This window comes from Tinamus guttatus, unplaced genomic scaffold (assembly GCF_059628265.1).
Source record: "Tinamus guttatus ecotype Peru unplaced genomic scaffold, ASM5962826v1 Tinamus_guttatus_pri_ptg001388l, whole genome shotgun sequence".
In the NCBI taxonomy this organism is placed as follows: domain Eukaryota; kingdom Metazoa; phylum Chordata; class Aves; order Tinamiformes; family Tinamidae; genus Tinamus; species Tinamus guttatus.
Genome location: NW_028289922.1, coordinates 1 through 52,656, shown reverse-complemented (window position 1 = coordinate 52,656; position 52,656 = coordinate 1). Strand labels below are relative to the sequence as shown.

Sequence of the window (52,656 nt, the reverse complement as noted above, 5' to 3'; positions counted from 1 at the left end):
GCCCAGGTCGCTGTCCCCAGTGTCCCCAATGTCCCCAATGTCCCCAATGTCCCCATTGTCCCCAACGCTCACCCAGGCTCTTGAGCAGCAGGACCAGCCTGCCCAGGACGCTGTCCCCAATGTCCCCATTGTCCCCAATGATGTCCCCATTGTCCCCAATGTCCCCATTGTCCCCATTGACCCCTATGATGTCCCCAATGTCCCCATTGTCCCCAACGTCCCCATTGTCCCCAACGCTCACCCAGGCTCTTCAGCAGCAGGACCAGCCCGCCCAGGACGCTGTCCCCAATGTCCCCATTGTCCCCAATGATGTCCCCATTGTCCCCAATGTCCCCATTGTCCCCAATGTCTCCAATGATGTCCCCAATGTCCCCATTGTCCCCATTGTCCCCAACGCTCACCCAGGCTCTTGAGCAGCAGGACCAGCCCGCCCAGCTCGCTGTCCCCATTGTCCCCATTGTCCCCAATGTCCCCAATGTCCCCAATGTCCCCATTGTCCCCAATGATGTCCCCATTGTCCCCAACACTCACCCAGGCTCTTGAGCAGCAGGACCAGCCCGCCCAGCTCGCTGTCCCCAATGTCCCCAATGTCCCCAATGATGTCCCCATTGTCCCCAACGCTCACCCAGGCTCTTCAGCAGCAGGACCAGCTCGCCCAGGTCGCTGTCCCCAATGTCCCCAATGTCCCCAATGTCCCCAATGATGTCCCCATTGTCCCCAACGCTCACCCAGGCTCTTCAGCAGCAGGACCAGCCCGCCCAGGTCGCTGTCCCCAATGTCCCCATTGTCCCCAATGATGTCCCCAGTGTCCCCATTGTCCCCAACGCTCACCCAGGCTCTTGAGCAGCAGGACCAGCCCGCCCAGGTCGCTGTCCCCAATGTCCCCAATGTCCCCAATGATGTCCCCAATGTCCCCGTTGTCCCCAGTGTCCCCATTGTCCCCATTGTCCCCAACGCTCACCCAGGCTCTTGAGCAGCAGGACCAGCCCGCCCAGGTCGCTGTCCCCAATGTCCCCATTGTCCCCAATGTCCCCAATGTCCCCAATGTCCCCAACGTCCCCATTGTCCCCAACGCTCACCCAGGCTCTTCAGCAGCAGGACCAGCCCGCCCAGGTCGCTGTCCCCAATGTCCCCAATGTCCCCAATGTCCCCAACGCTCACCCAGGCTCTTGAGCAGCAGGACCAGCCCGCCCAGGTCGCTGTCCCCAATGTCCCCATTGTCCCCATTGTCCCCAGTGCTCACCCAGGCTCTTCAGCAGCAGGACCAGCCCGCCCAGCTCGCTGTCCCCAATGTTCCCAATGTCCCCAATGTCCCCAATGATGTCCCCAATGTCCCCAGTGTCCCCATTGTCCCCAATGTCCCCAATGTCCCCATTGTCCCCAGTGCTCACCCAGGCTCTTGAGCAGCAGGACCAGCCCGCCCAGGTCGCTGTCCCCAATGTCCCCATTGTCCCCAATGTCCCCATTGTCCCCAGTGCTCACCCAGGCTCTTCAGCAGCAGGACCAGCCCGCCCAGGTCGCTGTCCCCAATGTCCCCATTGTCCCCAATGTCCCCATTGTCCCCAATGTCCCCAATGTCCCCAATGTCCCCATTGTCCCCAATGATGTCCCCATTGTCCCCAGTGCTCACCCAGGCTCTTCAGCAGCAGGACCAGCCCGCCCAGGTCGCTCCTCTGGATCTCCGGCACCGCCGTCTCCTCCAGCTCGTGCCGGAAGGCCCAGGCCGTGTAGAGCCGGAAACACTTCCCGGGAGCCACCCGGCCCGCGCGGCCCGCGCGCTGGTTGGCCGAGGCCTGCGGGGACACGGGGACATGGAGGGGACGTGGGGACATGGAGGGGACACGGGGACATGGAGGGGACGTGGGGACATGGAGGGGACGTGGGGACACGTGGGGACATGGGGACATGGGGACACACAAGCGATAAAGGGACATGGGGACATGGGGGACACGGGGACATGGAGGGGACGTGGGGACACGGAGGGGACATGGGGACATGGGGGACATGGGGACATGGAGGGGACATGGGGACACGGAGGGGACACGGGGACATGGAGGGGACACGGGGACATGGAGGGGACGTGGGGACACGGAGGGGACGTGGGGACATGGGGACGTGGGGACATGGAGGGGACATGGGGACACGGAGGGGACACGGGGACATGGAGGGGACACGGGGACATGGAGGGGACGTGGGGACATGGAGGGGACGTGGGGACATGGGGACATGCAAGTGATAATGGGACATGGGGACATGGAGGGGACGTGGGGACACGTGGGGACATGGGGACATGGGGACACACAAGCGATAAAGGGACATGGGGACATGGGGGACACGGGGACATGGAGGGGACGTGGGGACACGGAGGGGACATGGGGACATGGGGGACATGGGGACATGGGGACATGGGGACATGGAGGGGACACGGGGACATGGAGGGGACGTGGGGACATGGAGGGGACGTGGGGACATGGGGACATGGGGACATGGAGGGGACGTGGGGACATGGGGACATGCAAGTGATAATGGGACATGGGGACACAGGGGAACACAAGGGGACATGGGGATATGGGGACACAGGGGGGACACGGGGGGACATGGGGCACAGGGGGACACGGGGACATGGGGACATGGAGGGGACATGGGGACATGCAAGTGATAATGGGACATGGGGACACAGGGGGACACAGGGACACACAAGTGATAAAGGGACATGGGGACACGGGGACACAGAGGGGACATGGAGACATGGAGGGGACATGGGGACATGGAGGGGACGTGGGGACATGGGGGACATGGGGACATGGAGGGGACATGGGGACATGGAGGGGACGTGGGGACATGCAAGTGATAATGGGACATGGGGACACAGGGGGACACAAGGGACACGGGGGAACATGGGGATATGGGGACACGGGGGGACACAGGGACACAGGGGGACATGGGGCACAGGGGGACACAGGGACATGGGGACATGGAGGGGACATGGGGACATGCAAGTGATGAAGGGATATGGGGACACGGGGGACATTGGGGACATTGGGACACGGAGGGGACATGGGGACATGCAAGTGAAAAAGGGACATAGGGACACGGGTGGCATTGGGATACAGGGGGGCCGTGGGGACATGCAAGTGATAAAGGGACACGGGGACACATGGGGGACATGGGGACATGGGGGACATGGGGACACACAAGTGATAAAGGGACATGGGGACATGGGGGACATTGGGACATGGAGGGGACATGGAGGGGACACGTGGGTGATGCCGGGTGACACAGGGTGGTGCTGGGTGACCCAAGGGGTGACACCGGGTGACACCATGTGACACCGGGAGCTGCAGGGTGACACGGGGTGGAGCTGGGTGACCCAAGGGGTGACACTGGGTGACACCAGGTGCTGCAGGGTGACATGGGGTGACACGGGGTGCTGCCGGGGGACCCAAGGGGTGACACTGGGTGACACAGGGTGGAGCCAGGTGACCCATGGGGTGACACTGGGTGACACCAAGTGCTGCGGGGTGACACAGGCTGACAGGGGGCGGTGCCAGGTGACCCAAGGGGTGACACTGGGTGACAGAGGGCGTGGTGCTGGGTGACCCAAAGGGTGACAGCGGGGGCTGCAGGGTGACATGGGGTGGAGCTGGGTGACCCAAGGGGTGACACTGGGTGACACCAGGTGCTGCAGAGTGACACGGGGTGACACCGGGTGACCCAAGGGGTGACATTGGGTGACAGGGGGAGGTGCCAGCTGACCCAAGGGGTGACACCAGGTGTTGCAGGGTGACAGGGGGCAGTGCCAGGTGACCCAAAGGGTGACACCGGGAGCTGCGGGGTGACACGGGGTGACACCAAGTGACCCATGGGGTGACACTGGGTGACAAGGGGTGGTGCCAGGTGACCCAAAGGGTGACACCGGGGGCTGCGGGGTGACACAGGGTGACACCGGGTGACCCAAGGGGTGACACCGGGGGCTGCGGGGTGGTGCCGGGGGACCCAAGGGGTGACACCGGGTGACACCAGGGGCTGCGGGGTGACATGGGGTGACACGGGGTGACACGCAGTGACACCGGGTGACCCAAGGGGTGACACCAGGTGCTTCAGGGTGACACGGGGCGACGCGGGGTGACGCCGGGTGACGCGGGGTGACCCAAGGGGTGACACCGGGGGCTGCGGGGTGACGCGGGGTGACACCGGGTGACCCAAGGGGTGACACCAGGTGCTTCAGGGTGACACGGGGCGACGCGGGGTGACACCGGGTGACGCGGGGTGACCCAAGGGGTGACACCGGGGGCTGCGGGGTGACGCGGGGTGACACCGGGTGACGCGGGGTGACCCAAGGGGTGACATGGGGTGACACGGGGTGACACGGAGTGACACCGGGTGACCCAAGGGGTGACACCAGGTGCTTCAGGGTGACACGGGGCGACGCGGGGTGACGCCGGGTGACGCACCCGCGAGCAGGGCGTCACCACGAGCGCCTCCATGCCGCTGCGCGCGTTGTAGCTCTTCTGCTTGCAGAAGCCGGGGTCCAGCACGTAGACGATGCCCTCGATGGTCACCGACGTCTCCGCGATGTTGGTGGCCACCACCACCTGCAGGGGAGGGGCGTGGCAGGCCCCGCCCCCCGCCAGGCCCCGCCCCCTCAGCCCGGAGCCCCGCCCCTTGAGGGTCCTCCCCCCCGCCCCGGGAGCCGCTAAACCAGAAGCTCCTCCCACAAGAGGCTCCGCCCCTTGAGGGCCCTACCTCTTGAGCCTCCTCCTCCAGAAGCTCCTCCCACAAGAGGCTCTGGCCCTTAAAGCTCCTCCCACAAGAGGCTCCGCCCCTTAAAGCTCCTCCCCAATAGGCTCCGCCCCCAGCAGCCCCTTCCCAATAGGGCTCCACCCCTTAAAGCCCCCCCCACAAGAGCCCCCGCCCTTTAAAGCCCCTCCCACAAGAGGCCCCGCCCCTTGAGGGTCCTCCCCCTTGAGCCTCCTCCCCCAGAAGCCCCTCCCACAAGAGGCGCCACCCCCAGAAGCCCCTTCCCAATAGGCTCCGCCCCTTAAAGCTCCTCCCACAAGAGGCCCCGCTCCTTAAAGCCCCTCCCACAATAGGCTCCACCCCTTGAGGGTCCTCCCCCTTGAGCCTCCTCCCCCAGAAGACCCTTCTCAATAGGCCCCGCCCCTTAAAGCTCCTCCCACAAGAGGCTCCACCTCTTCAAGCTCCTCCCTCCCTTAAGCTCCACCTACCCAAAGCCACCAGGCTCCGCCCACCTGGCCCCACCCCCTCCATATGGCCCCACCCCCTTGGTCTCTGAGCTCTCCCCCAAGCCCGGGGCCGAGCCCCGCCCCCCGTGAGGCTCCGCCCCCATGAGACTCCACCGCCCCCCCGTGCCATTAAAGGCCCCGCCCCCACGGGAGACCCCGCCCCCGCCCCGCCCCCAGGGAGGCCCCGCCCCCTCCCACCCCCCCGTCCCCGCCCCGCCCCCAGGGAGGCCCCATCCCCTCCCGCAGGAGCCCCCTCCCGCCCCTGCCCCGCCCCCAGGGAGGCCCCGCCCCCTCCCGCGGCAGGCCCCGCCCCCCGGGGCGCCCTTAAAGGGCCGGCGCACCTTGCGGGCGCCGGGCGGCGTGGGCTGGAAGATGCGCGCCTGCATGTCGGCCGGCAGCGCCGCGTACACGGGCAGCACCAGCAGCTCCGGCAGGCGCGAGCCCAGGCGGCGGCAGCGCTCCTGGAGCAGCTCCACGCACGCCTCGATCTCCTCCTGGGGACACGGGGACACGTTGGGGACATTGGGGACATCGGGGATGTTGGGGACATCGGGGGCGTTGGGGACATCGGGGACATTGGGGACATCGGGGGCATTGGGGACATCGAGGGTGTTCGGGACATCAGGGGCGTTGGGGACATTGGGGACATCGGGGACATTGGGGACATCGAGGGTGTTCGGGACATCGGGGGCGTTGGGGACATGGGGACACCCAGGAGCTCAGGCGGCAGCAGCGCTCCTGGAGCAGCTCCACGCACGCCTCGATCTCCTCCTGGGGACACGGGGACATGGGGACACGTTGGGGACATCGGGGACATCGGGGGCGTTGGGGACGTTGGGGACATCGGGGACATCGGGGACATCGGGGACATTGGGGACATCGAGGGTGTTTGGGACATCGGGGGCGTTGGGGACATTGGGGACATTGGGGACATCGGGGGCGTTGGGGGCATCGGGGACATTGGGGACATTGGGGACACGTTGGGGACATCGGGGACATGGGGACACCCAGGAGCCCAGGCAGCGGCAGCGCTCCTGGAGCAGCTCCACGCACGCCTCGATCTCCTCCTGGGGACACGGGGACATGGGGACACGTTGGGGACATCGGGGGCGTTGGGGGCATCGGGGACGTTGGGGTTGTTGGGGACATTGGGGACATTGGGGACATCGGGGGCGTTGGGGACACAGGGACACCCAGGAGCCCAGGCAGCGGCAGCGCTCCTGGAGCAGCTCCACGCACGCCTCGATCTCCTCCTGGGGACATGGGGACATGGGGACATGTTGGGGACATTGGGGACATCGGGGACACTGGGGACGTTGGGGACATTGGGGACACGGGGACACCCAGGAGCCCAGGCGGCGGCAGCGCTCCTGGAGCAGCTCCACGCACGCCTCGATTTCCTCCTGGGGACACGGGGACACGTTGGGGACATTGGGGACATCGGGGATGTTGGGGACATCGGGGGCGTTGGGGACGTTGGGGACGTTGGGGACATTGGGGACATGGGGACACCCAGGAGCCCAGGCGGCGGCAGCGCTCCTGGAGCAGCTCCACGCACGCCTCGATCTCCTCCTGGGGACACGGGGACACGTTGGGGACATCGGGGGCGTTGGGGACACTGGGGACGTTGGGGACATCGGGGACATCGGGGACACTGGGGATGTTGGGGACATTGGGGACATGGGGACACCCAGGAGCCCAGGCGGCGGCAGCGCTCCTGGAGCAGCTCCACGCACGCCTCGATCTCCTCCTGGGGACATGGGGACATGGGGACACGTGGGGACATCGGGGGCGTTGGGGACATTGGGGACATCAGGGGTGTTGGGGACATCGGGGGCGTTGGGGACATTGGGGACATTGGGGGCGTTGGGGACATTGGGGACATCGGGGACGTTGGGGACATCGGGGGCATTGGGGACATCGAGGGTGTTCGGGACATCGGGGGCGTTGGGGACATTGGGGACATCGGGGACACCCAGGAGCCCAGGCGGCGGCAGCGCTCCTGGAGCAGCTCCACGCACGCCTCGATCTCCTCCTGGGGACATTGGGGACATTGGGGACGTTGGGGACATCGGGGGCGTTGGGGGCGTTGGGGACACACTGGGGACACTCTGAGGACACTGCGGACATCCTGGGGACATGCTGGGAACGTTGATGACACCCTGGGGATGTTGGTGACACCCTGGGGACACCCTGGGGACATTAGGGTCACCCTGGGGACGTTGGTGACACCCTGGGGACACTGCGCACATCCTGGGGACACGCTGGGGACGTTGGGGACACCCTGGGGACACCCTGGGGACACTCTGGGGACATTGGGACACCCTGGAGACACCCTGGGGATGTTGGTGACACCCTGTGGACGTTGGGGACACCCTGGGGACATTGGGGACACCCTGGGGACACCTTGGGGACATTGGTGACACCCTGGGGACGTTGGGGACACCCGCACCTGCCCCGTGAGGAAGACCAGGATGTCCCCGGGCGGCTGCGTCGCGTGGATCTGGGGACACCCTGGGGACATTGGGACACCCTGGGGACACCCTGGGGACGTTGGGGACACCCTGGGGACATTGGGGACACCCGCACCTGCCCCGTGAGGAAGACCAGGATGTCCCCGGGCGGCTGCGTCGCGTGGATCTGGGGACACCCTGGGGACGTTGGGGACACCCTGGGGACGTTGGGGACATTGGGGACACCCTGGGGACATTGGGGACACCCTGGGGACACCCTGGGGACATTGGGGACACCCGCACCTGCCCCGTGAGGAAGACCAGGATGTCCCCGGGCGGCTGCGTCGCGTGGATCTGCAGCACCGACACCACCGCCGCCTCCAGGTAGTCGGCCTCGGGCGCCTGGGGACATTGGGGACATTGGGGACATTGGGGACACTGGGGACACCCAGCGCGCCACGCACCCCCCCACAGCCTCCCGTTACCCCCTGTGTCCCCCCATGTCCCTCCGTGTCCCCGCTATGTCCCCATCTCCCTCCGTATTGTCCATGTCCCCCCATGTCCCCCAATGTCCCCCACGTCCCCATGTCCCCCATGTCCCCCACACCCCCAATGTCCCCAGTGTCCCCAATGTCCCCCAAGGTCCCCATGTCCCCATTATCCCGTGTCTGCCATGTCCCCCATGTCCCACCATGTCTCCAACATCCCCGTTGTCCCCAATGTCCCCACGGTCCCGAATACCCCCGTTGTCCCCAACTCCCCCACTGTCCCCAGTGTCCCCAATGCCCCCCATGTCCCCACTGTCCCAAATACCCCATTACCCATGTCCCCAATGTCCCCAACGCTCCCATTGCCCCCATTGTCCCCACTGTCCTGAATGCCCCCATTGTCCCCAATGTCCCCACTGCCCCCAACCTCCCCATTGTCCCCAGTGCCCCCAATGTCCCCAACATCCCTACTGTCCCCAACATTGCCATTGTTGCCATTGCCCCCTATGTCCCCAAGGTCCCCATGTCCCCAACCTCCCCCTTGTCCCCATTGCCCCCATGTCCCCAATGTCCCCATTGTCCCCAACGCCCCCATTGTCCCCATTGTCCCCAGTGTCCCCATTGTCCCCGCGGTGTCACCTTGGTGTAGTAGATGTCGACGGGGAAGCGGCGCCCGGGGATGCGGAACACGGGGGCGTCATCGAAGAAGGCCGAGAAGCGGCCGGTGTCCAGGGTGGCCGAGGCCACCAGCACCTTGAGCTGGGGACGGAAACGGGCCACGTCCTTGACCAGGCCGAAGAGCACGTCGGTGTGCAGGGTGCGCTCGTGGGCCTCGTCCACCATGATGACGCTGCGGGGACACCGAGGGGACATCGTGAGAACATCAGGAGAACATCAGGAGAACACGGGGACGTCCTGAGAACATCATGAGAACATCACGAGAACATGGGGACATCATGAGAACATCAGGAGAACATCAGGAGAACATCAGGAGAACATGGGGACATCGCGAGAACATCACAAGAACATGGGGACATCATGAGAACATCATAAGAACATGGGGACACCATGGAGATGTCATGGGAACGGCCATGGGGACACCCTAGGGACATGTTGGTGTGCAGGGTGCGCTCGTGGGCCTCGTCCACCATGATGACGCTGCGGGGACACCGCGGGGACATGGTGAGAACATCAGGAGAACATCAGGAGAACATAGGAACATCGTGAGAACATCATGAGAACATGGGGACACCATGGAGATGTCATGGGAATGGCCATGGGGACACCATAGGGACATGTCGGTGTGCAGGGTGCGCTCGTGGGCCTCGTCCACCATGATGACACTGCGGGGACACCGCGGGGACACCGCGGGGACATCGTGAGAACATCAGGAGAACATGGGGACACCATGGAGATGTCATGGGAATGGCCATGGGGACACCATGGGGACACCATGGGGACACGTCGGTGTGCAGGGTGCGCTCGTGGGCCTCGTCCACCATGATGACGCTGCGGGGACACCGCGGGGACATCGTGAGAACACCAGGAGAACATGGGGACACCATGGAGATGTCATGGGAATGACCATGGGGACACCATGGGGACACCCTAGGGACATGTCGGTGTGCAGGGTGCGCTCGTGGGCCTCGTCCACCATGATGACGCTGCGGGGACACCGCGGGGACATCGTGAGAACATCAGGAGAACATCAGGAGAACATGGGGACATCATGAGAACATCCTGAGAACATCCTGAGAACACGGGGACATCATGAGAAGATCATGAGATAATGGGGACATCATGGAGATGTCATGGGAATGGCCATGGGGACACCATGGGGACACCGTGGGGACACGTCGGTGTGCAGGGTGCGCTCGTGGGCCTCGTCCACCATGATGACACTGCGGGGACACCGCGGGGACACCGCGGGGACATGGTGAGAACATCAGGAGAACATCAGGAGAACATAGGGACATCGTGAGAACATCATGAGAACACCAGGAGAACATCAAGAGAACACGGGGACATCGCGAGAACATCATGAGAACATGGGGACATCGTGAGAACATCAGGAGAACATCAGGAGAACACGGGGACGTCGTGAGAACATCATGAGATCATGGGGACACCATGGAGATATCATGGGAATGGCCATGGGGACACCATGGGGACACCGTGGGGACACATCGGTGTGCAGGGTGCGCTCGTGGGCCTCGTCCACCATGATGACACTGCGGGGACACCGCGGGGACATGGTGAGAACATCAGGAGAACATCAGGAGAACATAGGGACATCGTGAGAACATCATGAGAACATGGGGACATCATGGAGATGTCATGGGAATGGCCATGGGGACACCATAGGGACATGTCGGTGTGCAGGGTGCGCTCGTGGGCCTCGTCCACCATGATGACACTGCGGGGACACCGCGGGGACATCGTGAGAACATCATGAGAACATGGGGACATCGTGAGAACATCAGGAGAACATCAGGAGAACACGGGGACGTCGTGAGAACATCAGGAGAACATCAGGAGAACATGGGGACATCATGAGAACATCCTGAGAACATCAGGAGAACATCAGAACATGGAGACATCATGAGAACATCATGACATCATGGGGACACCATGGAGATGTCATGGGAATGGCCATGGGGACACCACGGGGACACCGTGGGGACACGTCGGTGTGCAGGGTGTGCTCGTGGGCCTCGTCCACCATGATGACACCGCGGGGACATCATGGGGACAGCACAGGGACATCATGGAGACACCATGGGGACACGACACAGCTACCACGGGGACATCATGGGGGCGTCATGGGGAGAGCACAGAGACACCATGGGGACATCACGGGGACACGGAAACGCCATGGGGACGTCATGGGGATGTGATGGGGACATCATGGGGACACCGTGGGGACACGGAGACACCCTGGGGACACCCTGGGGACAGGAGCCCCCCACCCCCTCCCACATCCGCAACCCTCCTCCTCATCTCCTGATGTCCCCAATGCCCCCAGTGTCACCGACGTCCCCAACATCCCCAATGTCCCCCATGTCCCCAACGCCCCCGATGTCCCCAACGTCCCCGATGTCCCCAACGCCCCCGTGTCACCTGTAGGAGGCCAGGTCGGGCTCCGTGAGGAATTCCCGCAGGAGCATCCCCAATGTCCCCAACGCCCCCAACGCCCCCAATGTCCCCAACGCCCCCAATGTCCCCGATGTCCCCAACGCCCCCAATGTCCCTGATGTCCCCAACACCCCCGATGTCCCCGATGTCCCCAACGTCCCCGTGTCACCTGTAGGAGGCCAGGTCCGGCTCCGTCAGGAATTCCCGCAGGAGCATCCCGTCCGTCATGTACTTGAGCACCGTCCGCTCCGACGTGCAGTCCTCGAAGCGGATGCTGTAGCCGACCTGGGGACACCGATGTCCCCAACGTCCCCAAGGTGGCCATGGGGACAGGAGGTGGCCTTGGGGACAAGGAGGTGGCCCTAGGAGCCCTTAACCCCACAGAAGGTCCCCTAGGACAGGGACGTGTCCCCAAGGTCCCCAGGGGTGTCTCAAACCGCCCCATGGTTCCCTGGGACTGGCAGGTGTCACCAATGTCCCCAAGGTGGCCTCGGGGACAAGGAGGTGGCCCTAGGAGCCCTTAACCCCATGGAGGGTCCCCTAGGACAGGGACGTGTCCCCAAGGTCCCCAGGGGCGTCTCGAACCGCCCTATGGTTCCCTGGAACTGGGAGGTGTCACCAATGTCCCCACCCCAAGCTGGCCTTGGGGACAAGGAGGTGGCCTTGGGGACAAGGAGGTGGCCCTGAGGCCCCCTAACCCCACAGAGGGTTCCCTAGGACAAGGATGTGTCCCCAAGGTCCCCAGGGGTGTCTCCAACCGCCCCATGGTCCCCTGGGACTGGCAGGTGTCACCAGGGTCCCTTGGGGTCCCCAAAATGGGGACGAGTCCCCATTGGCCCCAGTGGCCCCAAGGTGGCCTTGGGGACAAGGAGGTGGCCCCAGGGACCCTTAACCCCATCCTGGGGTTGTGTGTGGGGTCCCCAGTGTCCCCGATGTCCCCAACATCCTCAGTGTCACCGATATCCCCTGTGTCCCCAGTGTCCCCAGTGCCTCTGATGTCCCCCATGTCCCCAATGCCCCTCCATGTCCCCCATGTCCCCATGTCCCCTTGTCCTTCCATGTCCCCCATGTCCTCAATGTCCCCCATGTCCCCCATGTCCGCAATGTCCCCATGTCCCCCATGTCATGTCCCCCGTGTCCCCCCATGTTCCATGTCCCCAATGTCCCCAATGTCCTCATGTCCCCTATGTCCCCCGTCCCCGTGTCCCCCGTGTCCCCAATGTCCCCCCATGTCCTCCATGTCCCTCCCATGTCCCCCATGTCCCCCATGTCCCCCCGTGTCCCCATGTCCCCCATGTCCCCCATGTCCCCCCGTGCCCCCCATGTCATCAATGTCCCCCCATGTCCCCCTGTGTCCCCATGTCCCCCCCATGTCCCCCCCATGTCCCCCATGTCATCAATTTCCCCCCATGTCCTCATGTCCCCCATGTCCCCCATGTCCCCCCGATGTCCCCAATGTCCCCATGACCCCCATGTCCCCCATGTCATCAATGTCCCCAACGTCCCCCCGTGTCACCTCGTTGCCCAGCTTGGTCCCCATCTCCACGGCGACGCGGGCGGCCACGCTCATGGCGGCCACTCGTCGGGGCTGGGTGACCCCGATGCGGAGCCCCCCCCGCGTGTAGCCCTGGGGACACCAAAACGGGGTGAAAAACGGCAGAAACGGGGCCGGGGGGCGGCTCTGCCCCCCCGGGACCCCCCAGACCCCAAACCTGCCCCCCAGCCCCTCAAGTGCCCCCCAGATGCCCCCCAAATCTGCCCCCCGCCCGGGTCGCAGACCTGCCCCCCAACTGCCCCCAGCCCCAAACCTGCCCCCCAAGTGCCCCCCAGGTGCCCCCTAATCCCAAACCTGCCCCCCAAGTGCCCCCAGGTGCCCCCAAGTACCCCCTAACCCCCAAACCTGCCCCCCAAGTGCCCCCTAACTGCCCCCAGGTGCCCCCTAAACCCCAAACCTGCCCCAAATCCTACCCCCCAACTGCTCCTCAGCTGCCCCCCAAGTGCCCCCAGGTGCTTCCCAACCCCCAAACCTGCCCCCCAAGTGCCCCCAACCCCCAAACCTGCCCCCCAGCTGCCCTCCAAGTGCCCCCAGGTGCTCCCCAAGTGCCCCCAGGTGCCTCGCAACCCCCAAACTTGCCCCCCAACCGCCCCCAACTGCCCCCCAATTGCCCCCAATCCCCAAACCTGCCCCCCAACTGCCCCCCAGCTGCCCCCCAAGTGCCCCCTAATCCCCAGACCTGCCCCCAAACCTGCCCCCCAAGTGCCCCCAGGTACCCCCCAATCCCAAACCTGCCCCCCAAGTGCCCCCAGGTGCCCCCAAGTACCCCCTAACCCCCAAACCTGCCCCCAAGTGCCCCCTAACTGCCCCCAGGTGCCCCCTAAACCCGAAACCTGCCCCAAATCCTACCCTCCAACTGCTCCTCAGCTGCCCCCCAAGTGCCCCCAGGTGCTTCCCAACCCCCAAACCTGCCCCCCAAGTGCCCCCAACCCCCAAACCTGCCCCCCAGCTGCCCTCCAAGTGCCCCCAGGTGCTCCCCAAGTGCCCCCAGGTGCCTCGCAACCCCCAAACTTGCCCCCCAACTGCCCCCAACTGCCCCCCAAGTGCCCCCTAATCCCCAAACCTGCCCCCCAAGTGCCCCCCAAGTGTCCCCAGCTGCCCCCCAAGTGCCCCCTAATCCCCAAACCTGCCCCCAAACCTGCCCCCCAATTGCCCCCAGGTGCCCCCCAAGTGCCCCCAGGTGCTTCCCAACCCCCAAACCTGCCCCCCAAGTGCCCCCAACCCCCAAACCTGCCCCCCAGCTGCCCTCCAAGTGCCCCCAGGTGCTCCCCAAGTGCCCCCAGGTGCCTCGCAACCCCCAAACTTGCCCCCCAACTGCCCCCAACTGCCCCCCAATTGCCCCCTAATCCCCAAACCTGCCCCCAAGTGCCCCCTAACTGCCCCCAGGTGCCCCCTAATCCCCAAACCTGCCCCAAATCCTACCCCCCAACTGCTCCCCAGCTGCCCCCCAAGTGCCCCCAGGTGCTTCCCAACCCCCAAACCTGCCCCCCAAGTGCCCCCAACCCCCAAACCTGCCCCCCAGCTGCCCTCCAAGTGCCCCCAGGTGCTCCCTATACCCCAAACCTGCCCCCAAACCTGCCCCCCAGGTGCCCCCAGGTGCCCCCTAACCCCCAAACCTGCCCCCCAGCTGTGGCCAACTGCCCCCAGGTGCCCCCTAACCCCCAAACCTGCCCCCCAAGTGCCCCCTAACTGCCCCCAGGTGCCCCCTAAACCCCAAACCTGCCCCCAATCCTACCCCCCAACTGCTCCTCAGCTGCCCCCCAAGTGCCCCCAGGTGCCTCGCAACCCCAAACCTGCCCCCCAAGTGCCCCCAACCCCCAAACCTGCCCCCCAGCTGCCCTCCAAGTGCCCCCAGCTGCCCTCCAAGTGCCCCCAGGTGCCTCGCAACCCCCAAACTTGCCCCCCAACTGCCCCCAACTGCCCCCCAATTGCCCCCAATCCCCAAACCTGCCCCCCAACTGCCCCCCAGCTGCCCCCCAAGTGCCCCCTAACCCCCAAACCTGCCCCCCAAGTGCCCCCAGGTGCCCCCTATACCCCAAACCTGCCCCCAATCCTACCCCCCAACTGCTCCTCAGCTGCCCCCCAAGTGCCCCCAGGTGCTTCCCAACCCCCAAACCTGCCCCCCAAGTGCCCCCAACCCCCAAACTTGCCCCCCAACTGCCCCCAAGTGCCCCCTAATCCCCAAACCTGCCCCCAAACCTGCCCCCCAAGTGCCCCCCGGTGCCCCCCGGCGCCACCTCCTCGTGCAGGTACTGGGGGATCTGGGTCGTCTTCCCCGAGCCGGTCTCGCCCTCGATGACCAGGACCTGGTGCCGGGCGATGGCGGCCAGGAGCTCCGCGCGGAAGGGCCACACGGGCAGCGCGCGGCGGGCGGCCTCCACGGACAGGCGCGCGGCCTCCGCCTGGGACACCGCCGGCGCCGCCTGTAACAGCAACGGTGTCACCCGGCGTCACCCGGAGTCACCCAGTGTCACACACGTCCCCTTTGTGTCCCCTCCTCCACGGACAGGCGCGCGGCCTCCGCCGGTGACACCGCCGGCGCCGCCTGTAGGGGGACAGCGTCACCCGGTGTCACCCGGAGCCACCCGGAGTCACCCATGTCCCATTTGTGTCCCCTTTGCGTCCCCTCCTCCACGGACAGGCGCGCGGCCTCCGCCTGGGACACCGCCGGCGCCGCCTGTGACGGCAACAGCGTCACCCGGTGTCACCCGGAGCCACCCGGAGTCACCCATGTCCCATTTGTGTCCCCTTTGTGTTCCCTCCTCCACGGACAGGCGCGCGGCCTCCGCCTGTGACACCGCCGGCGCCGCCTGTGACGGCAACAGCGTCACCCAGTGTCACCCGGAGCCACCCGGAGCCACCCATGTCCCTTTGTGTCCCCTTTGTGTTCCCTCCTCCATGGACAGGCGCGCGGCCTCCGCCTGTGACACCGCCGGCGCCGCCTGTGACAGCAACGGTGTCACCCGGAGTCACCGGGTGTCACCCGTGTCCTCTTTGAGTCCCCCTTTGTGGCCCCTTTGTGTTCCCTCCTCCACGGACAGGCGTGCAGCCTCGGCCGGGGACACCGCCGGCACCGCCTGTAGCGGCAACGGTGTCACCTGGAGTCACCCGGAGTCACCCGGTGTCACCCATGTCCCCCTTGTATCCCCTTTGTGTGCCCTCCCGTGCGGCCTCGGCCTGCGACACCGTTGGCACCGCCTGTGACGGCAACAGCGTCACCCGGAGTCACCCGGAGTCACCCGGAGTCACCCGTGTCCCATTTGTGTCCCCCTTTGTGTCCCCATTTGTGTCCCCCTTTGGGTCCCCCTTTGTGTCCCCCTTTGCGTCCCCTCCTCCACGGACAGGCGCGCGGCCTCGGCCGGCGACACCGCCGGCGCCGCCTGTGACGGCAACAGCGTCACCCGGAGTCACCCGGAGTCACCCGGAGTCACCCGTGTCCCATTTGTGTCCCCCTTTGTGTCCCCATTTGTGTCCCCCTTTGTGTCCCCCTTTGTGTCCCCCTTTGCGTGCCCTCCTGCACGGACAGGCGCGCGGCCTTGGCCAGCAACACCGCCGGCGACGCCTGTGACGGCAACAGTGTCACCCGGAGTCACCGGGTGTCACCCGTGTCCCCTTTGCGTCCCCATTTGTGTCCCCCTTTGTGTCCCCCTTTGTGTCCCCTTTGTGTCCCCTCCTGCAGAGACAAGCGCATGGCCTCGGCCTGCGACACTGCCGGCGCCGCCTGTGACAGCGTCACCCGGTGTCACCCGGAATCATCCATGTCCCATTTGTGTCCCCTTTGTGTCCCCTCCTCCACGGACAGGCGCACGGCCTCGGTCGGCGACACTGCGGGCGCCGCCTGTAGCGGGACGGCGTCACCCGGTGTCACCCAGAGTCACCCGGTGTCACCCATGTCCCCTTTGTGTCCCCCTTTGTGTCCCCTTTGTGTCCCCTCCTGCACGGACAAGCGCGCGGCCTCCGCCTGGGACACCGCCAGCGCCGCCTGTGACGGCAACAGCGTCACCCGGTGTCACCCGGAGCCACCCGGAGTCACCCATGTCCCTTTGTGTCCCCTTTGTGTCCCCTCCTCCATGGACAGGCGCGCGGCCTCCGCCTGTGACACCGCCGGCGCCGCCTGTGACGGCAACAGCGTCACCCGGAGTCACCGGGTGTCACCCGTGTCCCCTTTGTGTCCCCCTTTGTGTCCCCTTTGTGTTCCCTCCTCCACGGACAGGCGCGCGGCCTCGGCCGGCGACACCGCCGGCGCCGCCTGTGACGGCAACAGCATCACCCGGAGTCACCCGGAATCATCCATGTCCCATTTGTGTCCCCATTTGTGTCCCCCTTCGTGTCCCCTTTGTGTCCCTTCCTCCACGGACAGGCGCGCGGCCTCCGCCTGGGACACCGCCGGCGCCGCCTGTAGCGGGACAGCGTCACCCAGTGTCACCCGGAGCCACCCGGAGTCACCCATGTCCCTTTGTGTCCCCTTTGTGTTCCCTCCTCCACGGACAGGCGCGCGGCCTCCGCCTGTGACACCGCCGGCGCCGCCTGTGACAGCAACGGTGTCACCCAGAGTCACCGGGTGTCACCCATGTCCCTTTGTGTCCCCTTTGTGTTCCCTCCTCCGCGGACAGGCGCGCGGCCTCCGCCTGGGACACCGCCGGCGCCGCCTGTGACGGCAACAGCGTCACCCGGTGTCACCCGGAGCCACCCGGAGTCACCCATGTCCCTTTGTGTCCCCTTTGTGTTCCCTCCTCCACGGACAGGCGCGCGGCCTCTGCCTGTGACACCGCCGGCGCCGCCTGTGACGGCAACAGCGTCACCCGGAGTCACCCGGTGTCACCTGGAGTCACCCGTGTCCCCTTTGTGTCCCCTTTGTGTTCCCTCCTCCATGGACAGGCGCGCGGCCTCCGCCTGTGACACCGCCGGCACCGCCTGTGACGGCAACAGCGTCACCCGGAGTCACCGGGTGTCACCCGTGTCCTCTTTGTGTCCCCCTTTGTGTCCCCTTTGTGTTCCCTTTGTGTCCCCTTTGTGTTCCCTCCTCCACGGACAGGCGCGCAGCCTCGGCCGGGGACACCGCCGGCACCGCCTGTAGCGGCAACGGTGTCAGCTGGAGTCACCCAGAGTCACCCGGTGTCACCCATGTCCCCCTTGTATCCCCTTTGTGTGCCCTCCCGTGCGGCCTCGGCCTGCGACACCGTTGGCACCGCCTGTGACGGCAGCAGCGTCACCCGGAGTCACCCGGAGTCACCCGTGTCCCATTTGTGTCCCCCTTTGTGTCCCCATTTGTGTCCCCCTTTGGGTCCCCCTTTGCGTCCCCCTTTGCGTCCCCTCCTCCACGGACAGGCGCGCGGCCTCGGCCGGCGACACCGCCGGCGCCGCCTGTGACGGCAACAGCGTCATCTAGAGTCACCCAGAGTCACCCATGTCCCCTTTGTGTCCCCCTTTGTGTGCCCTCCTGCACGGACAGGCGCGCGGCCTTGGCCAGCAACACCGGCGGCGACGCCTGTGATGGCAACAGTGTCACCCGGAGTCACTGGGTGTCACCCGTGTCCCCTTTGCGTCCCCATTTGTGTCCCCCTTTGTGTCCCCCTTTGTGTCCCCTTTGTGTCCCCTCCTGCACAGACAAGCGCATGGCCTCGGCCTGCGACACTGCCGGCGCCGCCTGTGACGGCAACAGCGTCACCCGGTGTCACCCGGAACCATCCATGTCCCATTTGTGTCCCCTTTGTGTCCCCTCCTCCACAGACAGGCGCGCGGCCTCGGCTGGCGACACCGCTGGCGCTGCCTGTAGTGGGTACAGCGTCACCTGGTGTCACCCGGAATCACCCGGTGTCACCTTTGTGTCCCCCTTGTATCCCCTTTGTGTCCCCCTTTGTGTCCCCTTTATGTCCCTTCCTCCACGGACAGGCGCACGGCCTCGGTCGGTGACACTGCGGGCGCCGCCTGTAGCGGGACGGCGTCACCCGGTGTCACCCAGAGTCACCCGGTGTCACCCATGTCCCCTTTGTGTCCCCTTTGTGTCCCCTCCTGCACGGACAAGCGCGCGGCCTCGGCCGGCGACACCGCCAGCACCGTCTGTAGCGGGACAGCGTCACCTGGAGTCACCCAGAGTCATCCGGAATCACCCACGTGCCCCTTGTATCCCTTTTGTGTCCCCTCCCTTGCGGCCTCGGCCTGCGACACCGCCGGCGCCGCCTGTGACGGCAACGGTGTCACCCGGAGTCAGCCGGAGTCACCCATGTCCCGTTTGTGACCCCCTTTGTGTCCCCCTTTGTGTCCCCTCCTGCATGGAGAGGTGTGTGGCATCGGCCTGCGACACCGCCGGCGCCGCCTGTGACGGCAACAGCGTCACCCGGCGTCACCCGGCGTCACCCGTGTCCCTTTTGTGTCCCCCTTGTGACCCCTCCTGCATGGAGTGACACGCAGCCTCAGCCTGTGACCCCACCGGTGCCGCCTGTGATAGCAACAGCGTCACCCGGTGTCACCCTTTGTGCCCTTCCCTGTCCCATTTGTGTTCCCTCCTGCATGGAGAGCTGGGCAGCCTCCGCCTGTGACACCTCTGGTGCCGCCTGTAGCGGGGATAGTGTCACCTGACGTCACCCGTGTCCCCGGTGTCCCCATGTACTCCGGTTTCCCCATGTCCCCCCGTGTCCCCCTGTGTCCCCTGGTGTCCCCCGGTGTCCCCATGTCCCCCGGTGTCTCCCCATCCTCCCGGTGTCCCCCCATGTCCCCCGGTGTCCCCATGACCCCGTGTCCCCCGGTGTCCCCTGGTGTCCCCATGTCCCCCTGTGTCCCCCTGTGTCCCTGGTGTCCCCCCCATGTCCCCCGGTGTCCCCGCACCTCCTGCTCCTCGCTGCCCTCCAGCCTCGCGGCGCTCACGAACTCCACGGCCGCCTGTTCCTCCAGGAGCAGCTCGTAGGCGTCAGGCGGCCGCCGGCTGACGGCGTCGCGGGCTCCGAAGCGCAGGGCGGCCGCCCCCAGCCGCTCTTCCTCCCAGCGCCGCTGCTCGTCCCGCGGCGCCGCGCGCTCCTCCTCCTCATCGCGCGCCTCCGGGATGCCCTACAGGCGGAGCGGCAACAGCGTGAGCGCGGGAACGGCCGCATGGAGCCGCCGGGGGTGGCCCGCGCAACAACCGCCGCCGGGTGTTAGCTGCGCGACAACAACCGCCGCCGGGTGTTATCTGCGCACAGCCGCACGGCAACAACCGCCACCGGGTGTTACCCGCGCTCGCGCACAGCAACAACTGCAGCCAGGTGTCATCTGCATCCGCGCACAGTCGCACAACAACCACTGCCATCGGGTGTTATCCATGCGCGTGCACAACCACACAACAACCACCACCACCAAGTGTTAGTTGCACAACAACAACTGCTGCCGGGTGTTATCCGTATCCGTGCACAGCTACAACTGTCACCGGGTGTCATCTGTGCCCGCGCACAGCCGCACAACAACCACCACCGGGTGTTATTCACGTCCGTGCACAACCACACAACAACCACCACCACCGCCAGGTGCTATTTGCACAACAACAACCGCCGCCAGGTATTATCCATATGCTTCCATAAGTACAACCAGCACCAGGTGTTATCCGCGTCTATGCACAGCCGCACAACAACCATCACCACCGCCAGGTGTTATCCGTGCCCATGCATAGCAACAACCGCCACCGGGTGTCATCTGCGCCCGCGCACAGCCGCACAACAACCACCACCACCAGGCGTCACCCCCACCTTCCCGTGTGCGCTTGTATTCGCGTGTCTCCGCACAGCCGCACGAAAACAACCACCGGGCGCCATCGCACAACGACAACCGCCGGGTGTCGCTCCGCTTTTCCGCTCGTAGCCGTGCGCCCGCGACAACAACCGCCGCCGGGTGTCACCCGCGCACAGCCGCACCGCAACAACAGCTCACCTTGCCGCGCGTCTCCTCGGGGATGCGGTAGCGGCTGTTGCGCTCCAGCTTCTCCCGCTCGCCCGCGCGCTTGTAGTCGCGCGCCAGGTCGCGGAGGCGCCGCTTGTAGGCCAGCTCGCGGCGCTCGGCGCCTGTGAGCGTCACCCCGCCGAACAGGAACTCCTCGTCCGCGATGTCGGCCTCCAGCTCCTCCAGCTTGTCCCGCTCCCGCTTGGCCAGGTATTCCCGCCGGGATTTCTTCCGCAGCTCCGGGATCTCGGAGAGGGGGAGGACGGGGGTGTTGCGGAGCGGCCGCCTGTTGCGGGGCCGCCTGTTGGTGGCGGGGTGGGTGTTGTCGGGGGCTCACCATGGCTTTCTGGTCCTCCTCGGCCACCTTGAGGCGTTTCTGGGCCTCCTCGTAGGCCTGGGAGGGGAAAAAGGGGGGTTGAGGCTGGGGAGACCCCCCAAAAACACCCCGGGGAGCCCCAAAACACCCCCAGGGAGCCCAAAAACACCCCAGGGAGCCCAAAAATACACCTGGAACCCCCAAAACACCCCCAGGGAGCCCAAAAACACCCCCAGGGAACCCCAAAACACCCCCGAGGTGCCCAAAAACACCCCAGGGAACCCAAAAATACACCTGGAACGCCCAAAACACCCCCAGGGAGCCCCAAAACACCCCCAGGGAGCCCAAAAACACCCCCAGGGAACCCCAAAACACCCCCGAGGTGCCCAAAAACACCCCAGGGAGCCCAAAAATACACCTGGAACCCCCAAAACACCCCCAGGGAGCCCAAAAACACCCCAGGGAGCCCAAAAATACACCTGGAACCCCTAAAACACCCCCAGGGAGCCCCAAAACACCCCCAGGGAGCCCAAAAATACCCCCAGGGAACCCCAAAACACCCCCGAGGTGCCCAAAAACACCCCAGGGAACCCAAAAATACACCTGGAACCCCCAAAACACCCCCAGGGAACCCAAAAATACCCCCAGGGAGCCCCAAAACACCCCCGAGGTGCCCAAAAACACCCCAGGGAACCCAAAAATACACCTGGAACGCCCAAAACACCCCCAGGGAGCCCCAAAACACCCCAGGGAACCCAAAAATACCCCCAGGGAACCCCAAAACACCCCCGAGGTGCCCAAAAACACCCCCAGGAAGCCCAAAAACACCCCTGAAACCCCCAAAACACCCCCAGGGAGCCCCAAAACACCCCAGGGAACCCAAAAATACCCCCAGGGAGCTGCAAAACACCCCTGAGGTCCCCCAAAACACCCCAGGGAGCCCAAATCCCCCCAAATGACCCCAAATCCCCCCCATGCCCCCTCATTGTCCCCCCCGTCCCTTCTCTGTCCCCACCTGTCCCCTTATTGTCCCCCCGTGTCCCCACCTGCCCCCTCTGTCCCCATTCCCGCTGTTCCCTCATTGTCCCCCCCCCCCGTGTCCCCTCATTGTCTCCTCATTGTCCCCTCATTGTCCCCACCTGTCCCCGCTCCCCCTGTCCCCACGTGTCCCCTCATTGTCCCCGCCTGTCCGCGCTGTCCCCTCATTGTCACCTCATTGTCCCCACCTGTCCCCGCTGTCCCCTCATTGTCCCCGTTGTCCCCACGTGTCCCCTCATTGTTCCCTCGTTGTCCCCACCTGTCCCCGCTGTCCCCGCTCCCGCTGTCCCCTCGTTGTCCCCTCACTGTCCCCACCTGTCCCTGCTGTCCCCTCATTGTCCCTGTTGTCCCCACCTGTCCCCGCTGTCCCCGGTCCCGGTTCCGCAGCCGCTCCGCGAACGCCTCCCGCTCCCGCTGTCCCCTCGTTGTCCCCACGTGTCCCCTCCTTGTCCCCATTGTCCCCACCTGTCCCCACCTGTCCCCACCTGTCCCCACTGTCCCCTCATTGTCCCCTCATTGTCCCCTTTGTCCCCACCTGTCCCCGCTGTCCCCTCATTGTCCCCTCGTTGTCCCCACCTGTCCCCGCTCCCGCTGTCCCCTCGTTGTCCCCACGTGTCCCCTCATTGTCCCCGTTGTCCCCACCTGTCCCCACGTGTCCCCTCATTGTCCCCTCGTTGTCCCCACCTGTCCCCGCTGTCCCCGCTGTCCCCGGTCCCGGTTCCGCAGCCGCTCCGCGAACGCCTCCCGCTCCCGCTGTCCCCTCGTTGTCCCCACGTGTCCCCACCTGTCGCCACCTGTCCCTGCTGTCCCCTCATTGTCCCCTCATTGTCCCCTTTGTCCCCACCTGTCCCCGCTGTCCCCTCATTGTCCCCTCGTTGTCCCCACCTGTCCCCGCTGTCCCCGCTCCCGCTGTCCCCTCGTTGTCCCCACGTGTCCCCTCATTGTCCCCTCATTGTCCCCACCTGTCCCCACGTGTCCCCTCATTGTCCCCTCGTTGTCCCCACCTGTCCCCGCTGTCCCCGCTGTCCCCGGTCCCGGTTCCGCAGCCGCTCCGCGAACGCCTCCCGCTCCCGCTGTCCCCTCGTTGTCCCCACGTGTCCCCACCTGTCGCCACCTGTCCCTGCTGTCCCCTCATTGTCCCCTCATTGTCCCCTTTGTCCCCACCTGTCCCCGCTGTCCCCTCATTGTCCCCTCGTTGTCCCCACCTGTCCCCGCTGTCCCCGCTCCCGCTGTCCCCTCGTTGTCCCCACGTGTCCCCTCATTGTCCCCTCATTGTCCCCACCTGTCCCCACCTGTCCCCGCTGTCCCCTCATTGTCCCCGTTGTCCCCACCTGTCCCCGCTGTCCCCGTTCCCGCTGTCCCCTCATTGTCCCCTCATTGTCCCCACCTGTCCCCGCTGTCCCCTCATTGTGCTCTCACTGTCCCCACCTGTCCCCGCTGTCCCCTCGTTGTCCCCTCATTGTCCCCACCTATCCCCACTGTCCCCTCATTGTCCCCACCTGTCCCCACCTGTCCCCGCTGTCCCCGCTCCCACTGTCCTCTCATTGTCCCCACCTATCCCCACTGTCCCCTCATTGTCCCCGTTGTCCCCACCTGTCCCCGCTGTCCCCTCATTGTCCCCTCATTGTCCCCACCTGTCCCCGCTGTCCCCGTTCCCACTGTCCCCTCATTGTCCCCTCATTGTCCCCTCATTGTCCCCTCATTGTCCCCACCTGTCCCCGCTGTTCCCTCATTGTCCCCACCTGTCCCCGCTGGCCCCTCATTGTCCCCGTTGTCCTCACGTGCCCCCTCGTTGTCCCCACCTGTCCGCACTGTCCCCGCTGGCCCCGGTCCCGGTTCCGCAGCCGCTCCGCGAACGCCTCCCGCTCCCGCTGTCCCCTCGTTGTCCCCACGTGTCCCCTCATTGTCCCCTCATTGTCCCCACCTGTCCCCATTGTCCCCTCATTGTCCCCACCTGTCCCCGCTGTCCCCACTGTCCCCGCTGTCCCCTCATTGTCCCCACCTGTCCCCGCTGTCCCCGCTGGCCCCGGTCCCGGTTCCGCAGCCGCTCCGCGAACGCCTCCCGCTCCTCCTGGTCCCGGAGTCGCTCCCGCTCCGACGCCTCCCACTCGGCCTCGGGATCCGGGGGGGGCCTGGGGGGACGGGGGGGGGACAAGGACAACAGGGGGGTCACGGGGGGACAAGGACGGGGGAGGGGACAACGGGGGGGACGGGGGGGACAGGGACGGGGAACGGGAGGGGACAAGGGGACAATAGGGGGTCGGGGGGGGACAAGGCCAAGGGGGGGGGCTGGGGAGGTTGGGGACAATGGGGGGGTCAGGGGAGGGACAGAGGGACAAGGGAGGGGGAGGAGCCCAAAGGCCCATGGGGGGGACCCCAGAATGGGGGGGTGTCCCCAAGGGGGGGGTGTCCCCAAAAGGGTGTCCCCAAAGGAGGGTGTCCCCAAGGGGGGGGGTGTCCCCAAGGGGGGGGTGTCCCTGTCCCCAATGGGGTGACCCCAAGGAGGGGGTGACTCCAAGGGGGGGTCCCCGGGGGGAGGTGTCCCCAAGGGGGGGGGGGGGTGACCCCAACGGGGTGTCCCCAAGGTGGGATGTCCCCAAAAGAGGGTGTCCCCAAGGGGGGGTATCCCCAAGGGGGGGGTGTCCCCAAGGGATGTCCCCAAAAGGGTGTCCCCAAAGGAGGGTGTCCCCAAGGGGGGGGTGTCCCCAAGGGGGGGTGTCCCCAAATGGATGTTTATAAGGGGGGGGTGTCCCCAAGGGGGGGTGTCCCCAAAAGGGTGTCCCCAAGGGGGGGGTGTCCCCAAGGGGGGGGTGTCCCCAAGGGGGGTCCCCAAAAGGGTGTCCCCAAGGGGGGGGTCCCCAAAGGGGGTGTCCTCAAGGGGGGTGTCCCCAAGGGGTGTCCCCAAGGGGGGGTGTCCCCAAGGGGGGTGTCCCCCAAAAGAGTGTCCCCAAAGGAGGGTGTCCCCAAAGGAGGGTGTCCCCAAGGGGGGGTATCCCCAAGGGGGGGTGTCCCCAAGGGGGGTCCCCAAGGGGGGGTGTCCCCAAGGGGGGGGTGTCCCCAAGGGATGTCCCCAAAAGGGTGTCCCCAAAGGAGGGTGTCCCCAAGGGGGGGGTGTCCCCAAGGGGGGGTGTCCCCAAATGGATGTTTATAAGGGGGGGGTGTCCCCAAGGGGGGGTGTCCCCAAATGGATGTTTATAAGGGGGGGGTGTCCCCAAGGGGGGGTGTCCCCAAAAGGGTGTCCCCAAGGGGGGGTCCCCAAGGGGGGGTCCCCCTCACGTTGCCGGGGCCGACGGCTCCGGATCCGGTTCCGCTTCCGGCGACTCCGACCGTCGGGGCCGCAGGTGCCGGGGCCGGCGAGGGGGGGGCGGCGAGGGGGCGGGGCCGGGGCTAGGCCCGGGGGCGGGGCCATCGTCCCCCTCCTCCTCCGGCTCCGCCCTCTTCTGGCCCCGCTGCTCCGGCTCCTCCTGCTGCACCTGGGGGCGGGGCCGCGTCAGGACCCGCCCCCTGCGCTCCGGACCCGCCCCCTTTCCCGGAAGACCCCGCCCCCCCTTGAGACCTCCCCACCTCGGCTCCTCCCCCGAACCCGCCCCCTTCCGGGAGGCTCCAACAGGCCACACCCCCTTGCTCTGCCCGAGGCCCCGCCCTTTTTGGCCCCTCCCTATCGGGAAGCCCCGCCCCCAGTAAGGTCCCGCATGATGGTAGCTCCGCCCCCCACCAGCGAGGCCCCGCCCCTGCCGCCCTTTCCTGTCGGGAAGCCCCGCCCCTGGCGGGACCCCGCCCCATCCCTGGCCACCCCCTCCATCAGGGAGCCCCGCCCCCTCCTCCCCAAAGCCCCGCCCCCTTCCCGAGCCCCCCCAACGTGGGAGCTCCCCCCCCTCCTCATATCCCGCCCCCTCCTTGGACTCCCTGCCCACCAGGGAGCCCCGCCCCCTCCCCACAGCCCCGCCCCTTCCCATGACCCCTCCCAGCAAGGGAGTCCCGCCTCCAACAGGAACCCCGCCCCTCCCGAGCAGCCCCGCCCCCTAACAAGAAGCCCCGCCCCTCCCAACGCACAGCCCCGCCCCTAAAATGAAGCCCCTCCCCCTCCGTCACAGCCCCGCCCCATCAAGAGCCCCTGCCCCCTCCCGCAAAGCGCCGCCCCAACAAGAAACCCCGCCCCCGATACGAAGCTCCGCCCATTCCCGCACATCACCACCCCCTAACAAGCCCCGCCCCCTGACAACATGCCCCGCCCCTTCAAGAAGCCCCGCCCCGCGGCCCCCCCCGCACCTTCTCCCAGAGGCGCCTCGCGAAGCGCCTCGCGCCGCCCCCGTCGCTGTCGCCGTCGCCGACGGCCCCGTCGCGGCGGAGCCGCTCGAGCAGCTCCGCGGGGCCGCGGCTGCCCCGCGCCAGCGCCACGAGCCCCGCGGCCGCGGGGGGCCCCGCCGGGCCCGGCGGCAGCGCCCGCAGCTCGGCCCGCACCCAGCGCTCCAGCGCCGCCATGGCCGCGCCTGCCGTACGGCGCGCCCTGCGCATGCGCGGTCCCCTTCCCGCGCGCTGCGCCTGCCGTACGGCGCGTGGTGCGCATGCGCGGAGCCTTCCCGTAGCACCCTGCGCATGCGCAGCCCCCCTCCCGCGCGCACGCGCAGCTCCCTTTCGTGCCCGCCCCCTGCGCCCTGCGCATGCGCAGTCCCGCTCCTGCGCGCACTACCGCGCGGCGCGCATGCGCGCCGCTCCGTGCTCACCCCCCCCAGCCGTCGCTCCGCGCACTGCGCGCGCGCGCCGCGTCCGCCGTAACCCCCCGTGTATCCGCGCGCGCCGAATCGCCCCCTCTCCCCCCGTGCGGCCCCCCCGCGCTAACGGCGCCGTTTCCTCCCTCCCTCCTCCTCCTTCACCCCCCCCTTTCCCGGTGCCCGCAGCCCCCCCCGGGCCCAGCACGTCCTTTTCCTCTGCGCGGCTACACGCGGCGTTACGGTACGGCGGCCATTTCCCCCCCCCCCCGCGGTATACACAACTCGTCCGCGCCGTGGGCGCCGCCATGTTTGTTTATTGACGCTCCGCCCCCAGCCGCGTCTCCATGGCGACCGGCGCAGGCCCCCGGGAGGCCCCGCCCCTTCTCCCGCGGCCGCAGCAAAGCCCCGCCCCTTCCCCGCCCCCTCCCGCTAATACTGCTTCGGCCCCGCCCCCCCTCCCTCCCCGCTAAAAAAAAATAATAAAAAAAAATCCCTCTTTTGGGCTAAAAAAAACCGTTTTGGGGGAAAAAAACCCCTCCCCTCCCCCCTCAGTGCTGCTAAAAAAAGCTACAAAACGGGGGTGGGGGAGGGGAGAGCTCAGCCCCCCCCCCAAAAAAATGGCCCCTCCCCCCAAGTCTGTCGGAAGGGGGGATCATCCACGAGCGGCCCCGCCGGGGTGGGGGGGGGGTTGTTGTTGTTCCGGTTGTTGTTCCGGTTGTTGTTCCGGTTGTTGTTCCAATAGCTGGTGTTCCGGTTGCTGATTGGTGGTTGTTCTGGTTCCCGCCGTTGTTTGGGTGTTGGGGGGTTCCGCTTGTTGTTCCCATTGTTGTTGTTTGGTTGTTGTTGTTCTGGTTGTTTTTGGTTGGTTGTTGAAGTTCCAGCTGTTGCTGTTCTCACTGTTGCTGTTTGGTTCTTGTTGAGATTCCCATTGTTGTTCAGTTGTTGCTGTTCCAGTTGTTGTCGGTTGGTTGTTGGGGTTCCCGTTGCTGTTCTGGCTGATGCTGTTTGGTTGTCGATGTTTGGTGGTTGTTGGGGTTCCCGTTGCTGTTCCAGCTGTTGCTGTTTGATTGTTGTTGGGGTTCCCATTGTCACTGGTTGGTTGTTGTTGGGGTTCCCGTTGCTGTTCTGGCTGTTGCTGTTTGGTTGTGGGGTTCCCATTGTTGTTCCAGCTGTTGCTGTTCTGGCTGTTGCTGTTTGGTTGTTGTTGGTTGGCTGTTGTTGGGATTCCCGTTGTTGTTCCAGTTGTTGCTGTTCCGGTTGTTGCTGTTTGGCTGTTTTTGGAGTTCCCGTTGCTGTTCTGGCTGTTGCTGTTTGGTTGTGGGGTTCCCATTGTTGTTCCAGCTGTTGCTGTTCTGGCTGTTGCTGTTTGGTTGTTGTCGGTTGGTTGTTGTTGGGGTTCCTGTTGTCGCTGGGTGGTTGTTGTTGGGGTTCCCGTTGCTGTTCCGGCTGTTGCTGTTTGGTTGTTCTTGGTTGGCTGTTGTTGGGATTCCCGTTGTTGTTCCAGTTGTTGCTGTTCCGGTTGTTGCTGTTTGGCTGTTTTTGGAGTTCCCGTTGCTGTTCCGCCTGTTGCTGTTTGGTTGTTCTTGGTTGGCTGTTGTCGGGGTTCCCGTTCTTGTTGGGGTTCCCGTTGCTGTCCCGGTTGTTGTTGTTGTTCCGGTTGTTGCTGTTCCGGTTGTTCTCGCTCCCGTCGTCGCCGTTGGGGGGGGGGCCCAGCCCCCTCCCCGTCGCCGGGCGGTTGCCGGGGTTACCGGCGACAGGACTCGTCTGGGGGGGGGAGGGGGAGGAAATGGGGGGAGGGCCCCGGCGTCCGGGCGCCCCCCCCTCCCCATGGCCCTTAATGCCCCCCGGAACCTCCCTGCTCCCCCCCCCCATACCGGGCCCCGGCGTCCGGGTGTCTCCCCACCCCCCATCCCCAATAAAGGGCCCTGGTGTCCGGGTGTCTCCCCCCATCCCCAATAAAGGACCCAGGCGTCCGGGTCCCCCCATCCCCAATAAAGGGCCCCGGCGTCCGGGTGCCCCCCCCCCCCATAGCCCTTAATGCCCCCCGGAACCTCCCTGCTCCCCCCCCCCATACAGGGCCCAGGCGTCCGGGTGTCCCCCCCCCCCATCCCCAATAAAGGGCCCCGGCGTCCGGGTGTCCCCAACCCCATAAAGGGCCCCGGCGTCCGGGTGTCCCCCCCCTCCCCTAAAGGGCCCTGGTGTCCGGGTGTCCCCAACCCCATAAAGGGCCCAGGCGTCCGGGTGTCCCCCCCTATGCCCAATAAAGGGCCCAGGCGTCCGAGCCCCCCCCCTCCCCAATAAAGGGCCCCGGCGTCCGGGCACCCCCATCCCCAATAAAGGGCCCCAGCGTCCGGGTGTCCCCAACCCCATAAAGGGCCCCGGCGTCTGGGTGTCCCCCCCCCATCCCCAATAAAGGGCCCCGGCGTCCGGGTGTCCCCAACCCCATAAAGAGCCCAGGCGTCCGGGCACCCCCATCCCCAATAAAGGGCCCCGGTGTCCGGGTGTCCCCATCCCCAATAAAGGGCCCAGGCGTCCGGGTGTCCCCCCCCTCCCCTAAAGGGCCCAGGCGTCCGGGTGTCCCCCCCCCCCAATAAAGGGCCCAGGCGTCCGGGTGTCCCCCCCTATGCCCAATAAAGGGCCCCGGCGTCCGAGCCCCCCCCCCCCCCCCAATAAAGGGCCCTGGTGTCCGGGTCCCCCCCCAACCCCATAAAGGGCCCCGGCGTCCGAGTCCCCCCCCCCCATAAAGGGCCCCGGCGTCCGGGCTCACCCACGAGCAGCGCCCGGGCCCCCAGCCCCCCCCGCAGGCCCCGCCCCCCCTCGTCGTCCTCGTCGTCGTCGCTGTCGCCGTCGCGGGGGGGGAGGGGCGCGGGGGGGGGGCGGCTCCTCGGGGGGGCCCCAGGTCGCCCCCTCCGACGGGTAGGAGAAAATCCGCTCCAGGTCCCGGTCGCTGAACCAGATCCGGAGCTGGGGACAATGGGGACAATGGGGACAATGGGACAATGGGGACAATGGGGACATGGGGGACATTGGGGACATGGGGGACATTGGGGACAATGGGGACAATGGGGACAATGGGGACATGGGAGACATGGGAGACATGGGGGACATGGGGGACATTGGGACAATGGGGACAATGGGGGACAGTGGGGACAATGGGGACATGGGGGACATTGGGGACATGGGGGACATGGGGACATGGGAGACATTGGGGACATTGGGACAGTGGGGGACAATGGGGGACAATGGGGACATGGGGGACATTGGGGACAATGGGGACATTGGGGACATGGGGACATTGGGGACATTGGGGACATGGGAGACATTGGGGACATTGGGACAGTGGGGGACAATGGGGGACAATGGGGACATGGGGGACATTGGGGACAATGGGGACATTGGGGACATGGGGACATGGGGGACATTGGGACAATGGGGACATGGGGGACAATGGGGACATTGGGACAGTGGGGGACAATGGGGTCATTGGGGACAATGGGGACATGGGGGACATTGGGACATGGGGGACATTGGGACAATGGGGGACAATGAGGACATTGGGGGACAATGGGGGACATGGGAGACATGGGAGACACTGGGGACAATGGGGACATTGGGGACAATGGGGGACATGGGGGACATTGGGGACATGGGGGACATTGGGGACAGTGGGGACAGGGGGGACAATGGGGACATTGGGACAGTGAGGGACAATGGGGTCATTGGGGACATGGGGACATGGGGGACATTGGGACAATGGGGGACAATGAGGACATTGGGGGACAATGGGGGACATGGGAGACATGGGAGACACTGGGGACAATGGGGACATTGGGGACAATGGGGGACATGGGGGACATTGGGGACATGGGGGACATTGGGGACAGTGGGGACAGGGGGGACAATGGGGACATTGGGACAGTGAGGGACAATGGGGTCATTGGGGACATGGGGACATGGGGGACATTGGGACAATGGGGGACAATGAGGACATTGGGGGACAATGGGAGACATGGGAGACATTGGGGACAATGGGGACATTGGGGACATTGGGGACATGGGGACATGGGGGACAATGGGGACAATGGGGACATGGGAGACATTTGGGACATTGGGGACATGGGGGGACATTGGGGACATTGGGGACATGGAGGACATTGGGGGACATGGGGGACATTGGGACAATGGGGGACAATGGGGACATGGGGGACATGGGGGACATGGGGGACAATGGGGACAATGGGGACATGGGGGACATGAGGCACATGGGGGACAATGGGGGACATTGGGACAATGGAGACATGAGGGACATGGGGGACACTGGGCGACATGGGGGACATTGGGACAATGGGGACAATGGGGGACAATGGGGACATGGGAGACATGGAAGACACTGGGGACAATGGGGTCATTGGGGACAATGGGGGACATGGGGGACATTGGGGGACATTGGGGACATTGGGACAGTGGGGGACAATGGGGTCATTGGGGACAATGGGGACATAGGGGACATTGGGAGACACTGGGGACAATGGGGGGATATTGGGGATAATGGGGACATAGGGAGACATTGGGGGACATGGGGGGACATTGGGGACAATAGGGGGATATTGGGGACATGGAGGATGTTGGGGACATGGGGGGATATTGGGGGACGATGGGGGACATTGGGGACAATAAGGGACATTGGGGGACATTGGGCGACATGGGAGACATTGGGGACAGTGGGGGACAATGGGAGGACATGGGGGACATTGGGGGATATTGGGGACAATGGGGGGATATTGGGGACAATGGGGGACATGGGGAGATATGGGGGGCCATAGGGACATTTGGGGACATTGGGGACAACGGGGACATGGGGGACGTTGGGGACATGGGAGACATGGGGGACATGAGGGTCAATGGGGGTTATTGGGGACAATGGGGATATTGGGGACAATGGGGGGCATAGGAGACAATGGGAGGACATTGTGGGGACATTGAGGACAAAGGTAGGACATGGGGGACAATGGGGACATGGGGAGACATTTGGGGACAATGGGGGGACATTGAGGACAATGGGGGGACATGGGGAAATGGGGGACATTGGGGATAATGGGGGGATATTGGGGACATGGGGGACATGGGGAGATATGGGAGGCCATAGGGACATTTGGGGACATTGGGGACAACGGGGACATGGAGGATGTTGGTTACATGGGGGGATATTGGGGGACATTGGGGACAATAGGGGACATTGGGGACAATGGGGGACATTGGGGATGTTGGGGGACATGGAGCGACATGAGGGGACATAGGGGGACATGGGGGGACATTGGGGACAACGGGGACATGGGGGGACCTTGGGGCCATCCCAGGGATGGGGACACGCCGGGGGGGGGGGAGGTGTCACCTTGGGGACATCCCCCCCCCGGGGAGGTGACAACCCGCCCCCCCCGCCGTCCCCATGGCAACTAATCCCCCCCCCCCCCGGCTTAACCGCAATTAGCGGGAGCCAATTAGCGCCGGGGGGGGGAGGGGCCGCGGCGGCCGCCCCTCCCCCCCCCCCCCGGTTCCTGTTTTCACCCCCCCCCCCCGCCGCCCCTCCCCCCCCCCGAGGGGCCCCGGCGTCCGGGCGCGGCCGCCGCTTCCGCCGCGGGGGCGGGGGGGGAGGGGCGGGGAGGAAGCGCCCGCGGGGCCCCGGCGTCCGGGCGCCCAACCCCCCCCCCCCGGGCCCCGTGTCCCCAATGTCCCCAACGTCCCCCCATGTCCCCAAGGTCCCCCCGTGTCCCCTCATGTCCCCCCGTGTCCCCTCATGTCCCCAATGTCCCCCAATGTCCCCCCGTGTCCCCAAGGTCCCCCCATGTCCCCAACATCCCCCAATGTCCCCCCATGTCCCTCCATGTCCCCCCCCTGGGCCCAGGTGTCTGGGATGGGGGGGCGACATTGGGGGGGGGGGAAATGGGGACAGGGACCCTGGAGGGACATGGGGACATTGGGGACATAGGGGGACACCGGGGTGACACAGGGGACCCTATGGGGACAGCACGGACCCCAGGAGGGCACAGGGTGACACAGGGGGACAGGGAGGGGACAGGAAGGACAAGAGGGACCCGGGGGGACCCGACTGACACAGAGGGTGACACGGGGGGACACGGAGGGGACCAGGGAGGACCCGGGGCTGCAGGGGACACGGGGGGTGACATGGGGGGGGGACACGGGGGGTGACACGGGGGGGGACACGGGGGGTGACACGGGGGGGGTGACACAGGGGGACAGGGGGGGTGACACGGGGGGGGTGACACAGGGGGACACGGGGGGTGACACGGGGGGGGACGCAGAAGGTGACAGGGGCTGACACGGGTGACACGGGGTGACACAGGTGACATGGGGGACACAGAGGGTGACACTGGTGACGGGGGTGACACAGGGGTGACCTGGGGGGGTGACGCAGGGGTGACCTGGGGTGATGTGGGGGACACAGCGGGTGACACAGGTCACTGGGGGGGGTGACACGGGGGGGACACCGGTGACACAAAGGGTGATGTGGGGTGACACAAGGGGAACACAGGTGACATAGGGGTGACATGGGGATGACAGGGGTGACACAGGTGACAGGGGCGACAGGGGGTGACATGGGGTGACACGGAGGTGACAGGGTGACACAGGGGACACGGGATGACACAGGGTGATGCAGGGGTGACACAGGTGACATGGGGTGACACAGGATGATGTGGGGGTGACACAGGTGACAGGGCGACACAGGCTGATGGGGTGACACAGGGGAGACAGGGGGGTGACATGGGGGTGACGCAGGTGACATGGGGTGACACGGAGGTGACGGGGGTGACACAGGGGACACCGGCTGATGTGAGGGTGACACAGGGTGACACAGGTGACATGGGGGTGATACAGCTGACATGGGGTGACACAGGTGACAGGAGCTGACACGGGAGTGACACACGGTGACACGGGGGTGACACAGGTGACATGGGGTGACACACAAGTGACATGAGGTGACACAGGTGACAGGAGCTGACACGGGGTGACACGAGTGACACAGGTGACACGGGGGTGACATGAGGGTGACACAGCTGACATGGGGTGACACAGGTGACAGGAGCTGACACGGGGTGACACGAGTGACACGGGGTGACACGGGGTGACACAGGGTGACACGGGGTGACACAGGTGACATGGGGTGACACACAAGTGACATGAGGTGACACAGGTGACAGGAGCTGACACGGGGTGACACGAGTGACACAGGTGACACGGGGGTGACACAGGGTGACATGAGGGTGACACAGCTGACATGGGGTGACACAGGTGACAGGAGCTGACACAGGGTGACATGGGGTGACACGGGGGTGACACAGGGTGACACGAGTGACACGGGGGTGACACGGGGTGACACGGGGTGACACAGGGTGACACGGGGGTGACACAGGGTGACATGAGGGTGACACAGCTGACATGGGGTGACACAGGTGACAAGAGCTGACACGGGGTGACACGGGGTGACACGGGGGTGACACAGGGTGACATGAGTGACACAGGTGACACAGGTGACATGGGGTGACACGGGGTGACACGGGGTGACACAGGGTGACACAAGTGACACGGGGGTGACACAGGTGACACGGGTGACACGGGGGCCGGCGCCGCTCGCACCTTCTTGCGCCCGGGGTGGCTCTTGGCCAGGCAGGAGCGGGACAGGGCCAGGTACCCCCCGATGACCTGGATCTGCTCGGCCGTGGGGTAGCGCCGCGCGGGGACGTCGCCCTTGGGGACATCCTTGGGGACATCGTCCTTGGGGACGTCGTCCTTGGGGACGTCGCGGCGCGGCCGCACCGTGATGGTGTTGCCGCTGCGGCGCTGCAGGGCCGGGTGGCCCGGGGGGCGCCCGCGCGACATGGCCGCCGGCCCCGCGGGTGGCACCGTCACCGTCGCCGTGGGTGTCACCGTCACCGCGGATGTCACCGTCACCGCCGATGTCACCGTCACCGCGGATGTCACCGTCGCGGTGGGTGTCACCGTCGTGGTGGGTGTCACCGTCGCGGTGGGTGTCACCGTCACTGCGGGTGTCACCGTCACCGTGGGTGTCACCATGACGTCCCCCTGCGAGGGGGAGGGGCCTCCCAGGGCCACCTCCCCGCGGTGCCGCGTGGGGCCCCCTGGTGTCACCACAGGGGGTGTCATGGCCGCCGTTGGAGGCGTCATGGCCGCCGTTGGAGGTGTCATGGCTGCCATTGGGGGTGTCATGGCTGCCGTGGTGGGTGTCATGGCCGCCGCCGTGGGGGACGTCGCGGGGGGTGTCATGGCCGCCGCGGTGGAGGGGGGTGTCATGGCCGCCCCCGCGCTGGGCGCCATGTTGGCCGTCATGGCCGCCCCCGCGGGCGGTGTCATGGCCGCCGCGGCGGGGGCCGCCATGTTGGCCGTCATGGCCGCCGCTCGCCAGCCCCTCCCCGGCCCCCCGGCCGCCCTGGTGGCCCCGATGTCCCCAGGTGTCCCCTGGCCCATGGAGGCCACCAGCTCCTTGACCGTCCCCTGGCCCTTGGTGGCCCCCGTGTCCCCAAGTGTCCCCTGTCCCATGGTGGCCCCTAAGTCCCCAGGTGTCCCCTGGCCCTCGAGGGCCCTGGTGGCCCCGATGTCCCCACTTGTCCCCTGTCCCATGGAGGCCACCAGCTCCTTGACCGTCCCCTGGCCCTTGGGGACACTCGGGGCCACCAGGTCCCCAACTGTCCCCTGGCCCTTGGTGGCCTCCGAGTCCCCGAGTGTCCCCTGGCCCTTGGTGGCCCCCAGGTCATTGACTGCCCCGTGGCCCTTGGTGGCCCCAAATGTCCCCAAGTGTCCCTTGGTGGCCCCCGTGTCCCCAAGTGTCCCCTGGCCCTTGGTGGCCCCCAGGTCACCGAGTGTCCCGTGGCCCTTGGTGGCCTCTGCGTCCCCGAGCGCCCCCTGCCCCATGGAGGCCACCAAGCCCTTGACCGTCCCCTGTCCCTTGGCGGCCCCCGTGTCCCCAGGTGTCCCCTGTCCCTTGGTGTCCCCGCGCGTCCCCTGCGCCCGGGTGTCCCCGTGTCCCCGCGGGAGCCCCCCGGTGCTGAGCGAGCGCCCGGGGGGGTTCGAGAAGCGGCTGCGCAGGCGGCTCACGCGGCCCCGCGCCGGCCCCGCGTCGTCCCCGACGTCGTCCCCGACGACGTCCCCGGTGTCCCCGGTGTCCCCGGTGTCCCCGCGGGGGCCGGCGGCCGCCCGCGCCCGGCGCCGCTGCAGCAGCTCCCGCTGCCAGGGCGGCCGCGGCGGCTCCGCGGGGCCGTCCCGGCGCCAGCCCGGGACCGCCATGGACCTGCGGGCGGAGGGGCCCAGGCGTCCGGGAAAGGGCCCCGGCGTCCGGGAAAGGGCCCTGGCGTCCGGGAAAGGGATCCCAAGAGTCCGGGAAAGGGGTCCCAAGAGTCCGGGAAAGGGCCCAGGCGTCCGGGAAAGGGATCCCAAGAGTCCGGGAAAGGGATCTCAGGAGTCTGGGAAAGGGCCCAGGCGTCCGGGAAAGGGCCCAGGCGTCCGGGAAAGGGGCCCAGGAGTCCGGGAAAGGGCCCCGGCGTCCGGGAAAGGGATCCCAAGAGTCCAGGAAAGGGCCCCGGCGTCCGGGAATGGGATCCCAAGAGTCTGGGAAAGGGATCCCAGGAGCTAGGGGGGAATCCAATGGATTGGAGGGGCCCCAGTGTCCGGGAAAGGGCCCCGGCGTCCGGGAATGGGATCCCAAGAGTCCGGGAAAGGGATCTCAGGAGTCTGAGAAAGGGCCCCGGCGTCCGGGAAAGGGATCCCAGGCGTCCGGGAAAGGGATCCCAGGAGTCTGGGAAAGGGCCCAGGCGTCCGGGAAAAGGCCCTGGCATCCGGGAAAGGGATCCCAGGAGTCCAGGAAAGGGGTCCCAGGGGGGATCCAATGGATTGGAGGGGCCCAGGCATCCGGGAAAGGGCCCAGGCAACCGGGAATGGGATCCCAGGAGTCCGGGAAAGGGGTCCCAGGGGCTGTGGGGGACCCAGTGGATTGGAGGGGCCCAGGCGTCCGGGAATGGGATCCCAGGAGTCTGGGAAAGGGATCCCAGGAACTAAGGGGAATCCAATGGATTGGAGGGGCCCACGCGTCCGGGAAAGGGCCCAGGCGTCCGGGAATGGGATCCCAGGAGCTAGGGGGGATCCAATGGATTGGAGGGGCCCCAGGGTCTGGGAAAGGGCCCAGGTGTCCTTGAATGGGCCCAAGTGTCCGGGAAAGGGATCTCAGGAACTAGGGGGGACCCAGTGGATTGGGGGGGCCCAGGGATCCGGGAAAGGGCCCAGGCGTCCGGGGATGGGATCCCACGGGTCCAGGAAAGGGATCCTAGGAACTAGGGGGGACCCAATGGATCAGAGGGGCCCAGGTGTCCGGGAATGGGATCCCAGGAGCTAGGGGGGACCCAATGGATCAGAGGGGCCCAGGTGTCCGGGGGGGCCCAGGCATCCGGGAATGGGATCCCAGGGGGTGGGGGGGACCCAATGGATTGGAGGGGTCCCGGTGTCCGGGGAGGCCCCAGTGTCTGGGAAAGGGCCCAGGCGTCCGGGAAAGGGCCCTGGTGTTCCAGGAATGGGATCCCAAGAGTCCGGGAAAGGGATCCCAGGGGCTAGGGGGGATTCAATGGATTGGAGGGGCCCAGGCATCCGGGAAAGGGCCCAGGCATCCGGGAATGGGATCCCACGAGTCCAGGAAAGGGATCCTAGGAACTAGGGGGGACCCAATGGATCAGAGGGGCCCAGGTGTCCGGGGGGGCCCAGGCATCCGGGAATGGGATCCCAGGGGGTGGGGGGGACCCAATGGATTGGAGGGGTCCCGGTGTCCGGGGAGGCCCCAGTGTCTGGGAAAGGGCCCAGGCGTCCGGGAAAGGGATCCCAAGGGCTGGGGGGGACCCAATGGGTCAGGGGGACCCCAGAGTCCAGGAAAGGGCCCAGGAGTCCGGGAGGGGCCCAGGAGTCCGGGAAAGGGATCCCAGGAGCTAGGGGGGACCCAATGGATTGGAAGGGCCCAGGCGTCCGGGAGGGGAATCCCGGTGCCTACGAGGGGCCCCGGCGTCCGGGAGGGAGGAGGGGGGGGACCCCCCCGGGCCGGGAGGGGGATCCCGGGAGGGGCCCCGGCGTCCGGGAGGGGGATCCCAGGGGCCGGGGGGGACCCGAGGGCCGGGAGGGGGATCCCGGGAAGGGGCCCCGGCGTCCGGGCGCGGCGCGGGGTGTGGCCAGAGGGAGCCGGGATGGGATGGGGGGGGGGGGGGGGGCACAATCTCAGTCCTCTCCCCCCTCCCGCACAGAGGGGCCCAGGCGTCCGGGTGGGGGGGGGGGCGGGTACTCACCCCGGGATGCGGCTGGGGGGGCCCCGGCGTCCGGGGCGGCGGCGCTGGGCGGGGGGGGGAGGGAGCGGGAGGGCTCGCGGGGGCCCAGGCGTCCGGGGGGGGGGGCGGGGCGGGGTCAGAGCCGAAAAAGCCGCCCGGAACCGGCGGGGGGGGGAGGGGAGGGAGGGGGCCCCGGCGTCCGGGCGGGGGGGGGGGGGGCCCAGGCGTCCGGGAGGGACCCCGGGGGGGGGGGTCTTTGTGTACGGATGGGGGGGGGGGAGAGGAAGAGGGATGGGCGGGGCTTGTGAGAGGGGGCGGGGCTTGTGGAAGGGGGCGGGGCCTCCGGGCGTTATTGTAGGGTCGAGGCCGCCCGGACGCCGGGGTTGGGGGGGGATTAGGGGCCCCGGCGTCCGGGAGCCGCCCTGACCCCGATCCGCTGCTGGTGGCCGGGGAGGGGCCCCGGCGTCCGGGCGCCCTTGACCCCATCCCTAAGGGGGGCCCAGGCGTCCGGGCGCCCTATCCAGGGAGGGCCCAGGCGTCCGGGTACCCCTGACTCCCCCCCAGGGAGGGGCCCAGGCGTCCGGGTGCCCCTGACCTCCCCCCAGGGAGGGGCCCAGGCGTCCGGGCGCCCTTTCCAGGGAGGGGCCCCGGCGTCCGGGCGCCCCTGACCCCAATCCCTAAGGGGGGCCCAGGCGTCCGGGCGCCCTATCCAGGGAGGGGCCCGGGCGTCCGGGTACCCCTGACTCCCCCCCAGGGAGGGGCCCCGGCGTCCGGGCGCCCTTGACCCCATCCCTAAGGAGGGCCCCGGCGTCCGGGCGCCCTTTCCAGGGAGGGGCCCAGGCGTCCGGGCGGCGGCTGAGTCAGCGCTTGGGGCGGGGGCGGCTCCGTGTCCCCAATGTCCCCTCCCCGCGGTGGCACCTCGGGGCACCCCTCCCCCCGCCCCGGTGGCCCCTATTTAGGGCCCAGGTGGCCCCTGTCCCCGCTGTCCCCTGTCCCCTGCGGTGACACCGGCCATGGAGCCACCGGCCGCCCTGGGGCTCCTCCTGCTGCTGCTGCTGAGCCTGAGAGGTGGGAGCTGGGGACAAGGGGACATGGGGGGACATTGGGGACATGGGGACATTGGGGACATGGGGGAACATTGGGGACATGGGGGAACATTGGGGACATGGGTGGACATGGGGGGACATTGGGGACATGGGGACATTGGGGACATGGGGGACATGGGGGGACATTGGGGACATGGGGGGACCTTGGGGACATGGGGGACATGGGGGGACATTGGGACACTGGGGACATTGGGGACATGGGGGACATGGGGGGACATTGGGGACATGGGGGGACCTTGGGGACATGGGAGGACATGGGGGGACATTGGGGACACGGGGACATTGGGGACATGGGGGACATGGGGGGACATTGGGGACATGGGGGGACATTGGGGACATGGGGACATTGGGGACATGGGGGACATGGGGGGACATTGGGGACATAGAGGGACATTGGGGACATGGGGGACATTGGGGACATGGGGACATTGGGGACATGGGGACATTGGGGGACATCGGGGACATTGGGGACATGGGGGACATGGGGGGACATTGGGACATTGGGGACATGGAGGGACATGGGACATGGGGGACATTGGGGACACGGGGACATTTAGGACATTTGGGACATTTGGGACATTGGGGACACGGGGACATTGGGGACATTGGGGACATTGGGGACATGGGGACATTGGGGGACATTGGGGACACGGGGACATTGGGGACATGGGGACATTGGGGACCCTCCTCCAGGCTGCTCCGGCCGCTGCGATCCCAGCGGCTCCCGCCTGGCCCCGGAGCCGGATCCCTGCGATGAACCCGGAGCCGCGGGATCCTCCGGAAGCGGCGCCGGATCCTACGGATCAGCGGGATCCTATGGGGGTGGATCGGGATCCTATGGACTGCCGGGCTCCTATGGAAGCGCTTCCAGCTCCTATGGGGGCGGATCGGGATCATATGGATCGGGGGGATCCTATGGATCAATAGGATCCTACGGAAGCGGCTCCGGCTCCTCCGGGGGAGGCTCCATGGGATCCTATGGTCTCCCGGGATCCTACGGAGCTGGAGCAACCTCTGGGGGCCAATTGGGATCCTATGGGGGAGCGGGATCCTATGGGAGCGGCTCCGGATCCGGGAGACCCGGATCCCAGGGCGGAAGCGGATCCGGAGCCTCCGGAGCATCGGGATCCTCTGGCAGCAGCTCCGGATCCTACAAGTTGCCGGATGCCTATGGGGATGAGGCAGGATCCTATGGGGGCGGATCTGGGTCCTATGGAGGCGGATCGGGATCCTATGGGGGATCGGGATCCTATGGGGGATCGGGATCCTATGGGGGCGGATCAGGATCCTATGGAGGCGGATCCGGATCCTATGGGGGATTGGGATCCTACAGCGGGTCCCGGCACCCGGTGTACAAGAATCCCGGGATCCCCTTCGTGCCGGGGCCGCAGGATCCCGCCCGGATCGGGGGCCACATCCCCGTGCGCCGCCGGCCCGGAGCCGGGACGGGAGCCGGAGCCGGGACGGAATATGGGATGGGAGGCGGGATGGGAGCCGGAGCCGGATCTGGGACGGGATACGGGATGGGATCCGGAGCCGGATCCCGCCTAGGGATGGGATCTGGATCCCGCCTAGGGATGGGATCTGGGACGGAATACGGGATGGGATCTGGAAGCAGCTCCAGCTCTGGGATGGGATCTGGATCTGGATTGGGATCCCGCCCTGGGATGGGATCTGGATTGGGATCCCGCCCTGGGATGGGATCTGGATCTGGATTGGGATCCCGCCCTGGGATGGGATCTGGAAGCAGCTCCAGCTCTGGGATGGGATCTGGATCTGGATTGGGATCCCGCCCTGGGATGGGATCTGGATTGGGATCCCGCCCTGGGATGGGATCTGGATCTGGATTGGGATCCCGCCTGGGATGGGATCTGGAAGCAGCTCCAGCTCCGGGATGGGCTCCGGATCAGGGACAGGATCCGGGATGGGCTCTGGATCCCGTCCATGGATGGGAACCGGGATGGGCTCCGGATCCGGGACAGGATCCGGGATGGGATCTGGATCCCGTCCTGGGATGGGCTCCGGATTTGGGACAGGATCCGGGATGGGCTCCGGCTCCGGGACGGGATCCGGATCCCGCCCTGGGATGGGATCCGGGAGCGGCTCCGGGACGGGCTCCGGAACCGGCTCCGCCTCCAGCTCCGGCGAATCCCAATCCAGCTGCGGAGGCTGCGACAAGTAGGAGCTCCCGGACGCCGGGGCCCTCCCGGACGCCGGGGCCCTCCCCGGTGGCCCCGTTTCCTGCATCCCAATAAAGTGGTGGCATCGGGATGGGCCACATCCTGCACGTGTCGCCCCGTGTCACCTCCCGTGTCCCACATGCCACCTGCATGTGTCACCTGTCACCTGCAAGTGTCACCTCCCTGCGTCCCCGTGTGTCATCTCCAAGTGTCACCTCCAAGTGTCACCTCCAAGTGTCACCTCCAAGTGTCACCTCCCCATGTCCCCACGTGCCACCTCCCTGTGTCACCTCCCTGTGTCACCCCCCTCTGTCACCTCCCCATGTCCCCACGTGCCACCTCCATGTGTCACCTCCATGTGTCACCTCCAAGTGTCACCTCCCCGCGTCCCCATGTGTCATCTCCAAGTGTCACCTCCAGGTGTTACCTCCAAGTGTCACCTCGTCCCCATGTCCCCACGTGCCATCCCATGTCCCCATGTGCCACCTCCCTGTGTCACCCCCCTCTGTCACCTCCCCGCGTCCCCATGTGTCATCTCCAAGTGTCACCTCCAGGTGTTACCTCCAAGTGTCACCTCCCCATGTCCCCACGTGCCATCCCATGTCCCCATGTGCCACCTCCCTGTGTCACCCCCCTCTGTCACCTCCCCATGTCCCCACGTGCCACCTCCCTGTGTCACCTCCAAGTGTCACCTCCCTGTGTCACCCCCCTCTGTCACCTCCCCATGTCCCCACGTGCCACCTCCCTGTGCCACCTCCCTGTGTCCACCCCCTCTGTCACCTCCCCATGTCCCCACGTGCCACCTCCCTGTGTCACCTCCAAGTGTCACCCCCCTCTGTCACCTTCCCCGTGTCCCCAGGTGTCCCTGGGCCTCTCCCAGCCCCACCCGGGGCCATTGGGGACATCGAGGTGACACCCCCGGCCATGGCCCCAAACCTGCCCCGGGGGGAGGGACGGGGACAGTGACACCCCCCCCCCCCCCCGGACGCCTGGGCCCCCCTGGGGCAATGGGGGGGAGGGGGGAGGGCCCAGGCGTCCGGCCCCGCCCCCCGCTGGACACCCCATAAGGAGCCCCCGGGGGGGGCCGGGCCCCAGCGCAGCCAGCGGAGCCGGAGCCGCCAGGTAGGAGCGCCCGGACGCCGGGGCCCTTCCCGACCCCTGGGCCCTTTCCCAGTTACCTGGGTCCCTTTCCCGGACTCCTGGGCCCCTTTCCCGGAATCCTGGGCCCTTTCCCGGACTCCTGGGCCCCTTTCCCGGACTCCTGGGCCCCTTTCCCGGACACCTGGGCCACTTTCCTGGACCCCTGGCCCCTTTCCCGACTCCCAAGCCCTTTCCCCAGTTACCTGGGCCCCTTTCCCAGACACTTGGGCCCCTTTCCCGGACACTTGGGCCCCTTTCCCGACTCCTGGGCCTTTTCCCGGACTCCTGGGCCCTTTCCCAGACACCTGGGCCCTTTCCCAGACACCTGGGCCCTTTCCCAGTTACCTGGGCCCCTTTCCCGGACTCCTGGGCCCCTTTCCCGGACACCTGGGCCCTTTCCCGGACACCTGGCCCCTTTCCCGGAATCCTGGTCCCTTTCCCCAGTTACCTGGGCCCCTTTCCCGGTCACCTGGGCCCCTTTCCCGGACTCCTGGGCCCCTTTCCCGGAATCCTGGGCTCTTTCCCGGACACCTGGGCCCCTTTCCCGGACTCCTGGGCCCTTTCCCGGACACCTGGGCCCTTTCCCGGACTCCCAAGCCCTTTCCCAGTTACCTGGGTCCCTTTCCCAGACACTTGGGCCCCTTTCCCAGACACCTGGGCCCTTTCCCGGACTCCTGGGCCGCTTTCCCCGGACACCTGGCCCCTTTCCTGGACTCCCAGACCCTTTCCTGGTTACCTGGGTCTCTTTCCCAGACTCCTGGCCCCTTTCCTGGAATCCTGGTCCCCTTCCCGGACTCCTGGGCCCCTCCGTTTGGGGCGGGGGGGGGGAGGGGCACAGGGAGAAGCTCCAGGACACGAAGGGGGGCGGGGGTGGGGGGGGGTCCCGGACGCCGGGCCCCTCCTGACCCCCCCCTCCCCCCCTCCCTTTGCAGCATGTCGGACCCCGCCCCCTCCCCCCAGCGCGGGGACCCGCCCGCGCCCCGCCCCCCCCGCCCCGACGAGCCCCGCCCCCCCGGGCCCCTCCTCCCGCTGGCCCCGTGGCCGCCCCTCCCCCGCCCGGACGGGGATGGGGGCGGGGCCGGGGGCGGGGCCGGGGGCGGGGCCAGGCAGTGACCGCGCCCCCCCCCCCCCAATCCTGCGATGTCCCCAAGAGGAGCCACCGTCACCCCCCTGGACCAATGGGGTGTCCCCAAGACCCCTTGGACCAATGAGGTGTTCCCAATATCATCCCCCGGGCCCCGTGGACCAATGGGATGTCCCCAAGAAGAGCCAATGTCACCCCCTGGACCAATGGGATGTCCCCAATGTCACCCTCTGGGCCCCATGGACCAATGGGACGTCCCCAAGAGGAGCCACCAGTGACCTGACCCCATGAGATGTCCCCAAGAGGAGCCACTGTCACCCCACGGACCCCATGGACCAATGGGACGTTCCCAAGAGGAGCCACCAGTGACCTGATCCCCATGGATGTCCCCAAGAGGAGCCACCGTCACCCCACGGACCCCATGGACCAATGGGACGTCCCCAAGAGGAGCCACCATCGTCCTGATCCCCATGAGACGTCCCCAAGAGGAGCCACCATCACCCCATGGACCCCATGGACCAAGGGACATCCCCAATGTCACCCCATGGAGCCCATTGGATGTCCCCAAGAGGAGCCACCATCGTCCTGATCCCCATGAGATGTCCCCAAGAGGAGCCACCGTCACCCCCATGGATCCCATGGACCAAGGAGACATCCCCAGTGTCACCCCATGGACCCCATTGGCCAATGGGATGTCCCCAAGAGGAGCCACCATCACCCCATGGACCAATGGGGTGGCCCAATGTCACCCATGGGACGTCCCCAGGAGCCACCGCTGCCCCCCTGTCCCCGGTGCCCCCCCAGTGCCCCCCGGTCCCCATTAAAGTCCTCCCTGTCGCTGCTCCCGGTGCCACCTCGGACGCCTGGGCCCCGCGGGGGGGGGACGGGTGGCCCTTGGGGACGTCCCTGTCCCCAGAGACGACGGGGGTGGGACGCGGGGGACAGGATGGGGACCCGCCCCCTCCTGAGGCAGCGCGCTGCTCCGCCCCCTCCTGAGGTAACTCCCGTTACCATTGGCTGCCGCAATAGCGCCGCCCCGCCTCCTCCTGAGGTAACTCCCGCCGCCATTGGCTGTGGCCCAGCGCGCCGCCCCGCCTCCTCCTGAGGTAACTCCCGCTCCCATTGGCTGCCGCCCACAGAGCGGCCCGCCGCCTCCTGAGGTAACTCCCGCTGCCATTGGCTGCCGCCCAGCGCGCCGCCCCGCCTCCTCCTGAGGTAACTCCGCTGCCATGGCCGGCGCCGAGCAGCTCCGTCCCCTCCTGAGGTAACTCCCGCTCCCATTGGCTGCCGCCCACAGAGCGGCCCCGCCCCCTCCTGAGGTAACTCCTCGAGGCCGCCCCGGCCCGGGGACAACGGGCGGCGACGGCGACACCGGGGACACCGGGGACACGGTGGCACTTTGGCAGGAAACACCTTTATTGGCCCGGGTCTCGTGGCGCCGCCTTTGGCCTCACTCCGATTTCTGATGAGGGAGGACAGGGACGTGTGAGGGGACATCGGTGGCCCCGAGGGACTCGGATGTCCCCAGGTGTCCCAGGTGTCACCCAGGGGACGTCGGTGGCCCCAAGGGGGACATGGGTGTCACTCAGGGGGACACAGGTAACCCCAAGGGACCTGGGCAGCCCCAAGGTGACATGGGCAGCCCCAAGGGACCCAGGTGTCACCCAGGGCACATTGGTGGCCCCAAGGGGACCCAGGTGTCACCCAGGGTGCCCCGGTGGCCCCAGGGGGACATGGGAGTCACTCAGGGGGACACAGTAACCCCAAGGGACCTGGGTGGCCCCAAGGTAACATGGGCAGCCCCAAGGGGACCCAGGTGTCACCCAGGGCACATTGGTGGCCCCAAGGGGACCCAGGTGTCACCCAGGGTGCCCCGGTGGCCCCAGGGGGACATGGGTGTCACTCAGGGGGACACAGGTAACCCCAAGGGACCTGGGTGGCCCCAAGGTAACATGGGCAGCCCCAAGGGGACCCAGGTGTCACCCAGGGCACATTGGTGGCCCCAAAGGACCCCGGTGGCCCCAAGGGGACCCAGGTGTCACCCAGGGGACATTGGTGGCCCAAGGGACCCAGGTGTCACCCAGGGTGCCCAGGTGGCCCCAGGGGGACATGGGTGTCACTCAGGGGGACCCAGGTAACCCCAAGGGACATGGATGGCCCCAAGGTGACATCAGTGGCCCCAAGGGGACCCAGGTGTCACCCAGGGCACATTGGTGGCCCCAGGGGGACATGGGTGTCACTCAGGGGGACACAGGTAACCCCAAGGGACCTGGGTGGCCCCAAGGTGACATCGGTGGCACCAAGGGGATCCAGGTGTCACCCAGGGGACATTGGTGGCCCAAGGGGACCCAGGTGTCACTCGGGGGGACACAGGTAACCCCAAGGGACCTGGGTGGCCCCAAGGTGACATGGGCAGCCCCAAGGGGACCCAGGTGTCACCCAGGGGGACGGTCACTTTACCTGGCTCTTGTCGCGGGGCTGCGGCGCTGCGGGAGGAAGAGGAGGGTGAGGTGGCCGCGGTGGCCGCGTGGGGACAGGGGGACACATGGGGACAATCCTCACCGGAGCCCCCGAGCCACCGGAAGAGGCCGTAGAGGACGAAGGTGACAAGGAAGAGCCCCACGGAGTCCTCGATGCTGGGACCCTCCGCTCCTGTGGGGACAAGGACAGGGACGGGGGTGGCACCGAGCCTGGCTCTGGTGTCCCCTGGTGTCCCCAAGGCCAGTCCTGGTGTCCCCAAGCCCGTCCCTGCTGTCTCCAAACCTGTTCTCAGTGTCCCCAAACCCACTCTCGGTGTCCCCAAGCCCATTCCTCCTGTCCCCAAGCCTGTCCCCGGTGTCCCCAAACCCATTCTCAATGTCCCCAAGCCTGTCCCTGCTGTCCCCAGACCCATTCTCAGTGTCCCCAAGCCCATCCCTGGTGTCCCCAAGCCTGTCCCCACTGTCCCCAAGCCCATCCCCAGTGTCTCCAAGCCCGTCCCCAGTGTCCCAAAGCCTGTCCCTGCTGTCCCCGCTGTCCCCAAGCCCATCCCTAGTGTCCCCAAGCCCGTCCCCAGTGTCCCAAAGCCCATCCTCTCTGTCCCCAAACTCATCCCCACTGTCCCCAAGCCCGTCCCCGCTGTCCCCAAGCCCATCCCTGCTGTCCCCAGACCCATTCTCAATGTCCCCAGACCCATTCTCAATGTCCCCAAGCCCGTCCCCGCTGTCCCCAAGCCCATCCCTGCTGTCCCCAGACCCATTCTCAATGTCCCCAGACTCATTCTCAATGTCCCCAAGCCCGTCCCTGCTGTCCCCAAACCCAATGTCCCCAAGCCCGTCCCCGCTGTCCCCAGACCCATTCTCAATGTCCCCAGACCCATTCTCAATGTCCCCAAGCCCGTCCCCGCTGTCCCCAGACCCATTCTCAATGTCCCCAAGCCCGTCCCTGCTGTCCCCAAGCCCGGCCCTGCTGTCCCCAGACTCATTCTCAATGTCCCCAAGCCCGTCCCCGCTGTCCCCAGACCCATTCTCAATGTCCCCAGACTCATTCTCAATGTCCCCAAGCCCGTCCCCGCTGTCCCCGAGCCCCTCCGCTCACCGGCCACCTGCAGCCGCAGGGTGACGCGCAGCGGGGCCGCCAGCGCCTCGTGGGCCACCACGCAGGCGCACGTGTCCCCGTGCTCCCCGAGCCGCGCCGGGGACAGGCGGACGCCGTGACGCCGCCCGAAGGTGCCATCGGCGGCCACCGCGTGGCCCGAGCCCCACGTGTCCCCGAGGGGCCGCCAGGCGCCGCCGTCCCCCGCGCGCCGCTGCCACGTCACCGTCACGTCCAGCGGGTAGAAGCCACCGGTGTCACAGAGCAGCTCGGCCCGGTGGCCCGGGGCCACCACGAGGGGCGACGGGGACAGCGTCACCTTGGGCGGCTCTGCAGGGGACAAGCGGCGTCGCCGAGGGTTCCCTATGGATCCTATAGGCTGTGTATGGCTTGTCCCTTGTCCCCATGTCCCTGTGTCCCCTCGTGTCGTGTCCCTACGTCCCCTCATGTCCCTGTGTCCCCTGCTCATCCGTGTCCCATGTCCCGTGTCTCCCCATGTGCCCGTGCCCCTCTGTGTCCCCTGCTCCTGTGTCCCCTCATGTCCTTCCACATCCCCATGTCCCCCCATGTCCCCTCGTGTCCCCTCATGTCCCCTCATGTGCCCCCATGTCCCCCGTGTCTCCCCATCTCCCCCATCCCCCCACGTCTCCCCGTGTCTCCGTGTCTTCTGTGTCCCATATCCCGTGTCCCACCATGTCCCTTGTGTCCCCCCATGTCCCCCGTCCCCCATGTCCGCACATCCCCCCGTGTCCCCATGTCCCCCATGTCCCGTGTCCCCTGTACCCATCTCCCCGTCCCCCTGTCTCCCCCATGTCCGCCATGTCCCCACGTCCCCCCGTCCCCTGTGTCTCCCCACGTCCCCACCATGTGCCCCGTGTCCCCATGTCCCCCGTTCCCCCATCTCCGCATGTCCCCATGTCCCCTGTGTCCCATATCCCCGTGTCCCCCGTGTCCCATGTCCCCGTCCCCATCTCCCCATGTCCCCCCATGTCTCCCCCATGTCCCCCATGTCCCCCCGTGTCCCCCCATGTCCTCTGTGTCTCCCCACATCCCCACCATGTGCCCCACGTCCCCATGTGCCCTGTCCCCCCATCTCCGCACGTCCCCGTGTCCCATATCCCCGTGTCCCCCATGTCCCCTGTCCCCTGTCCCCATGTCCCCCCATGTCCCCCCATGTCTCTCCCATGTTCCCCATGTCCCCACGTCCCCCTGTATCCCCATGTCCCCCGTGTTCCCCCCGTGTCCCCGTGTCCCGTGTCCCCCGTGTCCCATGTCCCCCCGTGTCTCCCCCATGTCTCCCCCTTGTCCCCCATCTCCGTATGTCCCCTCATATCCCCATGTCCCCCATGTCCCCCCATGTCCCCCGTATCCCCATGTCCCCCGTGTTCCCCCTGTGTCCCATGTCCCCCATCCCCATCTCCTCATGTCCCCCGTGTTCCCGTGTCCCCCGTGTCCCATGTCCCCCCGTGTCTCCCCCATGCCCCCCATCTCCGCACATCCCCCTGTATCCCCCCCATGTCCCCCATGTCCCCCGTGTCCCCGTGTCCCCACGCACGCCGCAGGAGCAGCCGCAGGCCGCGCTGCGCGTGTCCCCAGGGCAGGAACACGGCGCACACGTAGGCGCCCTCGTGGCCCGGCGCCAGCGCCCGCCGCCGCAGCGTCACCTCGGTGCCACCGTCCCCCGCGCGGCCCAGCAGCAGCTCGGCCCCGGCGCGGGCCACGCGCGCCCGCCCCGCGGTGACGCCGGCGGGGACGCCGGTGACATCGGCCGCCTCGTAGGCCAGCAGGACGCGGCCGGCGCCGCCGTGCTGGTGGCGCCACTCCACGGCGAAGGGCCCCGGCGCGTTGGGGACGAAGGAGCAGTGCAGGGTGGCCGTGTCCCCGGGGCGCCGCACGGCCACCGGCGTGCGCGTCACCACGGCCAGGGCCACTGCGGGGACACGGCGGGGCGGTGGGGACACTGGGGACGTGGGGGGTGTGGGGGACATGGAGGGACATGGGGACGTGGGGGACGTTGGGGACACGGGGGGTATGGGGGACATGGAGGGACATGGGGACGTTGGGGATGTGGGGGACATTGGGGACATTGGGGACGTGGCGGGTATGGGGGACATGAAGGGACATGGGGACGTTGGGGGTGTGGGGGACATTGGGGACACGGGGGGTATGGGGGACATGGAGATATGGGGACATGGGGACATTGAAGGACATGGGGGACATTGGGGACATGGGGTATGGGGGACATGGGGACATGGGCGGTATGGGGGACATGGAGGATATGGGGACATGGGGACATTGGGGACGTGGGGGGTGTGGGGGGCATGGAGGGACATGGGGACGTGGGGGATGTGGGGGACATTGGGGACACAGGGGGTATGGGGGACATGGAGCATATGGGGACATTGGGGACACGGGGTATGGGGGACATGGGGACGTTGGGGACGTGGAGGAACATGGGGACGTTGGGGGTGTGGGGGACATTGGGGACACGGGGGGTATGGGGGACATGGAGCATATGGGGACATTGGGGACACGGGGTATGGGGGACATGGGGACGTTGGGGACGTGGGAGACATTGGGGAGACGGGGTATGGGGGACATGGAGATATGGGGACATGGGGGCATTGAAGGACATGGGGGACATTGGGGACACGGGGTATGGGGACATGGGGACATTGGGGATGTGGGGGGTATGGGGGACATGGAGATATGGGCACATGGGGACATTGAAGGACATTGGGGACATTGGGGACACGGGGTATGGGGGACATGGGAACATTGGGGATGTGGGCAGTATGGGGGACATGGAGGATATGGGGACATGGGGACACTGAAGGACATGGGGGACATTGGAGATACGGAAACATGGAGGAATATGGGGGATATGGGGACATCGAAGGACGTGGCAGGGACATGAGGGGACATGGCGAGACACAGCCAACATGGGGGAACGTGGAGGGACATGGGGGACACGCGGGGACTTGGAGGGACATGAGGGGGATATTGGAGATATAGGGGACATAGGGGACACGTGGGGACATGGAAGGACATGGGGACCTCAAGGGGACACACAGGGACATCGGGAGGCCACATCCTCCCCAAGGACCCGCGGGGAGGGGACACCCTGGACAAGGTCGGTGCCACCTCCCTTCCCCCCACCCCGTGTCCCCTTACCGGTGGCCTTGGCGGTGACGGTGCCCTCGGTGTCCCCGGTGTCCCCGGTGTCCCCGCTGTCCCCCTGCAGCAGCGCGGCCAGGCCCAGCGCGGGGGTGGCCACGTCCAGCGCCCACCACGTCCCCCCCAGCCCCGCTGGGGACATCGGGGGCGGGGTGGGGGTGGCACCGTCCCCCCAGCGGGGGACACCGGGCGCTGGCACCGTGCGGCTCAGCTCGCACTGCGGGGGCGGCCCCGACGGGGACAGCGCGGCCACCAGCGGGGACAGGGCCCCCCGCGGGTCTGCGGGGACATGGGGACATTGTGGGGGGGTGGCGGCTGGGGGGACACGCGGCCATGGGAGCACAGGGGGGTGATGGGGACCCTGGGGACACTGGGACATTGGACGGGGTTGGTGGCCATGGGGACACGCGGCCATGGGAGCACAGGGGGGTGATGGGGACCCTGGGGACACTGTGGGGGGTGACAAGGACCCGGGGGACATTGGGGGGGTTGGTGGCCATGGGAGCACAGGGGGGTGATGGGGACCCTGGGGACATTGAGGGGGTGGTGGCCATGGGGACACGCGGCCATGGGAGCACAGGGGGTGATGGGGACCCTGGGGACACTAGGGGGTGACAGGGACCCTGGGGACATTGGGACATTGGACAGGGTTGGTGGCCATGGGGACACGTGGCCATGGGAGCACAGGGGGGTGACGGGGACCCTGGGGACATTGGGACATTGGACAGGGGTGGTGGCCATGGGGACACGTGGCCATGGGACCACAGGGGGGTGACGGGGACCCTGAGGACATTGGGACATTGGACGGGTTGGTGGCCATGGGGACACGTGGCCATGGGAGCACAGGGGGGTGGCAGGGACCCTGAGGACATTGGAACATGGCGGGGTTGGTGGCCATGGGGACACGCGGCCATGGGAGCACAGGGGGTGATGGGGACCCTGGGGACATCGCGAGGGGTGACCGCGAGCCTGGGGACATTGGGAAGTGACAGGGACCCCAGAGTGCTTAAGGGGGGGTGACAAAGACCTGGGGACGGTGGGGAGGGGAGGGTGACAGGGACCACAGCGTGGCCTAAGGGGGGTGATGGGGACCCTGGGGACATTGAGGGGAGGGTGGCAGCGACCCCAGGGGCTCCTGGGGGGTGACAGGGACCTTGGGGACACTGTGGGGGGGAGGGGGTGACGGGGACCCCGTGGTGTCCTGGTGGGGGGGGGGGTGTCACCCGCCACCTACCGGCCACGTCCAGCACCAGGGCCAGCTCCGGGGCGCTCCGGGCCGCGTCGCTGTCGCCGTCGCCGTCGCTGTCGCCGTCCCCGTCCCCGCGCACGCGCAGCAGGGCCGGGCGCGCCCCCCCCGCCCGGCCAGGCCGCCCCCCCCCGGCGGCGGCGGCAGCAGCAGGAGGCAGCGCAGGGCGGGGGGGGCGGCGGCGCCGCGGGGGGGGGGCAGCGGCAGCAGCAGCAGCGCTGGGGGGGGGGGGCATTAATGGGGGTAAATTGAGGGGGGGGCATTAATGGGGGGCAAATGGGGGGCAGCGCTTGGGGGGGGGGGCAGCTCCTGAGAACCGGGGGGGGGGGGCATTGGGGGGAGTCTGGGAGGGGGGTGTCACCGTGAGGGACATGGGGGAGGGGGGCGGGTCCGGGGGGGGGAGGGGTCAGTCTTTGTCGCCTTCCCCCCTCCCCGGCCCCGGCTCTCACCGCTCAGCAGCAGCCGCAGCTTCGGAGCCGCCATCGCCGCTTTCGGTTTCGCTTCCCGGCAGGGCCGGAAAGAGCCGAAAAGAGGCGGAAAGAGCCGAGAGGGGCCGGAAAGAAACGAGAGAGGCCGGGAAGGGCCGGAAAGAGCCGAGAGGGGCCGGGAGGAGCCGAGAGGGGCCGGGAAGAGCCGAGAGGAGCCGGGAAGGGCCGGAAAGGGCCGAGAGGGGCCGGGAGGAGCCGAGAGAGGCCGGGAAGGGCCGGAAAGAGCCGAGAGGGGCCGAGCCCCTTCACTGCCCCCGCCCAGGGGCCGAACGAAGCCGGAAGGAGCCGAGTGTGGCCGAGCCCTTTGGCCCCTCCCGCCAACAGCCGAGCGGAACCCCGAAAGGAGCCGAGCGGCGCTGACGTCACGGGAGCAGCGCTATTTATAGACGTTAAAAAAAAACACGGGGAGACTCGAGTACAAAACGGGGGGCGGGGGGGTCCCCTCCCCCAAAGTGACGCAGCCGGGGGCCCAGGCGTCCGGGGG

At 67.1% G+C, this 52,656-nt stretch overlaps 3 protein-coding genes and 2 long non-coding RNA genes across 5 annotated transcripts; all 5 read right to left on the bottom strand.

The window, feature by feature from the left end:
* Positions 1 to 1,630: 1,630 nt before the first annotated feature.
* Positions 1,631 to 26,618, bottom strand: LOC148590379 (pre-mRNA-splicing factor ATP-dependent RNA helicase DHX16-like; the record flags this gene model as incomplete). Its single annotated transcript, XM_088539104.1, has 13 exons — positions 26,572 to 26,618; positions 26,406 to 26,514; positions 21,120 to 21,176; positions 20,750 to 21,028; positions 19,703 to 19,897; positions 15,115 to 15,300; positions 12,839 to 12,949; positions 11,492 to 11,607; positions 8,827 to 9,037; positions 8,003 to 8,101; positions 5,588 to 5,740; positions 4,455 to 4,595; positions 1,631 to 1,793 (listed from the first exon to the last, which is right to left on the bottom strand). Coding segments are annotated over exons 1-13 (1,867 nt in total), but the record flags the coding sequence as incomplete, so codon positions are not given.
* LOC148590381 (uncharacterized) lies at positions 7,227 to 7,746 on the bottom strand. The gene is made up of 2 exons (XR_015914313.1): positions 7,699 to 7,746; positions 7,227 to 7,281 (listed from the first exon to the last, which is right to left on the bottom strand). It is a non-coding gene; the product is annotated as an uncharacterized LOC148590381 (long non-coding RNA).
* LOC148590380 (uncharacterized) lies at positions 10,565 to 11,337 on the bottom strand. The gene is made up of 2 exons (XR_015914314.1): positions 11,308 to 11,337; positions 10,565 to 10,603 (listed from the first exon to the last, which is right to left on the bottom strand). It is a non-coding gene; the product is annotated as an uncharacterized LOC148590380 (long non-coding RNA).
* Positions 26,619 to 28,592: 1,974 nt separating the features above from the next.
* LOC148590378 (uncharacterized) lies at positions 28,593 to 35,272 on the bottom strand. Its single transcript, XM_088539103.1, is given in 4 exon segments — positions 28,593 to 28,612; positions 29,616 to 29,691; positions 29,693 to 29,812; positions 34,502 to 35,272. Coding segments are annotated over 4 exon segments (987 nt in total).
* Positions 35,273 to 46,139: 10,867 nt separating this feature from the next.
* On the bottom strand, positions 46,140 to 50,580 carry LOC148590377 (tapasin-like). The gene is made up of 5 exons (XM_088539102.1): positions 50,520 to 50,580; positions 48,817 to 49,191; positions 47,265 to 47,591; positions 46,251 to 46,340; positions 46,140 to 46,174 (listed from the first exon to the last, which is right to left on the bottom strand). Exons 1-5 carry the CDS (start codon positions 50,578 to 50,580, stop codon positions 46,140 to 46,142), a joined length of 888 nt encoding a protein of 295 aa, XP_088395228.1.
* Positions 50,581 to 52,656: the final 2,076 nt, after the last annotated feature.

Coding starts and splice junctions, on each gene's coding strand:
- LOC148590377 (XM_088539102.1), bottom strand. CDS start 50,580: ATGTCCCCAGCGGGGCTGGGGGGGACGTGGTGGGCGCTGGACGTGGCC. Junction 49,192..50,519: donor CGTGGCCACCCCCGCGCTGG/GCCTGGCCGCGC, acceptor GTGTCCCCGCAG/TGGCCCTGGCCGTGGTGACG. Junction 47,592..48,816: donor CCTGCGGCTGCTCCTGCGGC/GTGCGTGGGGAC, acceptor TGTCCCCTGCAG/AGCCGCCCAAGGTGACGCTG.